Source organism: Acinonyx jubatus, chromosome E1, assembly GCF_027475565.1.
Source record: "Acinonyx jubatus isolate Ajub_Pintada_27869175 chromosome E1, VMU_Ajub_asm_v1.0, whole genome shotgun sequence".
In the NCBI taxonomy this organism is placed as follows: Eukaryota; Metazoa; Chordata; class Mammalia; order Carnivora; family Felidae; genus Acinonyx; species Acinonyx jubatus.
In genome coordinates, this window is record NC_069397.1 from 39,779,040 (window position 1) to 39,843,342 (window position 64,303).

At 49.3% G+C, this 64,303-nt stretch overlaps 3 protein-coding genes and 1 long non-coding RNA gene across 8 annotated transcripts; 3 read left to right on the forward strand and 1 right to left on the reverse strand.

Annotated features, from left to right (window-relative positions):
* Window positions 1–3,459: 3,459 nt before the first annotated feature.
* Window positions 3,460–27,059, forward strand: ODAD4 (outer dynein arm docking complex subunit 4). 2 transcript variants are annotated; one of them, XM_015069596.3, is made up of 12 exons: window positions 3,460–3,738; window positions 5,350–5,481; window positions 5,684–5,834; window positions 6,527–6,588; window positions 6,887–7,052; window positions 8,374–8,598; window positions 8,771–8,978; window positions 15,667–15,753; window positions 17,585–17,781; window positions 20,104–20,204; window positions 23,826–23,910; window positions 26,339–27,059. In XM_015069596.3, exons 1-12 carry the CDS (start codon window positions 3,625–3,627, stop codon window positions 26,872–26,874), a joined length of 2,064 nt encoding a protein of 687 aa, XP_014925082.2. In that variant the 5' UTR covers window positions 3,460–3,624; the 3' UTR covers window positions 26,875–27,059. The 2 variants fall into 2 exon arrangements, 1 of the variants encoding a protein (XP_014925082.2); XR_003417052.2 differs by lacking the exon at window positions 20,104–20,204 and having other exon boundaries at window positions 3,469–3,738; window positions 26,339–26,393.
* A 1,374-nt stretch (window positions 27,060–28,433) lies between these two features.
* Window positions 28,434–35,088, forward strand: CNP (2',3'-cyclic nucleotide 3' phosphodiesterase). 2 transcript variants are annotated; one of them, XM_027048987.2, is made up of 4 exons: window positions 28,434–28,520; window positions 29,703–30,372; window positions 32,086–32,225; window positions 33,602–35,088. In XM_027048987.2, the coding sequence occupies exons 1-4, from the start codon at window positions 28,518–28,520 to the stop codon at window positions 34,049–34,051; spliced, it is 1,263 nt and encodes a 420-aa protein (XP_026904788.1). In that variant the 5' UTR covers window positions 28,434–28,517; the 3' UTR covers window positions 34,052–35,088. The 2 variants fall into 2 exon arrangements, with proteins under 2 accessions (XP_026904788.1, XP_053068752.1); XM_053212777.1 differs by lacking the exon at window positions 28,434–28,520 and adding an exon at window positions 28,548–28,688.
* A 1,473-nt stretch (window positions 35,089–36,561) lies between these two features.
* On the reverse strand, window positions 36,562–63,284 carry DNAJC7 (DnaJ heat shock protein family (Hsp40) member C7). 3 transcript variants are annotated; one of them, XM_053212776.1, is made up of 15 exons: window positions 62,979–63,283; window positions 58,932–59,090; window positions 51,890–51,978; window positions 51,015–51,139; window positions 50,426–50,539; window positions 49,703–49,777; window positions 45,298–45,416; window positions 44,645–44,798; window positions 43,948–44,112; window positions 43,036–43,127; window positions 39,896–39,969; window positions 39,356–39,502; window positions 38,727–38,879; window positions 37,125–37,187; window positions 36,562–36,684 (listed from the first exon to the last, which is right to left on the reverse strand). In XM_053212776.1, exons 2-15 carry the CDS (start codon window positions 58,958–58,960, stop codon window positions 36,647–36,649), a joined length of 1,437 nt encoding a protein of 478 aa, XP_053068751.1. In that variant the 5' UTR covers window positions 58,961–59,090; window positions 62,979–63,283; the 3' UTR covers window positions 36,562–36,646. The 3 variants fall into 3 exon arrangements, with proteins under 3 accessions (XP_053068751.1, XP_026904787.1, XP_014925085.1); XM_027048986.2 differs by lacking the exon at window positions 58,932–59,090 and having other exon boundaries at window positions 62,979–63,284; XM_015069599.3 differs by lacking the exons at window positions 58,932–59,090; window positions 62,979–63,283 and adding an exon at window positions 54,836–54,965.
* On the forward strand, window positions 59,238–61,950 carry LOC113596303 (uncharacterized). The gene is made up of 3 exons (XR_008294427.1): window positions 59,238–59,299; window positions 60,110–60,312; window positions 60,482–61,950. It is a non-coding gene; the product is annotated as an uncharacterized LOC113596303 (long non-coding RNA).
* Window positions 63,285–64,303: the final 1,019 nt, after the last annotated feature.

Genomic DNA, 64,303 nt, shown 5'->3' on the forward strand with positions numbered 1-64,303 from the left:
TGGAGCCTGCTTTGGATTCTGTGTCTCCCTCTCTCTCTGACCCTCCCCCACTCATGCTCTGTCTCTGTGTCTCTCAAAAACGAATAAACGTTTTAAAAAAAAGATATTGCAGTAATCCTGGAGGGAGCCCACGTGGGCTCAGACTAGGGTAGTAACCAGGACAGTGGTGGTTACCTAGGGAGGAGCTAGTGCAGGGATGAGATTGTGATTGAGGAGAGGCCTCACAGCGTGCCCCCTGTTGGCAGTGTTTCTTGACTTGTGTGATGATTACATGGGTGTTCATTCTATAATTATCTAATAAACTGTGTATTTTATGCGTGTTTTTGTACTTGTGCTATTTTTCACCATAGAAGGAGCTGTAAAGGGAGAAAACGGAGATATAAAGAGGTAACATAAGGAGCCCAGCTAATAAATGGCTGAGATACGTTGGGAACTAATGCCAGTGCTTTGAACCCTAACCAATCCAACCTAAGGCATGGGCCCCAGCCCAGATCACCTATTTCCTGGTGCTGTGGCTTCTGGCAAACCCTGTCACCTCTCTCACCCTCACTGTTCCATCTGTGAAACCAGGAAAATAGTGCCTGGCTCCCTTCTTCATCTGGGTGCTGTCAAGACCACAAAATACTTTGTCACCTGCCCAAAGCACACATTGTTATTGCTATTTAACTGTGCTTTTTTTTTAATGACTTTATTGATACGTAATTGATGTACAATAAATTGTCCATATTTAAAGCGTACAACTTGATGAGTTTTAACCCAGGTATACACCGTGAAAACATCGCCACAATCAAGATAGCGCACATATCCTTCACCGCCCCCCAAAGGCTACTTGTGCTCCTGCGTCTTCTATCCCTTCCTGCCCTCTGTCCATATTCCTAGGAAGCACCCTTTTCTTTTGGGCTTAACCGACGAAGCCACCCAGGTGCCCCCGTATTTTCTGGAATTTTATATGAATGGAATCATAGAGTCTTTTTCATCTGCATTTTTTCACTCAGCATTATTAGCTTGACATTTATCCATATTATGTATGTACCACAGTTCTTTCCTTTTTATTGCTGAGTCGTATCCCATTATGTGGTCTAACTACGGTTTGTTGATCCATTTACCTGCCAATGGTTTGTTTTTAGTTTGAGGCTATAAAAATAAAGCTGCTATACATGTTTGTGTACAGCTTTGAATTCCCTTAGATAAATTTCCAAGAATTGAGGAATGGCTGAGTCACAGGGTAAGCATATGTTTAACATTTTAAGAAGCTGCCAGACTGTTTCACAGTGATCATACCGTTTTACATTCCTACCAGCGGCGTTTGAGAGTCTAGTTGCTCAACATCCTTGCCAACATCTGATAAAGTCAGTCTTTTATTTTAGTCAGGCTGTGTAGTGGTGCCTGATTGTGGGGTGTTTTGTGGTGGTTGTTGTTTGCTTGCTTTTGGAGATGAAGATTAGTTTTATTGTTAGAAGTTGGTTGGTAAGCTCCGGCAGAAAGAAATTCTTACCTACAAGCCATGCCAATATCATAACACCCATTTGTGAGGCCACCAGCTATGATGGCCACTGCCTGGAGCCCAGATGAAAACTGTCTATGACAGTGGACAAAGGCAGTCTCTGGGGTGTCACTCAGAAACTGAGCGATTTTGGCCATGATTGCTCCGGCCCTGAGCTGAAGCACATTTCCCACGCAGATAGCCCCCAGCTGGGCCCGGCTTAGCTTGACGGCCAGGGAAACTGTGGTCTTGACGGCCAAGAGAAGTTTGTCAGGGGTGATATCCTTGAAGTTGCTGCGGCTTCCTCAGCCAGTGGCCGTTAGCCACCTGTGCAATGCCACCATCATGTCCTCAGGTCCTCCGTGAACACCTGTGGAGCACCGCTCCAGCATGGCCGGGCCTGGGGCTCCAGCTCCCCACCCGAATTGAATCAGCTGGCGGGTCAGGTGGCCCAGCACCACCTCTGATTGTGGGCGTTTTTAAAATTTTTTTTTTAAAATATTTTAAGTTTGTTTTATTTATTTTGAGAGAGAGTGTGTGTGTGCCAGTAGAGGACGGGTAAAGAGAGAGGGAGAGAATTCCAAGCCAGATGTGGGGCTCAATTCCATGGACCATGAGATCATGACCTGGGCTGAAATCAAGAGTCTGATGCTTAACCAACTGAGCCACCCAGGCACCCGGAAACACATTATTTTTTATCTTGATATTAAAGACATTCTTGATTACACTTATTTTGAGATAATTGTAGATTCATAGGCAGTTGTAAGAAATAATAAAAAGATTCCAGGTACCCCTCTACCCATTTTCCCCCAATGGTAACACCTTGAAAAACTTGAGCACAGTCAATAACACAACATAAAATAGACGCTGATAGGATTCAATGATCTTACTCAGATTTCCTCAGTTTTCCATGTATCCATTTGTGTGTACATGTGTGTGGTTAAGACCATCTTTTTACTATTTAAACTTTAACAATGATTTATTTAGCTCCTACTATGTGCCAGACAGTTGACTTATGGAAATACAAGGTTATGACAAGGCCCCTGCCTTAATGGAGGTCACAATCTCATTGGCTTTGGAAGTTGATGTTTTGTTTTTTTTTTTATACTTTTTTAAAAAGTTTATTTATTTATTTTCGAAGAGACCAAGACAGTGCAAGTTGGGGGGAGAAAGAGAGAGACAGAGGAGAGAGAGAGAATCCCAAGCAGGCTCCACACTGCCAGCATGGAGCCAGACACAGGAACCCAAGAACAGCGAGATCATGACCTGAGTTGAAATCAAGAGTCAGACACTCAGCCGACGGAGCCTCAGGGGCCGCTGGAAGTTGACGTTTAAAAAGTAACGTCGCAGGGGTGCCTGGATGGCTCAGTCGGTTAAGCCCGGGACTCGTGGTTTTAGCTCAGGTCATGATCTCATGATTGTGAAATGGATCCCAGCGTCACAGTGCTCTGCTCTGACAGTGCAGAGCCTACCTGGGATTCTCTCTCTCTCTCTCTCTCTCTCAAAATCAACTTAAAAAAAAAAAAGTAATGTCGCAAAGGCAGGTTGTCTGTTGTAACCTGAAATAATCTAGTCTACCTTGTTGACAGAGAGAGTGAGGGAATGGGGAAAGTCAGGAAAGGCCTCGATCAGACCCTGCCCCTAGCAGGTGCTCAATAAATGGGTTAAAGTAAGGTTCAACCCAACAGTATCTTCCGCTGTCTTCTGCAAATCCTCACATCCTGAATGTGGCCGTACATGGTGCACACATCCTTGCCACGTATGCCTTATCCCTACTTGGAATTCTGCCTCCAATCCTCTTCCCACTTTGCTGGCTGTAAATTCCGGACACGATGCAACCTGGGAGAAAACCGACGGAGCAGGCAACAGTAAACACGGCCTAGCGCAGCAGCCTTGCAGCCACCTTGCAGTCACCAGCCACGCGCGGGTCACGCCCTCACCCAGTGCGCTGCTGGGCCGGCGCATGCGCACGCTGGAAGCGGTTGTCCCGGGGACTCCCGCCCCTAAGGAGCGAGGGGAGGGGCCGGAAGCACCTCTACGCTTCCCGGTTGCTAGGAGACGGGGCTTCTACACGCCACACACAGGTTCTCTGGCTTCTTTTCCTCCCTTTCTCTGCTTCAGCGTCACCGCATGCGGTCACCATGTCGGACCCAGAAGCTGACACCTTGCGAAGCACCTTTCCCTCTTACATGGCGGAAGGCGAGCGGTTGTATCTGTGCGGGGAGTTCTCTAAAGCTGCCCAGAGCTTCAGCAATGTGAGTCGCGCTCTGAACGTACCGATTACCCATCACCCCTTCTAATTCCCGGTGACACTGAGGTCCCCGTGGTGCCGGAGGACCCTATTGTTTCTATGATTCAATTGTGCCTAATTGACGCACTACTGGCACCGCTCGGCCATTTTCTACCAATTCTCACTTGCCTTCTGCTGTTAGTAACCATTCTCTGCATTAACAGTGACTTCTACTTTTTGCTGAATGTTTTGTGACTCACTGGCCTCTTTCCACAGAGCAGCCTTTATTACCCTTGGAGGCTGCATGTACAAGTGGTGCAATCTCTGGCACACAGTTGCTCACAGATGGTCAGTATATCACTAACGTTGTACATAACCTTAGTATGACTCGATCCACCCCGTCCTACGGTGCTAAGCACAGTATGACCCTATGAGGGAGGTTCTGTTATGAATCCATTTTATGGACGAGGAAACTGATGTAGAAGTGGATTACATGTCCGAGATTCACTGAACTGGCAAGAGAAAGGATTCAAACCCAGGCAGTCAGATTCCAGTGCTAGATACTAACCACCATACATACTCCCTCACAAGTAAGCTGTTAGATGTTCTTACCACAATTTCTTTTACAACCAATCCTTCTTATTCCAAAGGCAGTGGCAGGATAGCCCTCTAACCAGTGCCAAGACTCCCCCTAAAGTCAAGCTTCTCCACTGCTACCCAAAGTCTTGTGTCCCTTTGGCTCACCAACCACACCCTAAAACCAGAACTGGCTGGCCAGATGGGTTAAGGGTTGAGTTCAGGATCCCTGCCTCCACCCCGTCTCCTCTTTCAGGATCGCATTCCATCCTAGAGAAGCTCAGGCAGAGTGAAAAGAACACCCTGAGGGAAAATAGCTTTGGTTGAGAAGTAGCCTTCTTCCGGAAAAGCCAGTAGCTGCTTCCTGTAAAAAGTAGGTCTTAGAAAGGTGTGAGTACAGTCTGATGCCTCAGGAAGGACAGTACGTCAAAGCACCTATGATGATTTCAGACAGAAGAGAGGACATGGGGAGAAGTGTTCCATTCTCGCCTTACTCCCCAAATCACAGTTTTAGTTTTGCTAGCATTGTCATCTTGATCTCCTGAAATAGTGATTCCTTCTCAATAAGGGAGAAAGGAAGAGAGAGTTGGGGAATGGATGCCTCAAGTGGCAGGTGTCCTAAAACCCATTTCGTTAGCCTTCAGAGTGCTTAGCCTCACAAATGTATTTTGAGTGTAGTGCAGCCTTTTGAGGTTTGCAGGTGAACTCAGTAGGCGCAAAAAAATCCTAAGCTTCTGTCACCTGAGTGGACCGGAGGAATCCGAGACGTTTTGGGGAAATTCCATATATCCACAGAGTGGTATCTGCATCTCTCTCAGCCAGTCGCTTCCACAACAGCTAGTGATTTGACCTTGTCTGAGAGGAGCTACGTGCAGACAGTCAAGTTGGCGGAGCGAAGATCAGTGTTATGCTGCTTCTGGTCTGATCAGATCCAGAGACATGTTTACTGGCCTGAGGAATCCCCCGGAAGCCCTGGCAGGAGGGTTTGGGAGGCCCTTTCCGGTCCCGCTTCTACCTCGTGCTGCCTGGTGCCTGTCGACCTGGGTGGTTCGTTTCTTAGGCTCTTCACCTTCAGAATGGAGATAAGAACTGCCTGGTTGCCCGGTCCAAATGCTTCCTGAAGATGGGAGAGTTGGAGAAATCCCTGCAGGATGCTGAGGCTTCGCTCCAGGGTGACCCAACTTTCTGTAAGGTGACTTTACGTATGGGTGGGAGGACTCAGGCTAACCAGATTGCCTAGGGTTTGATGCCGTTTTCTCGCCTTAGGTCACTTACCTAGCTACCTGCCCCTGCATCCCAACCTGGATCCTCAACCCAGGACCCTCTCTGTTCCACCACGCCTAAGTCCCATAAAGCCTTGTCTGTCCACCTCAATTTGACTTCTCTCATTTCAGGGGATTTTACAAAAGGCTGAGACCTTGTACACCATGGGGGACTTTGAGTTTGCGCTGGTGTTCTATCATCGAGGCTACAAGTTGCGGCCTGACCGAGAATTCAAAGTTGGAATTCAGAAAGCCCAGGAAGCCATCAACAACTCAGTGGGAAGTGAGTGACCATTGGACCTGTGCCCTTATCCAGGGAGGCTCTTGGAATCCTTAGGCTTGGAGATACGAGTGAGCAGCCACCACCAGGCGTGCAGGGAGCATGCTTGGATTTAGCTGCTGCTGATTTTGTTGGAGATTAGGAACTGTCTACCCAGAGGACCAGCTCCTGAGCCACTGTGCTCAGCTCTGCAACCTCTGGTTCTCCTCCAAGCCAGATGAGAAGGCTGTTCACATTAGGCCTGTCTTTGGCCTGGTTTCATAGGGTAGGTTGGGGTTCTGAGCATAGCCTGCCCTAGGACCTGGCCTCCTCTCTTACCACATCTGCACCAAGGACTGGACTTACCTGTCAGGTTGGTGGCAGGGGGAGGAGGGAGGAGAGCACGAGTTTGCCTCCTTGGGTGGGCGGCAGAGTGTGGAAATGCCTGGGGATAGAGAGCTCCTCCAGTGCTTAGGGACTGCCTTCCTTTGGAAATTTGGCGGCCTTGGCCTTGGGCTAGAGGGGGGTGCCCAGCTCTTAGGAGGCTGTTATTCCTTCCAAGCACCCGGGTACCATTAACCTGCTGGGCTCGCTCAGAGCCAGCTTTGCCACAACCTCCACCACCCCCTGCCAAAGGCAGCCATTTCTACATAAAAGTAGGTAATAGATCATGCCTGAGGGCCTGGCAGACCTGAGCCAGACTTCTCTCCTTGCAGGTCCTTCTTCAATTAAGCTGAAGAACAAAGGGGACGTCTCCTTCTTGAGCAAGCAGGCTGAGGTGAGGGCCTTGGTTCTGACACCACAGCCCGCCCAAGGAGAAGCCCACATGGGCCTGAGCAGCACAGGTCTCGGTGGCCTTCTTACCTGGGGACGGTCAGCTCCTGCCCATCACGGGCGGCCATGGGTTTCTGCCCCGGCCCCAGAGCAGTCTTGTTCCCAGACCAGACACACTCCGTGGTTCTGGGTGCACAGAGAGGGCCCTGGAGGAGATGTCTGGGATCATAGACTCTGGGGCCATGACTGGGTACTCTGTGATCCCTGTTGAGGCTCTGTCGGGTGTCACTCCATCTTCCCAGAGTATGAAAGCCCAGCAGAAGCCTCATCCCATGAGACACCTCGTACACCACCCCAAGATAGAGTCCAAGCGGAAGGGCTCGTTGAAGAGTGAGAAGATTGTCCGCCAGCTCCTGGGCGAGCTCTACGTGGACAAGGAGTATCTGGAGAAGCTCCTTTTGGATGAAGGTTTCAGACACTTTGTTTGCGACAGGGAACTTGGGGCAGAAGAAATCTGGGACGGGTGCTTAATGCACGAGCGGGAGACAGAGCCTGTCGTGTAACATGAGCCGATATGCTCCTATGGACAGGTTTTCCTAGCGTTCTCATTTACAGATGAGGAAACTCAGGTGCAGAAAGGTTAAGTAACTCACCTAAGGTGGCGCATAGGTAAACAGTGGACTTGAATCTTAAGACGTCCAATTTCAGAACCAGTGCTCTTGGCATTATGGTGCCCTGCGAGGGAACACCAGAGATGTGGGTCCTTGGAGGGGCATCCTCTGAGCCTTCAATTTGTACAACAGGCAAAGGAATCTAGCTGGGACTTGCTGGGGGGAAATCCTACGATACTAGTACTCGAATGTTCTGAAACCTCATCTGGTCTAATCCCCCCTTTTATAGATAAGGAAAGAGAGACCCTGAATGGGGAGTAACTTGTCCAAGGTGACAAGCAAGTTCATGGCAAAGTTGGCACCAGAGGCCGGCCTCCTAACCTCAGGTCCAGCGCTCTTTCCACCATACTGTGCTGGCGGTGGCAGAAAATAGGGCAGAGCCTTGAAATGAAATGGGAGGGTGGGAGTCTTGCCGTTAGCTGATAAGCCTAAGCAGGATTCATCCTTGAATCAAATGCCTTTTCTCCAGAACTGACTTCCTGAGGGCATCTGCAGAACTCCCTGCAGGTCTGTGTCTCGAGCAGCTTCACTGCTGGCCCATCTCTGAAAGAGGCCTGAAAACTTCCTTCCCTCCAGAGGATCTTCTGTGGAGGAAGGGGTAGCCTGAAAATTATCCCCAAGAAGCCCTGCAGTTTTGCTACCAGCTCTAACCTCGGATCAGGCAGGCGGGCAGAGCCTGGGCATGCCCCCACTCTCCCACCCCGGCTCCCAGCTTGCACTGACCCACTGGCACCTGGGGAATCACTTGGCACTGGTAACCTGGACCAGGTTGTGCATTCATACTTAGTCTTCTCAGAGGACACAACCTGAAATAAGGGAGCCCTGTGGATTGGGGTCCTTTCAGAAAGCTATCCGCCAGCTGCCCCTTCTGCTAGCTCCTTCTATCTTGCCATAAGACGCCTGTGCACTGTATTCGGCACCCTGGGAGTGCCTGGAAAAGGGGCTCTGGCCTCACCTGGGTCCACATAGAGCTACTCTGTCACCTATGTGCCCTTGCTTTCTTCAACTCAAAACAGAGAGCCCCACAGGGGCCCCCGCAGCAAGGATCCCCAGCCAAGAGGAGGTAGCTCCCTTACATGCCTGTTCTAGTTGGTTTCTCCTCACACCCTTCTCCCCAGACCTGATCAAAGGCACCATCAAGCATGGCCTGACCGTGGAGGACCTCATCATGACAGGCATCAACTATCTGGACACCCGCAGTAACTTCTGGAGACAGCAGAAGCCCATCTATGCCAGGGAGCGGGACCGGAAGCTGATGCAAGAGAAATGGCTGCGAGACCGCAAACGGCAGCCCTCACAGACAACCCGCTACATCCTCAAGAGCCTCGAGGACATTGACATGTGTGGGTAGTGTTCTTGGAAGGGCGAGGCCTTCGCCAGGCGGTGGAATGCAGCACTGTGGCCTGAGACCCTGGTTTCGCTGGCCTGTGGGTGGTATCCCCTGTGGGGAGGTGGGTTCTCCCCTCAGCCTGAGGAGGCTGCTCCCGCCTCCATGTCCCCTGTTCCCCTTCCTAGTGCTGAGCAGCGGCAATGCTGAAGGGAGCCTTCAGAAGGCTGAGAAGGTGCTGAAGAAGGTGCTGGAATGGAACAAAGAGGAGGTGCCCAACAAGGATGAGCTGCTTGGAAACTTGTACAGCTGCATAGGGAACGCCCAGATTGAGCTGGGGCAGATGGTCGCAGCCCTGCAGAGCCACCGGAAGGACCTGGAGATCGCCAAGGAACAGTGAGTGTCCAGGAAAAGCTGAGCGGCTGAGGCCCGTGGGCCTGCAGACGAGGGGGGCAGGGGCCGTGCCTGGCCTTTTGCCAGGACTGCTGGCGGGTGAACTCCTAGGACCGAGGCTAAGAGGCGGACCTAGACTGTCAGCTTTTTTGCCACAAAGAGGAAGGAAGTGGCCCCAATGCCAGAAAGCTCCCAGAGGTTTGGCTCTGAGGGGTATTTCTATTCTTTATTTTTTTAAGTTTTTATTTATTTATTTTGAGAGAGAGAGAGAGAATGAATCCCAAGCAGGCTCCACACTGTCAGTGCAGAGCCAGACTCGGGGCTCTATCTCACGAACTGCAAGATCATGACCTGAGCCGAAATCAAGAGTGGGTGGCTTAACCGACTGAGCCACCCAGGTGCCCCAAGGGTATTTCTGTTCTTAAATCATCTCAACAAGCGTATATCAACCCCAAACTTGCCACATGTTGCTAGCATTAAGAACACAGCAGTGACCCAAAATAAGGGTCATCTCCCTGCAGATGTAAAACAAAAAAATGACATAGCTAATAAATGGTAATTGTGAGACGTGTCACAAAGGAGAAGTACAGGACCCAGTGCTATGAGGAGTATATTCCAGGAGGATAGGACTGGGCCCTGGGGAGCACACTTGGTCTGTGGGAGGACCCTGAAGGAGGCCGATGGAAGCTTGATGCTGGAGAGCACAGAGTATTGCCAGGGGAAGAGTGACCAAGAGGAAGCCAGGCGAAATGGCAGGGGTCAGATCGAGCAGGGTCTTGGAAACTATGGTGCTGACCAAGAGCACGGGGCTCTAGAGTCCGCCTCACCTGGGCTTTGGAATTGTACCTCGCAGCCAAAACCGCAGCCGTGGGGCCTTAGGCAAGGGACTTCCCCTGTCCCAGCTGGGTGTCCTCTGTCAATGGGCATAACAGTAGCCCCTTCCTGATAGGGGGGAAGGAAGAAACCACGCAGAAGTCCATGTAAAGATCTCAGGATAGTGCCAGGTATCCATAATAGTACGAATACCAGCTATCAGCTCTTCCCAAGACTTGAGGGTCCCTCTCAAGGTGCCATCAGTTTCCAGTCATCCTGAATCTAACCTGTAGAGCCCTCCATGACGTTCCCCTGCTCGGTTCCCATTTGCCCACAGTCTGAGCCTCTCTCCCACCTCCCATTATCCATTTCCGGTCACAGGTCAGGGGCTCGGCTGTCTCTGCCTCCAGCTGCTCCCACACCTCACCTCCAGCGACCTGCATTTCATCCCCCAACCCTTCTAACCCTGTTGACACACTGGCCTTGGCCCCTTGTTGTCTGCGGGTTCAAACCACCTGCCTTCACTTGGCACCCAAGGCCTCTTGTGAACCCACTTTTGCACAGCGCTCCCTGTCACTCCTCCATTTGGGTCAAACCCTATTTCTTCTTCTTCTTCCTCTTCTTCTTCCTCTTCTTCTTCTTCTTCTTCTTCTTCTTCTTCTTCTCCTCCTCCTCCTCCTCCTCCTCCTCCTCCTCCTCCTCCTCCTCCTCCTTCTTCTTAAAAAATCTTTTAGGGGCGCCTGGGTGGCGCAGTCGGTTAGGCGTCCGACTTCAGCCAGGTCACGATCTCGCGGTCCGGGAGTTCGAGCCCTGCGTCAGGCTCTGGGCTGATGGCTCAGAGCCTGGAGCCTGTTTCCGATTCTGTGTCTCCCTCTCTCTCTGCCCCTCCCCCCGTTCATGCTCTGTCTCTCTCTGTCCCAAAAAAAATAAATAAACGTTGAAAAAAAAACTTCATTATTAAAAAAAATAAATTAAAAAAAATAAAAAAATTAAAAAAATAAAAAATCTTTTAATGTTTATTTATTTTTGAAAAAGAGAGAGAGAGAAAGAGAGAAAGACAGAGTGCAAGTGGGGGAGGGGCAGAGAAAGAGGGAGACCCAGAATCTGACGCAGGCTCCAGGCTCTGAGCTGTCAGAACAGAGCCCGACGCGGGGCCCACAAACCACGAGACCATGACCTGAACCGTAGTTGGACGCTCAACTGACTGAGCCACCCCGGCGCCCCTGGGTCAAACCATATTCCTTGAAGGCTCCTGCCTCCCACCCTCTCCTCACTCACCGGAGCCCCATGTGCTATTCATTCCCAGTTCATCTCTCACTGGCCTTTGCGTACTGAGCAGAAGTATCCCAAACTGGCTGTTCTGGAAGTAGAAAACAACCCAGCAGCTTTGGAGACACGGCCGGGTTTGATTCCCAGGTTTGATTCCCGGCTCTGGCACTCTGAGGCTGTGTGGTTTTGATTAAGTTGCTCATCTCCTCGGTTTGCTCATCTCTGATGAAGGCATAATAATACCGACTCAGGGACTATGAGGATGAAATGAGATATGTGTTGACAGTGCCGTGAATCCAGCTGTCTCCCAGGCCCTGAGGACTTACTTATTACCTTTGCTTCTCACCACCCCTCCCTCCCGAGCCCCAGGTCCGCATAGCCAACCGAATCCCAGGCATTTTCACTTGGGTGTCCCACAGGAATTCCAAATTTAACATGTCCAAAGTGGAACCCCTTATCTTCCTCCCCAACCTCTTGCTCCAGGGTTCTCTGTCTGCGGGGATGGCTGTCTTGGCCACTCAGTCCCCAAGAAGGAGCCCAGGCAGCTTCTCAGATTCCTCCCTCCCTTCCGTGCTCATGCCCAGCCAGCCTACGTCTTGTCTGGGCCTCCTCCTTCCTGTCTCCTCGGTGTTTTTCCATTTCCCTCCCACAGCTCAGTCCAGACCCTCCTCATTTCTAGACTGATTCCTCCATCCTGGGTTTCCTGGAGCCCACCTGGCCCTTCTGTGCAAAACAAGTCCAGTCGTGGGTCGGGATGAAGTTCCAGCTCCCAGTTCTGCTCAGCTTGGTCTGCCCTTCCTGACCTGACCTGTCCTGGCCCCAATTGACCTAGTTCTCTCCAGGCCCCTGGGCGTCTTGGGCCTCAGCCAGCACCTTGTGGCTCTGTTCCTGCAGCCCCTAAAGAGGACTTCCTTCTCTCTAGCCAGCACTTTCTTTATCAGCTCCCTCCTTCCCATCCTTCAAATTTTGTTTATTTAAGACAATTTTTTCAAGTTTATTTGTTTTGAGAGACAGCGAGCATGAGTGAGGGAGGGAGAGAGAGAATCAGAAGCAGGCTTCATGCACTGTCACTGTGGAGCCCAATGTGGGGCTTGATCCCGAACCGCGAGATCATGACCTGAGCTGAAATCAGGAGTCCACTGCTTAACCAACTGAGCCACTCAGGCACAGGCACCACCACCCCCTTCAAATTTTAAATGTGTGTCCCCTGGGTGATATAGAAATCCCCCTTTAATGTTCCCTCTCCACACTCCATGTGGATCTTGGCTCCCCTTGGACTTTGGAAGGGACTATCATATATCCCTTCCCCTTTCCAGCAGCTGCCACTTACTGGGCATGTGATAAGTGCACGCCAAGTGGCTAAACAAATAGAGGTGTTCTTTTGATAATGTTAGGCCCTTTTTAACACCCATGAAGGGGCCTCCAGTCTTGTTTGTGAGTTCAGGTCCTCCCTCGTGGTAATCAGCAATGCCCCACATGTGCCTCCCACCTCCAGAGCCTGCCAGCCCTCATTTCTCCCTTCAGACACTCTAGATTGCATGCTTTATCATTGCTATTATTTCTTGTTACACGGTATTATGAATAAGTTAGCATTCATTCATTCATTCATCACACCATAGCAGAGCACCCTCTCTAGAAGGGGGAGGCTGCCATCGGGGGTGCCATCAGAGCAGCAGGTGCACAATGTGGGTGAAGGTCCAAGGAGAGGCAGGTGGGAGCACTGACGGGAGCTGAGGGGGCCTCGGAGAGGACAGGTCAACCAAGTGGACCAGCGGAGAGGGAGGAGGGCACCCTAGGCGGGGAGAGAGAAGCAGCAGGGGTGGAAGCTGCGGGGGGTGGGGCAGGACCTATGGGGAGTGGCAGTCTAGATCCCATGCTGAAGAGGACTGAGGGCCGAGTCTGTTTTTACACAAGTACTAATGTGAGTGTGGTACTTGGTCCAGAGCTCTGTGGCACGGAGAGCAGAACTTGGAAGTCCCCCCCTCCTCCCCCACCTTCCAGGACCACACCCCCCTCACTTCCCGGGAGTCATGTAGACATGTGGCCTTCTGGCCCCTTTGCAATATATTTACCTGTGTATTTCTGTACATAAGCACATACCTAGGATTCTCAAAACAAAAGCAACTCGTTTTTGTGGTTTTTAAAAAGCATGTGCCTTGGAAAGGGTCTCGTCCTTTAAATGGCTCCAGAGAAAGGAATTTCAGCACACAACATACTTTCTTGCACTGTGTCCCTGTGGGCAGACATGCAGGATGTTCCATTTTGGTCATCATGCACAGCAATACAGTGCAACTCGGTGCTTTTGTGTGCAGGTTTCTGCGGCGAGAGCAATGGCCTGATGAGATGTGCATGTTTGAAAGGCAGGCTCTGTTCACACTGGGGAGAATGAGTCCAAGGTGCCAAGTTTCATGGGGGACACAGGAGCCCGCTGGATGGCAGGGCCTTGGGTGGGGACGAGGGAAAGAGTGGGAGGAGATGCTAGGGGTGACGGGAGCATTGGAGGAGGGTTTTCTTATTTTCTTTGTTGGGGAGGAAGTTTTTGACAGATCAGAGTGTTCGTATGGTGGTGATGGTAAATAACCAATGTAAGGGGAACAATTGTGTTTTTCTTTATGGAAATATCTTACTCTCTTTTCTGTTGTTACAGGAATACTGTACACAATTTAAACAATACGGATAAATAAATAGTTTTTCTCATACTCTCATTTCCCCTGGGTAATCACTGTTAATAGTTAGACTTACATCCTCTCAACTTCTTTTTTTTTTATTAAAAAAAATAATTTTTTTTAATGTTTATTTATTTTTGAGACAGAGAGAGACAGAGCATGAATGGGGGGAGGGTCAGAGAGAGAGGGAGACACAGAATCAGAAGCAGGCTCCAGGTTCTGAGCTGTCGGCACAGAGCCCGACGCGGGGCTCAAACTCGCGGACCGAGAGATCACGACCTGAGCCAAAGCCGGACCCTTAACCGACTGAGCCACCCAGGCGCCCACCTCTCAACTTCTTTTAAAAATGCCCATTAACGAAAATTTTTTTTAATGTTTATTTATTTTTGAGAGAGAGAGAGAGAGAGAGAGAGAATAAAGGATGGGCAGAGAGAGAAGGAGACACAAAATCCAAAGCAAGCTCCAGGCTCTGAGCTGTCAGCACAGAGCCCCACATCGGGGCTGTCACTGTCAGCACAGAGCCCGATGTGGGGCTCGAACCCACGAACCATGAGATCATGACCTGAGCCGAAGTCAGACGCTTAACCAACTGAGCCACCCAGGTGCTCATTTTAGGTGCCAAAAAATGGGCACCTGGGTGGCTCAGTCCATGCAGCATGCAACTCTTGATCTTGGGGTTGAGTTCAAGTCCCACGTTGGGTGTAGAGATTGCTTGAAAATAAAATCTTTAGGGGTGCCTGGGTGACTCAGTCGGTTAAGTATCTGTCTCTGGATTTCAGCTCAGGTCCTGATCTCACAGTTCATGAGTTTGACCCCCACATTGGGCTCTGTGCTGACAGTGTGGAGCCTGCTTGGGATTCTCTCCCTCTCCCTGTCTCTGTCCCTCCCACGCATGCTTGTGCTCTTTCTTTTTCTCTCTCTCTCTCAAAGTAAATAAATAAACCTTATTAAAAAAAAAGAGAGAAAATCTTTTAAAAAATGCCCACTTTTTATTCATTCACTTCTTTTTTGGTGAGTGAAAATAACACACACTCATTCTCTTACAGATCTGAAGGGTAGAGTCGTAAGCCATTGTCACTGGGCCAGAACCAATGTGTTGGCAGGGCTGTGCTCCCTTTATAGGCTCTAGGGAGAATCTGTTTCCAGCCTTTTCCACCTTCTACACTTGTACTCCGTGCATTGAGCGTAACTCATCCATGGCTCCTTCCTCCATCGTCAGGCCAGGGGCACAGCATCGTGCCTTAGGCCTGCATGTTTATTTTTGGCACAAACAGGGCAATAGACCTAGTATATGCTCCTATAATCTGACTTTTTTTTTAGGTTTATTTATTTAGTTTGAGAGCGAGACAGAGCAAGCAGGGGAGGAGCAGAGAGAAAGAGAGAGAGAGAGAGAGGAGAGAGAATCCCAAGCAGGCTCCATGCTGGCAGCATGGAGCCTGACTCTGGGCTCGAACTCACAAACTGTGAGATTCATGACCTGAGCCGAAATCAAGAGTCAGATGCTTAACCGACTGAGCCACCCAGGTGCCCCTATAATCTGGCTTTTTAACTTAATATGTGAGGGACTTTTTTTTTTTTTTATACACAAAAATTGCCAGCACTAGGGCACTGGTTTAGATTGTTTCTGATGTTTCCCATTATAAAGAGTGCTTTAAAGAATGCCCTTCTCCAGGTAAATTCCTAGAAGGGAAATTGCTGCATCAAAGGACATGTGGTAAGCTCTTGAGTGATTATTCTCTGGAAAGATTCCAAAGGTGTTCATTCATGGCCACAGGGCCCGAGAGGGCCTATCTGCCACAGCCTCGCCTCCTGAATGTCATCCCTCCAACCCACCCTACCTGAGTCCTGGAGACCAGAGGCCCTGTCTTTGCTTCTTTTCAATTCCTACAGCTCGAAGAATGGCCAACTTCTAGTGAACAACTTATTCTGCTTCTTCCCCACAGTGACCTTCCTGATGCTAAGTCAAGAGCCCTTGACAACATCGGCAGGGTTTTTGCCAGAGTTGGGAAATTCCAGCAAGCCATCGACACGTGAGTGCTCAGGGCTGTCCCTGCCCCACCCTCGGGCCAGGATTCCCCACTTCCCACCAGACTCCCAGCCAGGGGCCAGCATGCCAGGCAAAGAGGCATCAGAAGACCCAAGTTTGCCTCCAGGCTCTGCTAGGTGACCAGGGGCAAGCCGTTTTGTAAGCTCTGAGGCTCATTTGTTAATTGGCTGGAATCAGCATCTTCTCAAAATTTCCCAGTGACAAGAATCCCCTGCAGTACAGGTATATGAATACCTGTCTCTGCACTGGAAATTCTGATTCTACCGGTCTGGGTGGGAACCCAAGAACCTGGTTTTAACAAAGCCCTCCAGATGGTTCTCACCTTGGGCAAGTTCAGGAACTGCCTGACCTTGGGGATCTCTTCTGAGGCTCTTCTGTGACTCTGGGAAGTCAGCGTGGACTCTCTGGGAAGGGAGGCTGAGTTCTCCAGGTGACCCAATCACTGAAGTGTTGATGTGCAACCCTGGGCCAACAATCTGCTCCAATGGGGCAGCTCAGCCCCGGGGAAACTCCGGAGAGAGCCTGGCCCGCCTGGCGACCAGCCTGCATGGAGAGGTTCCACGGGCTCATTCGCTTACCCCTGAGAGCAGCTGTCCTACCGGTGCTCAGTGCTGGATCAAAATAGACTCGTTCACCAGGACCCTGTGCTCCAGGCAACTTGGTTTCCTGAATGGCTCCTGGTGTCTATGTGCCAAAAGATGGAGGAGTTTGAGAGTTCACCCACCTATGTGCATCTTTTTATAAGAAAATGTTTTAGGAGCTCCTGGGTGGCTCAGTGCATTAAGTATCAGACTCTTGGTCTCAGCTCAGGTCATGATCTCACGGTCATGAGTTCATACCCTGCATTGGGCTCTACACTGGGTGTGAAGCCTACTTTAAAAAAAAAAAAAAGAAAGAAAGAAAATGTTTTCTAGTAAATCTGTGCTTATTGTTAAAATATTAATTTGGAAAATATGGAAAAGTAGCAGAAAAACTACTCAATCTCACCCCCCTGAAGACAATGATTAACTCTAATCTTGCTCTTACTTTATTGAGGTCTCGCGTTTTTTTTTATTCTAATATTTTCTCGGTATTGATTTTGTCTTCTGTATACTTAATGAGATTCTTCAATGTTATTTTTATGTTATTTTTAAAGATAAAAAAAAATGTTTTTATGTTTTATATTTGAGAAAGAGAGAGACAGAGACAGAGACAGCCAGCAGGGGAGGTGCAGAGAGATGGAGAAAGAATCTGAAGCAGGCTCCAGGCTCCAAGCTGTCAGCACAGAGCCCCATGTGGGGCTTGAACTCATGAACTGTGAGATCATGACCTGAACTGAAGTCAGATGCCCAACCGACTGAGCCACCCAGGCACCCCTTAAGATTTTTAAAAAATGGTTATTCATTTTTGAGAGAGAAAGAGAGAGAGAGAGAGAGAGCATGAGCTGGGGAGGGGCAGAGAAGAGGAAGACACAGAATCTCAAGCAGGCTCGAGGCTCTGAGCTGTCAGCACAGAGCCTGACGTGGGGCCTTGAGATTATGACCTGAGCCAAAGTTGGACACTTAACCCACCGAGCCACCTGGGTGCCCCTATGTTATTTGAAACTGAAGTTTGTAAACATTATCTCCGATTGTATCAGATTCGATTCCGTAAATGTACCAAAATAGCTTTGTTAGTTTGGAAATATCTTAACGCTTATGGCTCCATCCCCGTGTCTGAAAGAGCTGGTAGTTGGAGCACAAGTTCTGTCCTGCCCCGGGAAGGAGCCCTGGCCTCCTGTGGCCGAGTAAAGGGTTTGGGTGGAAAGAGCCGACCCTGGTTCTTCGTGTTCCCAGGTGGGAGGAGAAGATCCCTCTGGCAAAAACCACGCTGGAGAAGACCTGGCTGTTCCACGAGATTGGCCGCTGCTACTTGGAGCTGGACCAGGCCTGGCAGGCCCAGCATTACGGCGAGAAGTCCCAGCAGTATGCTGAGGAAGAAGGGGACATCGAGTGGCAGCTGAACGCCAGCGTTCTTGTGGCACAGGCACAAGGTATGGGCACAGAGAGGACTGCCCTACCTTTCCCAGCCCTCAGGGCCCGCTGCCATGCCATGGCCAGAAGCTTTACCATCAGTGTATCCCTGGCCAGGTTAATTTTTTTTAATGTTTATTTGTTTAAAAAAAAATTCTTTTTAAACGTTTATTTATCTTTGAGAGACAGAGAGAGACAGAGCACGAGTGGGGAAGAGGCAGAGAGAGGGAGACACAGAATCCGAAACAGGCTCCAGGCTCCGAGCTGTCAGCACAGAGCCCGATGTGGGGCTTAAACTCACATACCGTGAGATCATGACCTGAGCCGAAGTCAGATGCGCAACCGACTAAGCCACCCAGGTGCCCCTTAGTCTGGCCAGGTTAATTCTGACTCCGAGGGTGGACGATAAACCCCTCTGTTTTGCCCAGCGTGTGGTAAGTGCCTTCTTTAAGCTAGGCTCAGATAGAGCTTGGGGCACCCCGGAAGCTGGCCCTGCCGTCGAAGAGCTCGGCCACAGACCAGCATAGCACTGTGCCATTGTCAGAAGAGCACCACTTCCCCCAGCCCTGGTGCTCTGTGCACATGCATTCTAGCACTTACTCACCATGTGAACCAATGACGAAGGTGTTATCTTCCTCATTTTGCACACGGTGGGAGGGGTAGGGGTAAACGAGCCGCTGAGTGGTTCAACAGGTTGCTGAGGGACCTTTACGGAGTAACGGAAATATTCTGAAAGTGGGTCATGGGGATCATCCCACGCCTCCATAAAGTTGCCAAGAATCACTGAACTGTATACTTACAAATGGTGCGCTTTATAATATGATAGTTACATCTCAATGAAGTCGTAAAAAGCAAGCCAGCAAGGGGCAGGGGTGAGGAGGAATAGATGAAACAAGATCGGTGGTAGCTTGATCATTGTTGAAGCTGGGTGAGTAGTGGGGGCTCATCAAACTACTCCATCTACTTCGTGTATATTTGAAATATTTCATAACACGAAGTTGAAAAAGAAATGGCTGCAGGTCACGGGTTAGGACGCAATGAAGCCGCGACCAGAGCTCAGTGCCCTGCCCCAGGTGAGCAGCTGATCCCCAGTGAGGAGGGAAATGCAGCGGGTGCTATAATCAAGGGCATCATCATTCACTCACTCGTACTGCAAATACTTCCTTGGCACCTTCTAGGCGCCAAGTTGGGCATACAGTAGGGACGACCACTGGTAACCGTTTCCTGCCTTCATGTCCAAGGAAGTCACTTTTAAGCAGAAACCTGAAGGATGAGAAGGCACCAGCTGCTCCGAGAGCTGAGGACAGAGCTTTCCAGCCAAAGGGACAGCATTTAGAAGCATTTAGGAGTTTGGCTGATTTAAAAGGCTGGGGGAGACCAGTTCCAGCTGGAGCCCCTGGGGGCCGGGGGTGGGGGTGATGAGGGGCAGATCCACAGGGCCTCATGGGCCTCATTTACAAATCAGATTCTTCCCTAAAAATATGGGTAGAAACTTCCAGTGGAAGCTTTAAGCTGGGGGAAGGTGTGATGACTGGAGCTTTTCCTAGAACTCTTTCCTTTTCTTAGGAGGTCATGGTATAACCTCAAGGGGAAATGCAGTGCACCTGTCAGAGCTGACATTGCCCTGAGTCGACTCTCGACTCTCGACTCTCGACTCTCGACTCACTTGCCCCCGAGGGCCGCTGGGCCCCTCTCAGCTTCCCCTCTCTGGGATGGAAAAAATCAGATGCAGCCGCCTGGGAGCCACCGAGTTCTAGAGGCCGTGCAGCCCTGCGGGCAGAGCTTGGGCTTTGGGCATTCCAGGCTCAGAACCTTGGGGAGTTGGCCAGTCAGTCAGGGACTGAGTTCCAGCTCCAGCACTAATGAGCTGGGTGAGTGAGCTCAGACAGCGCCACTTCCTCTCTGGGTTCAGATCGCGCAGGTACAGGGGCTGGACTCCAGCTGCTGGTCTGTGGGTCGCATCCAACCTTTTGATATTTCCGTGGCCTTCGCAGCGTTTTTGCGCAATTTGAATAAACATTTTTAAAATACGGATTTCCACTTCTGGAACAATCTTAAGTTGGGAGAAGATGGGGTTGTCCCACTGCCCTGGAGTTTCCTCTCTGACCTCTCTGAATGGCCTGCTGTCCAAGACTCAGGCTCCTAGGTTCTGGTCCTTAGTGGTGAGATGGCCCAGGAAGGTGACGGAAAGGGTGGTGCTGGCCAGTGATGCTGCCTGAGGTCTGGGGCTTCTCACTGACCCCGGAGCACTGACCTCACTGCCCCGAAGCAGCCAGGCAGCCGCATTGTGCAACACACAGTGTCACAATCTACCTGTGCCATGCCTCCTCCCTGCTTTCCAGTCAAGCTGAGAGACTTCGAGTCAGCTGTGAGCAACTTTGAGAAGGCCCTGGAGAGAGCGAAGCTGGTTCATAACAACGAGGCGCAGCAAGCCATCATCAGCGTGAGCTGCCCACCCCCCTGGGCCCTGGCTGTGGGAAGGTGGGCCCTGGCTGTGGGAAGGGGTGGGTGGGCCTCAGCCCCTCAGCCCCTCAGTTAGCCAGTCCGCAGGTATTTATTACCCACCAACTGCAGGCCACATTCTAGGAGGGATAGTGGCTTTCGGATGCTTGCTACTGCCGTCAGTTTATTCAGCAACCCCGATACTCTTCTTTCTTTCTTTTTTTTAAAGTTTATTTATTTTTAAGAGAGAGTATGAGTGGGGCAGGGGCAGAGAGAGAGGGAGACAGAGGATCTCAAGCAGGCTCCACACTGACAGCCGAGAGCCTGATGCAGGGCTCGAACTCAGGAACCGTGAGATTGTGACCTGAACCGAAGGCAGACGCTTAGCGCCCCTATTTCTATTTGAAATAAACAATAGAGGGGCACCTGGGTGGCTCAGTCGGTTAAGCGTCCGACTTCGGCTTAGGACGTGATCTCACAGCTCGTGAACTTGAGCCCTGCGTTGGGCTCTGTGCTGACAGCTCAAAGCCTGGAGCCTGCTTCAGATTCTGTGTCTCTGTCTCTGTCTCTCTCTCTCCCTCTCTGTCCCTTCCCTGCTGTGCTCTCTCTCTCAAAAATAAACATTAAAAAAAATTTTTTTTAATTGAAGTAAATAACAGAAACGAACGTTTTACAAAACATATTTCCCATTACTATGTATGTTGATATTTCCTATTATATTCTCTTACAGTTTTCATTTTTTCTTTAATGCTGGTTGAAATCTTCTCAGTTGATTTTGGGACTTAACAGTTTGTAAAATGCTGCCTCCTCCAGGAGACAACAAGAAATACAGCGTGACAGCCTCCCACGCCTAGACCCGCACTGCTCACTCTCATTAAGGTGGCCACCTGCCACATGCTGCTATATAGATTAAAACGCATTAAGAGTAACTAAAATGTAAAATTCAGTTTCTCAGTCACACGAGCCACATTTCAAATGCTCAGTAGCCACATGTGGCTTGCAGGTACCACATAGCGCAGATCTAGAGGATTCTCATGGTGGTGGAAATTTCTGTTGGATAGTGCCGGCTTAGACTGCAAGCTTCAGGACACAGAGACCAGAGGGGAATCCAGGGAAGTCTGCAGGTGCATCAGGCTGGCCACTGCTCCCAGAACCACTCCAGGCAAATACACACCCTCAGCAGGGTCTGTGCACCGACCCTCGACAACACAGGCAGTTTGGCATGAATCCCCTGGCCTCCCCACCTCCCACTGCCCGCCTAGGCTGCCCCATGTTGAAACTCCAGAGCTACGACCAGCAAGCACCTGGCTGGACCCAGTAAGCATCTGCTGGTGTGAATTAAGCAGGGCCCCTGTCCCGGGGCACCTAGGTGGCCCAGTTGGTTGAACATCCGACTCTTGATCTGAGCTCAGGTCTTTTATGTATGTATGTATGTATGTATGTATGTGTGTATGTACGTTTATTCTCTAGAGAGAGAGAGAGAAAGACAGAGTGTGACTGGGGTTGGGGCAGGGAGAGGCAGAGACACAGAATCTGAAGCAGGCTCCAGGCTCTGAGCTGTCGGCACAGAGCCTTGATGCAGGGCTCGAATTCACAAGCCGCGAGATCATGACCTGAAGTCAGACGCTCAACTAACCGAGCCACCCAGGCACTCCTATCTCAGCTCAGGTCTTGATCTCAGGGTGTGAGTTCAAGCCCCAAGTTGGGCTCCATGCTGGGAATGGAGCTTACTTAACAACAACAACAAAAAGCAGGGCCTTGTCCTTGGGGAGCTTGCCCCCGTGGTCAGGAGAGGCCAGGCATGGTAACTAGGGGTACCACGAAGGGCATGGGTGGCCTTAGGGACCAGATTGAAGGTTCAGGCACTTGCGAAAGGGAGCAGGGATCCTGGGAAGTGACAGCCAAGGATGCTGCAGTTGGAGGTGGGCCTCATTCTGGGCTTCGAAGGACCAGGACAGCAGGGTTTGGCTGGACTGAGAAGGGGTGAGGGCTCTGAAGGCACAGGAGGCCATGGGCACTGAGGAGTCTGTGGGAGGCAGAGAAGAGGTCCTGGGCCTGGGTGCACGGGCTGGCTCACTGTGGCAGGAGTAGGGCCAGAGGACCCCAGACGGTCAGTGGACTAGCTTGGACTCGAAGGGCTGGGAATGGCAGAGGAGAGACCTGATGTACTCGGTTTTTTTAGGACTTGAGCTTGTGGTTTGTGAGGACTCTGGTGGGACTACCCCTTTCCTGTCAGGGGGAAATTGCTCCCAAGAGAGTCCACCATGAGGCAGTCTGTGCCCTCCCTTCACCTGTCCCAGGGCAGCTCAGGCCCGTCATACCGCTGTCTTCTTCCTCTGTTGGGGGGTCAACTCCCCAAATGTGCACCTTGCCCTCCAGAGGAAGAGCTCTCCAGTCACACTCATGGTTTCTCCCACTTGATGTCCTTGTGCGATTGCCCTGCAGATGGAGCTTGACAGTTCAGTCCAGTACATATTTGCTGACCACTAGCTAGCTCTGAGCTGCCCAGCCCAAAGGTGATAGCTATGGTCCTGGCCCTCGGGAAGCTTGCTGTCAGTGGGAAGGTTAAGGCAAAAATCCCTATTCTTGACCAGTGCTGCAGGGACCAGGGGATCTGGAGTGAGAGAGCCCAGGGCGGGAGGCAGGGCTGGGCTTTCCCATCTTGGAGGGTCTGGGGTCGCCTTGAAGGCAGGGCAGTGTTTTGAAAATGAGAGGCACGGGGAAGTCTCGGCCCTAGGTGACACCTCAGGAGACCAGGTCCCTGCCGCCTCACCTTCCTGGACCGGCAGCCCTGGGCAGGAATGTGTACTAGTGGGCAGACCAACGCTGAACAGGAGCATCCAGGCCCGTGGTCTTTCTGCGGATGGTTCCCGCATGCTTACTGCTGCTCTGCCCGCAACAACACGCGCACAGGCTGAGGCCCAGGCCCCTGGGGAAGCTGCAGATGCCCCGGAAGCCCCTCTGAAGACAGGCCAGCACCCCAGCCCCACCCACGGTGTGTTTCTGAGGCCTCTCCATGGCTCACTGCCTTGCTGAGTGCTTAGAGGCTTTCCACTCTACACTGGCTGAAGCCAAAAGAAGCTTTTGGTAAGGAGGTCAGAATGAGCAGAGACAGCTCCCAAATACACAGCTCAGCCCAAGGGAGGTGAAGTCCGAGTTCCCCGCAGTTGTGTATCCCCTGCCACTTAGTGTGGGTAATTCCAAGTCCAGAAGTCTAAATTAGCCCCAGGGCAGGAGTCTACAGAGGAGCCAGGGGACAAGGGAGGGTGGCAAGGCTGGTGCAGAGCCTTGCCTGCTGGGGAAGGGGCCTGGGTGGAGAAAGGGAGCTGCTGATGCCAACAGGGGTTAAGAGAGTTCACCGGGGTGGGGGGGGGGGGGGGGAGGCGCCTGAGTGGCTCAGTTGGTTAAGCGCCTGACTTCAGCTCAGGTCATCATCTCACAGTTCGTGGGTTCGAGCCCCGCGTCGGGCTCTGTGCTGACAGCTCAGAGCCTGGAGCCTGCCTCAGATTCTGTGTCTCCCTCTCTCTCTGCCCCTCCCCTGCTCACACTCTGTCTCTGTCTCAAGAATAAATAAACAAAAAAACAAAAAAAAAAGAGTTCACCGGCTCCTCTCCACCCACAGGCCTTGGATGATGCCAACAAGGGCATCATTGAAGAGCTGAAGAAAACGAACTACAGGGAGACACTGAAAGAAAAGAGGGAGAAAGGTGAGTGCCAGGAGGTAGCTTCAGGATTCTCTTCTGCCTTCTTTTCTGTCAGTCCTCCGCCGCACTTTCCAGCAGCTCCTCCGGAGCCGGGTTGGCACGGCCCACTGAGCCTTCTGGCTGTGGTGCCCCCCACTCCCTCTGCAAACCCCAGGCCTTCCCTGGGGCAGGAGAGGCGGGCGGTCCAGCCCATCTTGGGGGGGGTGGTCAGAGCCCACACCGTGTTCCCCGAGAGCCCACCCCTGTATTTCTCCAGTTGATTCATCAGATATTTGTTAAACACTTGCCATGCACTGGGAAGGTGTGGGATTTGGGGGAGACAGAGGCTCAGCCCCTGCCCCAGAGGAGCCCACATCCCGGCGGCGAAGTCAGGCGATTTGAGTTGTCGGCAAATGGGCTCCTGCGGGGCGAGCACTACTGACTGGGAGGCATCGCTCTTCTGTGGGCACCAGCAGAGAACTCCGGCTGTCTCTGGGGAGAGCGGGAAGGTTCCAAAGAGGAAGAATCATCTGCTTTAGGCTCCAAAAGATGCCCAAGGGCTTTCTAGGCATGAGGAGGAAGGGGGAGGGCACTTTTGGTGGGAAATAGCAGGGGCGAACACACAGGGGCAGAATGACAGCAGCTTACGCTGTAAGCACACTTACACTTTGGGGGCTCTTCCTGCATTCCTGCACAGGGTTAAGCATCAGACAGGAAGGATCTGGCTCAGTCCTCGCCACCTTAGGAGTAGCTGCTGGTTTTTTTGGGGAGGCAGGGGAGGCTGAGTGAGGTTGGGTAACCTGCCTGGGTCACACAGCAGTCTGACTTGGAGCCGCACTGTCGCCTGCTGCATCACACTGCTCTCCTGGCTGGCATGTTAAGGCAGGGGCCAGGTGAGGGCACGCAGGAGTCTGGCCTCCAGGGAAGCCTCGAAAGCCCCCCTTGAAACCTCCCCCCTCGCCCACCCCCCAGCTCTAGGAAGGATTGAGGGAAGAGGAGGTGGCCGGAACCCCAGGCCCCACGGTAGTCAGCAGGGATGGGCCCCAGGGGGTTGGGGTGATGAAAGAGGCTGTTCTCCATTCAGTGCTTCCTGTGTGCCAGGCCCTCCTCTAAGGGCTTGATGTGAGCTGACTCTCCTGATCCCTTCGAGAACACTATGAAATAAGTATTACTGGTTTTATGGATGAGGACACAGAGGCAGAAGGGTTCAAGTCCCACCGTGGCTTTCAGTCTCAGGCAGCCTGGCCCAGAACCCATACTTCTACCCACTTTCTGCCTCCCCCTCTGTGATGGTGTATCATTCCAGCTGCATCGCAGTGAGAGGCAGCCAGGTCTGGGCTCCGTGTCCCCAGGAGGACAGAGCCCCTCCAGGCACCGAGGCCGAAGTCCTCCAGTAGCAGCAGCGGGAAGCTGGGTGTGAGGTTTCTGGGCACCCAAGCAGCCAGATCACAGCCCTTTATTATCCAGAGCCTGCCATATGGTGGCTGGATCTCCCCAGGGAGGGAATCTGCCCCTGCTCCCACAGGCCCTTAGAGCTGCTCTCAGAAGCCGCAGGGGCAATTGATGTGAAGAGATACAGCAGGGAAAGGGCAGATGCACCTTGCAGCTTCCCATCCCCTTGGCGGGCCACGTGCCCGGGAAGGTATCCTGAAAACCCACTGGGAAGGCCCTGGGGCCAGCGGCCGGGTACGGCTTGGCACTTCCCTCCGGGAACAGCAGGCGGCAGCATTACACATGTGTTCACCACCAAATGGCGGCCTTTTCCCTGCTGTGAACTTCGGGTATTGGGGTGGGGGCGGGGGGGGGGGGGCGTGCTTGTAGGCATCTTAGAGACCAGGGGCTTCCAGAAAGAGAATATGGAGGAACTCAGGAGGGGATTGTGACTTTTCTCTGTAGCTCATAAAAACATGGGGGCAAGGATCACTTTGGTTGTAAACATAGCTCTCCAGCTGAACTTCCTGCTAACAGTGTGCTCATATTTTGATAGGGAACCTCCCAAAAAATGATGAATGTGTTTCCCAGGGACAAAGAGAAATGCAGAATAAGGGTGCTGGAGAAAAGAACCCCTCTGTGATTTTCCAGTTCCTATGTTATTTTTCGTAGGGAAAGAGAATGTACTCCGAGGGCAGACCGTCCTGGGTTCAAATTCTGGTCCAGCCATTTATTTATCTGCAGTGTGACCACTGGCTGTGATTTCTGTCATCAGTCTCGGGTCCTTTGCGAACTTGAATCACTGACGCTATGCAATTCCATGACAACCGAATGGTATCACCTCTGCAGCTCACACGATGTCTGGAACAGGGCTGGCGCTCAGGAAACAATGATCCCCTTTCTCTGCTTTTGGAAAGGCGTGCTATCTCTCAGAAGCACAGGCCCCTATAGGTTGAGGTTCACCCAGGCCCAGAGATGAACAAACTTTTACTTTTCTTCCCTCCTATTTCCTGTTTTTCAGAAGAGGCCATTGCATTGGAAAATAAGATCATGATGGTAAGGGAGAAGGAAATAATGAGAAGAGAAAGAAACGAGCCTGAGAAGGTGATGAAGCATTGGGAACGAGAGCCAGTTGAGAATGAGAAAGAGACAGAAGACAAGTTGTCTCAGGAGATTCTGAGGATCACAGCAACTGGACAAGAAGAAAACGGGCAGAGAGAAGTAGGGGGAGCCCGTTCCTTTCAGAGAACAGGGCTGGGAGCCACGGGGCAAGATTCAAGAGACGTTGCCAAGAAAGCATCTGGAGAAGCAGGCGCAGAAAGAGCGGGAAATGTGAGCAGAAGGGAATCGAGAGAAATTTACAGGAGGCCTTCAGAGCTGGACCAGAAATTCTCAGGGGACTTAAGTGGAAAGGAGTCGGAGGGACTGGAGAGGAAAGTTTCAGAAGCCAGCAGAAAAGAGTCAGAAGTAGAGCAAACGGAACTGGGAGGAACAGCAGAAATGACCACAGCAGAAGATGCTGAAGAAATGGAAAAAGATGAAAAAGCAGATGAATGAAGCAGTCAGCAGCTGGCATTAGAATCAGGGGGCTTGTGTTCCCAGGGGCTGTGGGGATCTTAAACTGGACTTTCGAGCTGAGATTTGTCTTTAACGGGAGAACATGGGGCCTAGGCTCCTCAGGTCACTTCTGCCTAATTCTGTTACTGTTTTCCCTTTAAATAGATACCTTTCATTCTTACAAACCCCAAGTCTGTCATTGTGCCTTCCTCCTCTCCCACAAGAGCCTTAGAGAACGAATAACCCAGCTCAACCCAGCTCGAGGTACCGCATTCCAAGCGAAACTCTGACCTGACCCTGACCAGGTGACAAACACAGACCCCAAGCAAGGGCTGACCCAGAGCGTGTTCAAGGTGAGACGGGTGGTCCTCTCCCCTAAGCCCTGTCCAAGGACCGCATGGAAGAAATGAGAGAGGTGCTAAGAAGAAAGGGTTTCAGGAGGGTGAAGAAACAGGTAAGCTCCAAGGAACCAGGCTAACTTAAAGAGGGGAATAGAGGTATGTCTGCCCAGGCACCGGTCATCTGTTCATCTTGCTGAGTGCCTACTGTGTTCAGGGCACTGTGGGAGGCTTTATGGAAGAAAAAATGATGGGACAGCCTCAGCCGTCACAGTGAGGAAGCCCTACTTGTAAACCCTGAAGCCTGGAAGGCCGAAAGAAGTGAATGCTGGCACTGACAGGGGCACTGTGTTCTAGAAACCCAGCTGGAGAAAGTTCCTGCCCAAGTACAGGGAGCAGCCCCAAGTAGGAGTGGCAGCTCGCCTGCACCTGCGCCACTTCCGGGCGGCATGGTCAAGTAAATCAGGCTCTCGCAAGCTTGTTTCCTCCTCTGTAGAATGGGTATCTGTCTCCCGGGTTGGTGTGAGGCTTCTAGGAGTGCTTAGCAACAGCACTTGGTACACGGGAAGCTCTCAAAAATCCAACCGAGCTTTCAGTGGCTTCCCAGAGGTGGTGGTGGCTGAACAGCTACCTCAGGGGATAAGCTAGGATTTCACTACGTTATCCATCTGTCCCTTGGCTATTGCCATCCTTGTTCCATTTCTGCAGTCCTTGTAGGTGTTAGGGCTGACGTGACGCTAGCTAGGACCAGGCCCCGACTAGGGTGAGGCGAGTGAGGCATTTCAGATGCAATTTTTCATAAGGTGCCAAGAAACTCAGTAAGCGACATAACAGTATTTTAACATAATATTGTAAAACACACACAAATTAACGCAAACCCCCACGATGAATAAAATACCAAAATTTTAAATAAAGACAGGATCTGCCTTTGCCCTTGCACGACCCTGCCTCCCTGGCTTCACCCTAATCCCGCTGTGGGACCAGGGAAGGGTGACTGCCTCCCTCTTTCTAGAGCTCGGCTGGAACTCTGGAGGACACAGGTGCGCCGCGGCCCAGCTGGGCGCTGGGCTGCCGCTTCCTCCCGCGCTCAGTCAGTTTCGGGTTTCGATTCGCCGCGCCTGCGCCGAGCGCCCCGCCCCGGCCCGCCCCGGCCCGCCGCGGCCCGCCGCGCGCTCCGCCCCCGGCCTATATAAGGCTGCCCCGCGGGGGTCGTGCCACCGCTGGGCTCCGTGTCCCTCCGCGCAGGCGGGTGGTCCCGGAGAGCTAGTGCCTGCCTAGGCGGCGACGGCGGCGCCCCCCCTCATCATGGTGAGCGGGCGCGGGGAGGCGGGAGCGGAGGGAGCGGGCCGGGCCGGCGAAGTACCCTTACGGAAAACGGGAGTGTGGGGGGATTTTCGGGAGGAAGTGCCATGCAAATGAGCACTCGAAGTTCCGGAGTTGAGCTCTGGCTTTCTGGGCCGTGGAGTGCAGCCCGAGGTAGGGGAGACGCGAGCCGAGTGGGAGGGCGGCACGGCCGCCGCAGGAAGGCGGGTGCCGGGCGCCGCGGGAGCCGGGCAGACCGAGTCTGGGTCGGGGGTAACGCGGGGTGGACATTCCTCGCCTTCTCCGGCCCGCGGGCCTTGTCTGAGAAAAGCGAGGGCCAGCGCAGCGCTCGGAGTGCTGCTGCCTGGGGGCGGAGCCGCTGTGGGAGACCGCGTACCGCAACAAGTGTTACCACTTGTGGCTTTTAGCGGGGCGGAAAACAAGTGGTTCGGAGAGGTGCCGCTGACAAAGTGGTGGACAGAGCTGGACCCTGGACGCAGGTGCCCTAGACCGCGCGGTCCTGGGGCAGGCACAAAGACCACGACTTTGTGGGGGGGCCAAGGGCAGAGGAGGAGGTGGCAGGCGTGGTGAATGAGGCCCTTTGTGCGGCGCTCTCCTGCCCTGCCCCCCACCAGGCCTTCTGTGGGACCATTGTCCCCCCCCATCCCAGACAAGAGAGTATTATCTGTTGCTGCCCTTGTTCGGGGGAGGGAGGCAGTCTTTGGGTAACCCTTCTCCACCCCCACCCTCCTCTGCACACCCAGAGCCAGGGCAGCTGTGGCTTTGCCCAGACATAGCAGCCCCACCTCCAAAGAGGTCATCCTTAATAGGTGCCAGGAATATAAAATTAGGGTCCGCTCCTAGAACCACAGGCGCACACTTCACGCTTTCCCTTGAAGGTGGCAGCAGTGGGGGAATCCTTGAAGCTATAGCTCCAGCTGGAGGGAATTAAGAGTTGAGGAGCGCCCAGACAAGCTCTCCCCTCCCTCCTCTACAACCAGAAGCCTACGGCTACATACTACAGAGAAGGGAAAGGTCGAGCTGCCGCTCAGCAGGCTGCCCGCAACCCCGGGGCTGCTTGTAACTCAGGGCTGGGAGCCCCGATTCGAAGGAGGCCAGAGACAAGGGGTGACTGGCGGGGTGGCCCCAGACGAGCTGGCTGACTCTGCTCTTCCCCTCCTCACACAGAATAGAAGCTTCTCCCGAAAGAGCCACGCGTTCCTGCCCAAGATCTTCTTCCGCAAAATGTCATCCTCAGGGGCCAAAGACAAGCCTGAGCTGCAGTTTCCTTTCCTGCAGGATGAGGAGACGGTGGCCACACTGCAAGAGTGCAAGACGCTCTTCATCCTGCGAGGCCTGCCGGGGAGCGGCAAGTCCACGCTGGCGCGGGTCATTGTGGACAGGTACCGCGACGGCACCAAGATGGTGTCTGCCGACGCGTACAAGATTAACCCCGGCATTCGAGGAGACTTCTCTGAGGAGTACAAGCGGCTGGACGAGGACCTGGCGGCCTACTGCCGCCGGGACATCCGCGTCCTGGTGCTGGACGACACCAACCATGAGCGGGAGCGGCTGGAGCAGCTCTTTGACATGGCCGACCAGTACCAGTACCAGGTGGTGCTGGTGGAGCCCAAGACGGCGTGGCGGCTGGACTGTGCCCAGCTCAAGGAGAAGAATCAGTGGCAGCTGTCGGCCGACGAGCTGAAGAAGCTGAAGCCGGGGCTGGAGAAGGACTTCCTGCCGCTCTACTTCGGCTGGTTCCTGACCAAGAAGAGTTCCGAGAGCCTCCGCAAAGCCGGCCAGGCCTTCCTGGAGGAGCTGGGGAACCACAAGGCCTTCAAGAAGGAGCTGCGACACTGTAGGTGGCAGGCTGGCCAGGGTGCGGGCGGTTAGCCTCATTCGCGAGCCTCCCTCGCTGGGCACGGGGTGCTGTGTGCCCGGGACCGCGTGGTGTCCCCGCGTCGGGAGCCGGCTGTGCCAGGCAGGTGGAGGCTCACCTGGTGTGAGGCACGGTGGGCTGTGGGGAGGCGCTCCCCAGGGCACCTCTCCTCTCACTGCTCCCTTCCTGCCCCCCCCCCCCCCCCCCCAGACCACTGACCCTGTCTTCGGGGCAGGAAACACAGACAGGAAGTGCATCAACATTTCGTATAACCTTAGAGGGAGGATCTGGTCCCGTTGTCTTCTAACTTGTTTTTAGCCGCAGAACCATCTTTTGAGATAAAGTATTCCACAGAGGGGGCGCCTGGCTGGCTCAGTGGGAAGAGCACCTGGCTCTTGATCTCAGGGTCATGCGTTTGAGCCCCGTGTTGGGCGTAGAGATTACTAAAAATATAAACTTAAAATATTCCATGGAATCCTAAGCTGCCCAAAACCGACAGGACTATTGTGACCTCATTGAGGATGGGTCCCAGGTCTCAGGCTGGTTTCCCCCCATTTTGGACCATCTTTCTACTTGCAGTGTCCCCACCCATGTTTCTGTGTTACCACTCAGAGGCAGGTGATTTGTGCCTGCGCGTTGCTCAGAGACCCTTCTTGGCTCCTAAGGCTGGAATGCTGGGAAACCAGGGAGCCGTGGAGCCTACGGTGACATCGTCCAGGTGTGACCCCTGTGCCCGGAATGGCTTGGCAGAAAAGCACCGGCCAGGCAGGGCTCCTGGTTAGAGCTGGTGGCTCTGCCTTGGAGAGTGGCTGCCTCTTGAAACTGCTTTTACCGTTAAAAACTACAATCCTTTTCTGCCTGCGACACAGCAGGAGAAATGTAATGGGCCTCCTCTCGGGTCTCCCTCCCCTGGGGAGGGTAAGCGACATCCTCGCAGGGACTAGACTCTGGGAGTAAATAGGACAGACCTAGTGACTCGGAAGCTAGCCACAGGCCTAGAGTCTGGAAATTGAAACCCCAGATACTCCAAGTCTCGCCACGTAATATTTCTTCATATCCCAAGCATGGTCTCCTCCACCAAACAGGCCTGCAAGGTACATGCTCTGGTGACCAGGTAACTTCTTGTCCAGGAAGCTCCGAGTGCAGTGGGGCACGACTTGGAGTGACCCTGGGAAAATGGGTCTATAGTCACCCTGATGGTACTTGATAAAGACAGATAAGGGTCGATCACTTGCCCCAGGCCGAAGGGCTTGTGAGTGGGCTGGGATATTAATTATGCTCCGACTCCTTCCGTCGTGCCGCACAGTTCCAACACTCCTTTGCCTTTCTACCCTATTTTTCATGACTTGCTTCCCTCTTTCAGACGTGTAGCTGCTGAAGCCGATTCCCTTGGCCTCTGCTGCCTGTCCCTGGGTTATAAGTGCCTTAGTTTTCAAATCTGGAAAAGAGCTATAAAAATCTGCATAACTAACGTGAAGTCAGGGAATTTAGACACCTTTTTGTAGCTCTGGCGTGGCTGTTTGACCACCTAGTAAATGAGTGAATTATCGTGGATTAGTGAGGAACTTGTTTGATCTCCAGTTTTGTTTTTTTTTTTTTTCTTTTTCCTCTTGAGCCTCCATGGCTGTGGTGACAGATGTCGGGATGGCCCCTGCTCTCCTGCCCTGACTGCCCCTCTCTCTCTCCCTGCAGTTGTCTCTGGGGATGAGCCCAGGGAGAAGATTGAACTGGTCACCTACTTTGGGAAGAGACCCCCAGGCGTGCTGCACTGCACAACCAAGTTCTGTGACTACGGGAAGGCTGCTGGGGCAGAAGAGTATGCCCAGCAGGATGTGAGTGCCCCCCAGGGACACCCAGCTGAGGTGGGGAGAGGGCAGGGTCTCCTGGAGATGGGTGCCGGCTCAAGGCAGGGACCAGAAACCAGACAGCCTCTCAGAAGAAATGGCATCCCCTGCTCCCTTCACCCCTCCACAGGCTTAGTCACACAGATGTCACCTACCCTTTCTGGGGAGCACCCTCCTGCCCAGCACGCCACTGGCCTGTGCATTCACCCCGAAGGCCCGCCCACCAGAGCATTTTACTTTTGATGCCCGGCAGCAGACTTGTGCTCTGGCCTAAGCTTGTGTGGAGTCCCGAAGGCCAGGTGTCCCCTGCCCCCAGGGAGCCTGGTACTCTGACGTCCCTGTCCCTGGGTCCTAGGCCCGGTCTTGCCCTGGAGTAGGGCGCATGGAGGGATAGTGAGGCTTGTTGGCTTTGAGGTGCCAGACCCCTCCCTCCCGCTCTGCTGCCGCCCCCAGCCTCTGCAGTGTGGTCCTTATGCAGCAGGTGTCGCCCGGCCGCACGCTGCTGTCTCCAGCCTCCCCGGTGTCTCCCCTGCTCGTCCGCCTAGGTTGACGCGGCAGCCATCTTCCTGTTTATTGGTCTCCCCAACTTGCATTCTTTACTTTGGTTTGTGGTAGTGTTCTTGGCACCTAGCACAGCTGCATGAACGAATACGTAACATTGTCCACTACCATCCCAACCACTCATGCGTGTAACGGTATTTATTAAGCACCTGTTCTGCGCTAGACATAAGGGATTGTGAGCAAAAGTGGAGACGTGTTTATGGTCAGTCGGGAAAGATGGCCTTTTTCAGAGAATCAGATATAACCAGACATGTAATCAGATGTAAACCAAGGTGTACGGGGTAGATTCTGGTTGAAGGCATTGACTTCTGGCCCCACCCTGTCCTCTGGGATATTGCCTGGGTACCAGGGTGGCTTATTACCAGGATGAACTGAATAGCAATGGCATTGGCACTTGTCACATGCCTGTTACTCTTCTAGAGTCTTCACCCAGATACTCCTTTAATCCAGGCACCGAGGTAGGTTCTAGTATCCCTGTTTTACAGGTGAATAAGCCAACACGGCAAGGTTAAACAGCTTTTGCTCGGAGCCCTGCAGCTGGTGGGCAGGGGCAGGGGGATGGCTGAGTTCAGGGAGTCTGGCTTCCAACTCCGCCCATGTCTGGCACCTCTGGTACCTTGGCTTTGTCACATTAGCCTGAACGGTGTCCGTAGAAAGATGTCCTCCTGGAACACACGGGCTGCGTGCGGCTTTCCCCCCAGGGCTCGGCTGCCTCGGGCTCACCTCTGTCAGGTCCATCCTTGGTCAGCTGTCCACCGCAGGGGGCCACCACCTCCAGCTTAGCTGTCGTCCTCTCCCCACAGGTGGTGAAGAAATCCTACGGCAAGGCCTTCACACTGACCGTCACTGCCCTCTTCGTGACGCCCAAGACTGCCGGAGCCCGGGTGGAGCTGAGCGAGCAGGAGCTGCCGCTGTGGCCAAATGACGTGGACAAGCTGTCCCCCTCTGACAGCCTGCCTCGGGGCAGCCGTGCTCACATCACCCTCGGCTGCGCGGGGGACGTGGAGGCCGTGCAGACGGGCATTGACCTCCTGGAGATTGTGCGGCAGGAGAAGGGGGGCAGCCGAGGCGAGGAGGTGGGTGAGCTACACCGGGGCAAACTCTACTCCTTGGGCAGCGGGCGTTGGCTGCTGAGCCTGGCCAAGAAGATGGAGGTCAGGGCCATCTTCACGGGGTACTACGGGAAGGGCAAACCTGTGCCCACGCACGGCAGCCGCAAGGGGGGTGCCTTCCAGTCCTGCACCGTCATCTGAGTGTCCTTGCTGCGGTCAGCCCCTTGCTCCTTACAGGGAGAGCGGGGAGAGGGAAGCATGCCTTCTGCTTCATCTTTTTTTTTTTTACTCAAAGTTAACCTTCTTGTAACTTTTTAAAAACTTGTAACTTTTCTTGCCCACCCTCGTCCCCGCTAATGCCCAAGCTTTCAACACAAGGTGGGGTAGGAGGCACCATTCAGGAACCCAGAGCAAAGCTGCCCAGGCTGAGCCAAGCTGGGCCTGGAGCTGCAGCCACAACCCCGAGCCCAGCTGCCTGTTACTGGTTCCCCTGCCCAGCGGGGTGGAGGGGGTCACCTCAGAGCTGCATGTACCCAGAGGGCGGTCACTGCGGCTGTGGGAAACCGGCGATGGATTCAGGGTGGGGGGGGAATCCCTGGGCTTAGACCCTGGATCTTAATCATTGCAGCCCCAGGAAGTCTGGGGCTTTTTACCAGAGTAGAAAAAGGGGTGTACGTCCCGCCTTTGGCTCTAAGTGCCTGTCCTCTCCTCCTCCACGCTGTAACTAGGGAACAGTTGGATAAGTAGGGGAGAAAAGAGAACAGTAAGCAACAGCCACTCCCGGATGGCCACAGGGCTTCCCCCTTCCTGGGATGGGGACGGGCTGGCCATCCTTTCCAGCGGTGTGGCTCTGCTCTGGGGATGGGGAGATCAAAGCCAGAGAAAGTACCTTGGTGGGGAAGCTCCAATCTTGCCGTCTGCCCAGCCCAACTTGCCTCCTTAATGCCTCTGCAGGCCCGTGTGCCTCCTCCAAAGGGCGTCAGTTGGTGGGGACCAAGAGCCAGTGGGGTGGACGCCTGGCTGTTAAGGGCCAAGCCCTGCCTGGTGCCTCCGGGAAGGGGTTTGGAACATCGGTGCCTGTGCTGCGGTTCCTGGGGTGCCCTCTGCTGCCCCCTGCTCAGTAATAGGGCCTTGCTCATTGAGTTGTTACTGGACGAAAGTGCTCGAGTTACTATCCTGGCTTTGCCCAACCTCAGTGACTTGTAAGACTGACAGTGAAATAAACCGTGTTAATCCTGGCCGCGTGCAGTCTCTCTCACCCCTTCTGTGCCCAGCTCAGGCCTCCCTGGGGCCGGGTTGGCGTATCAGGACTGGCTTTGTCCCGCAGCGTGGGGCCATCGGTCCTGTCTCCCCTCTGCTGGCTGGGCACAGCTGTGGTGAGGCTGGGCAGCTGAACAGTGTTAGCTTTCATGAGGAGGCAGAACGGAGAGAGGCTGATCTTAGATGGGCACAGAAAGTGGGGGCTGCCTGGGTCTGAGGGACGTGGAGTGGAGCCTGTCTCCCCCACTGACTGCAGCAGTGGGCCCACAGGTGTGCCAGCCCAAAGCAAGGAGAGGGCCTTCCCAGCAAGACCCACGGTCCCTAGCCTGGGTCCCTCAGTCCTCTAGGGACGGGCCACCCTTAAACACAAGGCAACACCTGACAGGAGTTTTGTACAGGCCAGTAGGAGCTTATCAGGTCTACCTCGGGCATCCTGTCACCATGGCCTCGGCGACAAAGGGGGAAGACTGGAAAGAGAGGGGCAGGGGCTCAGAAGGAAGAGAAGCGTAAGTTACCTGTTTGGTCCACAGTCTTTCCCCAGCCATCGCTACTACCGAAGCGCCAAAAGTCTAAGCTTCAGCCAAAGTCTCAAGTGTCTCTGCCTGGAACTCCTAGAAAGATTACTTGCAACAAACACTAAACTTGACCCGGATAGCAGGACCCTGACCACTGTTTCCTTCCCCAGTTTGCCTCCCACACAGAAAGGGACACCAGTGGAGAAAGTGAGGAGTATATGCTAAGAATGCTGTCTCTAAACGTGTGAGTTTAACGCCTGTGCCCCAGGAGCTGCACGTCCCACCTGGAATGGGCCTGGGGGTCAGGGAGGCCAGGATTTTGTCCTGGTCCCCAGCTCCCTTAGCCTACACTGGCAATAGGACAGCAAGGGGGTCTGGGTCAGCCCAGCCACGTTCCATGTGAGCTCTGGACACACACAGCCTCTGGTGATTTGTGGTGGCCCTTACATCAAATAAACTCGTTCTCTGAACTCAACTTCCCCATGACTGACATCAGGCTGGGCCCAACAACATACTCAGGGCCTGCTGGGTACTCACATGCTCAACAGGTTTGGGAGAGGCGGCCAGCATCCCATTGCCATCAGGCCCTAGGTGCCCACATCCCCTGTGGGGCAGCTTGCTGAGCCTAAAATCCATGCCAGCACCAGCTCCGTGCTGGGGGCTCAGCTTCTGGCCCACCGAGTCTGAAGTGACACAAAGCAGCTGCCAGAGCAAAGTGCCAGAAAGGGTCAAAACATTTTATTCTCTTAATTTTTTTTTCTTTTTTAATAAAGTTAAACAGTAAAACAAAAATTCACAAGCTGCCTCCCTGTCCACCCCCCGCCTCCCTCCCCTCCCCGCAGTCTTCGGCGCTGGCTCCCTCTCCTTCCCCCCACTCACACAGACACAGGGCATCCAACTAAGAAAACGAAACTGCTCTAAGGATGGGGAGATGAGATGAAGGGAGGAGGTGAACTGTGCCCACGTTCAAGGTTACATTGAGCAAGTCTCCACTTTCTGGGTTCTGGATGCTTTCCTCTCCTTAGCCGAATTGAAAAAAGAAATTCCCTGGACCAGATGCTGTAAGGGAAAAGAAGGGCTTGTTAGTTGAATCTGTGTGGGAAGATCACTTTGCTCTAATTATGGGAAAGTCTTCAAGGGCTGCTTCAAGTTCAAACAGAAAAGCTGCCAAGTCAATCAACAGCCTGGGCCTGGGGGTATAAGGGGAGCAGGTGAGCAGCTGTCTGTGCAGCTTCTAACCTTCACTCTTGGAGAGGCCCTGGTACTAGACTGCGTGAACGCCTCCCTGGCCCTGCAGAGGTGTGGCACCAATGGTCCCGAGGCATGGTGCACCCAGGAACCTCCCTACCGCCATCCTCAGCAGCACCTGTGTGGATCGGTACCCTGCTGGATAGGGGTTCTGTCACCTCTACTTAAGGGCCCCCCTGACTCTCCCATAGCGGGGAGCTGCATTATGGGCCTGTGATCTGGAAGCTCCCAAGAGCAGCGGGCATACCCACCTTCAAAGCTGAAGCCCCCAGGACCGCCAAAGAATGCCTTGAAGATATTGTTTGCGTCAAAATCTGTGCAGCAAAGTGAGAAACAGGGAAGGGCAAAAGGTGAACAAGTTAGACCTGTCTGAAAAGGAACTTAGGATGACATGGCAAATGGGCCCCCAAGCTTTCCCAGACACACCCCTCACCTCCTTTCCCTAAAGTCATTGATGGGGGTGGGCACACGTATCCCCACCCCCCATGCCTAATCCCACTCCTGGGACATGTTCCCTACTCCTTCCCAGCGCAAACCTGAAGGAAAGCTTTCTTCACCTCCACCTACTTTGCTGGACCTTCTTCACAACAAGTAGGATGCCATTTGCACTTACATAAGACTTTCCTCACACTGTCTCTCTATAATGCTGGGCTGCTACTGAAAAGGCTAAAATCTATCACTTCAGTGCTACCAACACTAAATGTAAGAGTAAGTTCTAAGATTTATTGTATTCATTTGATTCCATGCTGTCTAGACTAAATGCCAGAAAAAAAGCGCCATGGCTTATGAAGCACCTACTAGGTGCCAGTCGTGGTGCTCGGTACTCTGCATGCCTTACATCATCCCCAGTTTATACTCAACAAAACCAGGTAGGAGCTCAAGTAACTTGCTCAAGATCACGTGGCCAGTGAAGGCAACAGAACTGAACATTCCAACCCCTGCCTGACTCCAGTACTGTGCCATCATCACCAGGCCACAGCAGGTCTGCTGCCCCTACCCGCGCCTCCGTTGCTAAAGCCCACAGAGGACGCATCTCCATCAGTTGATCCAGCAGGCACATTGTATCCAGATGCAAATTCTTCCTTGCCTCTCTGTATCTGCTCATCTTGAGCCCCCTAGCTCAGGTAATGGCTCCATCCAGTCAGCCGTCCAAAGCCACTCAAGTTCATCCTTCCCCTCTTCCAACACAGACAGGAATCAAGCCCTGCCCTCCCACTGTGCCCTCCGATTCTCTCCCCCTTCACCGCACCAAAGCGCCTCTCCTCACCGACACCACAAATATTCTGCCACCTAACTCTGGTTCATAGTTCCCCTACTTAGGATCCTTCAACAGTGGGGGAAACTTCTAACCAACAGGAAAAAAACCCATATTGCCTACTCTAGCCCCTGCAGGGGGATCCAGCTACTCTGGGGCTTCATGCCTTAGCACCCCCTGCCTCAAACACCCTCTATTCTTCTACATTCAGCCCCTTACAGCTCCCCAGCGTATTATTTCTGCACTTCCAAGCCTTCCCTTGCTAGTGCTTATGTCCTCTGCACCCTGGGCACCCACTACATTTGACTGTACTTGTTGGGATTTCACATCCAGGGGTCAGAGGTCAGAAGTGGCTTGTGGGCCAGTTTGCAAAGCCCTAGACTGGGTTCTCAGAGCACAGGGAACCTGTTTGATTCACCTTTATTATTTCCAGCACCCATCACAGTGCCTCACACGTTACAGGTATTTATCTAGGGTGTGCCTTACAAATCACTACGCATCACTAGCTACTATATAGACTCCCCGTTGGAGTGTCTTAAGAAAAATTCTAAAGATCCACACTGGTCAGGTTCGTCCCAGGCTGCCCCAACCAACTCACCACCCATATTCATGCCCTCCTCATCCAGGTCCTGTCCACTGTCATAGCGAGTCTTTTTTTTGGGATCAGAGAGGATGGTAAAAGCTTCTCCAACTTCCTTGAACTTTTTCTCCTCCTCCTTCTGAACTTCGGCACTGGCTCCACTGTGCCGATCTAAAGGGAGGAGTATAGGAAGAACTCAGGGTCACAAGAAAATAAAAGTTGAAGAGAAAGACCACTTTATGTCCAATTTTAGAATTTGGTACTTCCAAAATTTGGAGGGTATGGAACTTAGCAACACCTTATTACCTATCAGCTGAAGGGCCAGAAACTTTCTTCCTTTCAAAAGTTTATTTATTTTCAGAGAAAGAGGGAGGGAGAGGGGGAAAGAGAGAGCAGGTGAGCACAGGGTAGAGGCAGAGGGGGGAGAGAGAGAATCCTAAGCAGGCTCCGTGCTGTCAGACTGGAGCTTGAGGCGGGGCTCAATTCCATGAACCGCAAGATCACGACCTAAGCCGAAATCAAGAGTCAGATGCCCCATCAACTAAGCCACCCAGGCGCCCCAAGAGCTGGGAACTTTCTGGACCGAGTGCAGCAGGGCCCTCCTGGTTCGTTCTTCCCACCAAGTCCCCTCCTCACACCCACTCTACCTGGATGGTGCATCAAGGCCCGTTTCCGGTAAGCTTTTTTGATCTCATCCTCAGAGGCATTCTTGTCCACGCCCAGAATTTTGTAGTAATCTTTCCTCTTACTCTTCTTCAGTTCCAGCTGTGCATTTTTTAGGAGCTGTTTGTGTTCTAGAAGGAGACATCTAGAGTCAATGGACAAATCTGACTCTGGTTTCCCTTACTAACCCAGATGCCTTGCAGTCAGAAGCCTTGTTAACCATACATACCAGGTGCTTTTATGGTGTTTTCTTTCTGAATATTAAAAAACAAATCTACTCATACTTCAGTTCTGCACATCAGCCTCATTACACATAAAAGGAAGTAAAAGCGATAGGATATAGGGCCAGAAAATAAGTGGCTTGTCCTGCACTTGGGGTCTCTGTTAATTTCTTCCTGGCTGGTGATCAAATAAGCCCCAGGTATGTCCCTGATCTGTGAATCAAACTACTCCTATGTCCAGTTTTAGGGCCTATGAGTAAGACCTCACATTTCCCTGAGAAACAGGCTCTCAAACACCTTTACCTTTTGTTTTCTCCGTCTGATACACTTTTTCATAGTCCCGCACTGCTTCCTCATACTGTTCTGTGTCCATGTAACTGAAAAGGAAATACAGGGCGGTCCATCAACATAAATAGCAATCACCTTCAGTATCACTCTGGGAGAAGAGGCACGGCTCAAGCAAGAGACACACACTTTCGGTTGAGATGCTTCATGAAATAGGAATCCTTAAGCTAGCTGTGAGAAAAAATTAACTACCAGTTCCTCAAGTAAAAAGAGACAGGTCTCATGCCACTTGCACCCAACCAGCGAAGTGATACTCTGCTTTGAGCAGAAAGCAACTAAGGGGAGAAAGTTCCTTCTGATTTCAGAGCCACCAAAAGGCATCTGGATTGCCACAGGACAAGGCAATGTGAAGGCTCCTACTTGACTGATTACTTGGGATTAAAATGCAAGAGAAAAAGATCATGAAGTGAGAGCGGTGAATATGGAAAAGCTTTGAAACCTGCAGTGCCATAAACATGCAGGGCCAGCTCCAATCCAGAGTACAAGTGGGATTAGTGAGCCACTAGAAGGATCAAGTTCAAGATGGTGGCTGCTGGCAAATGCCTCCACTAAGACTAATCAATCTGAGATGGAGGTAAGTGAGAGAAAAAGGAGACTCTAAACGCAGGCTTGCTTTTATTTCAGGAGTGTAGAAGAAAGGGGGGGGGCTGCCCCAAGATGGGCGGAATCTAGCTTGAAAGGCTGATTGCCAGACCTGTTAAGACCTTCTTTTCCACAGAAGCAAAGTGGCATTTTCCATGTCCCGAAGAGATCACTGGTGCCAAGACTGGCCTACCGATTAAACAGACTGTGTAGGAGTTCCAGAGACAGACCCCATCGGCTGGGGAGCAGGAGTGACTGTGCGGCACAGCTAGCTGCTGCCCAATGAAGACCAAGTTTGCTACACTGCCACCACACATCCCATCTGTGCAAACATCAGAGCCCCGGGGGGCTTAGAGGCCAGAGCAGAGGGGTGCTGCTGATGTGGCTGGCAAGACAGAGCCCAACTTCTTAGGCATCTCTGATTTTCTGGCAACATCTTGATTTACAATTTTAATTAAACAATGGTGACAAAAACCAGTGCCCTGTGGACACTGGGCACAAATGTTACCAGGAGCTCAGAGAACCCATTTACAGCATGAAGAGTAATATAAGCTGATGGTCCCAGGTGTAGAATGATCTGTCAAATAAGTAACCTTAATGAACTTTCAATGCCCTTTTGGAATGTATTAAACAAACTTGTTATTACAATGATTTACATTTTTACTTAACGTGTTTTTTAAATTCAAGGACATCTTTCCATTTAAATTTTTTTTCTATTGTCATACACCTGAAACATTACAACACTGTATGAAAACTATACATCTATTTTTTAAAAAGTATTTTTTTTTAAGTTGAAGAAAATGCAGAGAAGTAGAGCTTTAGGGAAAATGGGAAACTGCAATGCATGATGGGAGATGTAGCAGAAATCTGGCATCTCCCCGTCTTTAGGGATAAGTTGAGGTAGCAGTCAGGACTCTGGTAAGGGTTTGGCCTGAACTAATCTCCACTACTTCATGTCAGTCCCAGCTGCTTGAGGGGACTGTTTGCCAAGTTCTTGGCCAACTGTGCCCCAAAGTGCACGCTGTGGCCCGTGGTGGGATCTCAAAGGCAGAGCCACTCAGAGGACAGTTCTGTTTCTACCACAAAGATAAGCTGTCAGTTGTCTGATTAAAGCCATTTGATTTTTCTTTATTGAACACATATCAAGATAGAATTGTCCACCCCTTTATCTTGCTAACAAACCAAGAATATTCTCTCCCCTTTCTCTGTTCAAACACAGCAGAGTATCCACTGAGTTGACACAGTGTCATATATATAGCCACCCCCGCCCCACTAGACGCTTAGGGGATTCTCCTTGTTTGCTCTTTCAGATAACATCACAGTAAACGTGCACATAGCATTCTGGATCTGTTAACACTAGTCTTTAGCTGGATCATAGGGTACTTGCTGTCTTCCACAGCTTCCATGTTTGCCTGCCAGCAGTTTGCAAACATGAGATGATAGACAGCTAGTTTCAGGATCTATGATACAATTCTGTGTGTTTCTGTTTGATAGACTTACTCATCTACTTAGAAATCCACTTGGAAAAAAAAAAAAGCACCACATACAGAAGCACTTTTCCTGTTTTCAAAAAAAGTGGATCATTTTGGGAAAACTAAAAGGGAGGCAGGCCACACCCTGCACCAATGAGACTGAGGAGCTTGAAGAATGAAGGGCTCATCAGGCATCAGTAGGAGCACCTCTTTGGATGTGACATTTCAGGACAAGGAACGGAATGAACGAATGCTGGAGAATTAGTATACAACAAATAGGTCTTCCTTCTGGAATTTTAAGATAGAATTGTTCTTCTCTGGGAAATAATCTGAAATAAGAAGAAATGGATTTGGGGGAGGTCTCTCCTAGCCCTTGCTAAGGTTCCTGTCTGCAGAAAAGAGTCTGGTGGGTCCAAGAGTAAGAAGGACATGTAAGCTGGGGAGCACCCCGATTCTGAAGGCGAATCCGGGCACTAGATCTAGGCAGGCACATCCTGGCTCGTAAGTCTCCCAAGTCACAGAGGTATTTCAAAAAGGGTTTCCTTATACTGCTGGGAGGCTGAGCCAGCTTAAACTCTTTTCTGTCTTCTGTAACCCGGAACAAACAGGAGAAGCAGAACTCTCAACTGTCTCTGTCTTCCTCTTTCAAGCAACATACATTCATTCAACAAAACATTTATTGAGTGAGCACCTACTGTGTGCCAAGCACTGTGCCAAGTTAGAGCAAAAGTGTACAATACAAAATACAATCTCCAAAGGAAATGGATTTAAACTTTAACAAAAGGAATTTGGGTCAGGCATCAGAGGAAACTTACTGACCGTGAGGGGCGTAAGACACAGGCATGGGAGACTGAGGGAGCTGTGCAATCTCCTCGGCTGGAGGTCTATAAAGAGAGTCTAGGGCTGGAACAATCCCACCTAGAGGCAGGGGGAAGGACCAAATGACCTCACAACATCCCTGGGGCTGCTTCAGCATCCATAACGCAATCCCCCTGGCAGGCCGGCAGCAACTCCCTCTTCCCCTCACCCTCCAGCACCACTTACCACTGAGCTCTTCTCAAGTAGGCTTTTATATAAGTGTCATCGAGCTTCACTGCATTTGTGCAGTCTTCTATTGCACCATCTAGTTTCCTAAGCTTCAGGAGAGAGAGAGCAGTCATACTTCACACCTTCGGTGACTGAGGGAGCCCAGAAGCTGTGAGCACGGCTTCACAATTCTAAGAGGATCAGTCATACCAGGCCCCTGTCACACTCATTTCTGGTCACTGAGAAAGCCCTCCAGTATCTCGGAGGGCTACGGACACCGGGTTCAAAACTGGTTTCTCTTCTAAGGGATGGAAGCCAGGCACACTTATGGGCAAGGATAAGCCACCTCTGCCATTCCAGGGTGGTGCCCAAACACGACATGGAAATAGTAAGGGTGGTTCCTGCCCTCCACTCTCCAAAAGGCTAACTACAGGAGTAAGAATCACTGATTTCTGACCACTGGAACACTACAAGAGCAAGAACTTGCTCTGGTTTCTCATGGTATGCAGCACTGCAGCAGGCGCTCAGACCATTTTCAGCTGAGCATGCTGGACAAAAAAAACTAAGCCTGCTTCATACTCTAATTTCCTCCAAATCACTCCCGAGAAAGCCACAATCACTTGCTTTAGCAAAAAGCAGCAACAATATTTGCTTAAAAAATTATCCCAAAGCCTCTAGCCATTCCCTTAGTGGAAGGAAGGGATCTTGAGGAAGACCAGATAGGAATATCCTTCCCAGCTGTCCCTCAAGTGCCCTGAAATTCTAGGAAAAAGGTAAAAGCTTGCTTCTCAAAAGGAAGTTCCTAACAAGCTGAGATCTCAACCAAAACCACTATTCTCCTTTCGTGTGGCTTGTCCTTATTAAGCAGACTCCCCAAGATGCCCCTTAAACATATCTCCATAGGCCCCAAGACCCAGACCAAGTGCTTACCTTGGAATTAACCGTACCCCGATTACAGTAGAGTTTAGCATTTGTTTTTATATTGTTAGGGTCTATCCCCAGGGCTTCTGTGTACAGTTCATAGGCTAGCTTGTAATTTCCTTCTTTAAATGCTTTATTCCCATCTTCTTTCTTTGCTTTAAGTGCTTTGGCATTCTACAGGGAAAAGCAAAGGGAGGTTAGTTCACATCCAGGAAATCTCAGACCACCGTACAGAGAGGCCCGAGTCTATTTTCAATTTCTCAGATCCCTGTTGTTTAGCATCTTACAGATCCTTATCCCCCTCCCCTCCAACCCCACCACCTAGGCTATTTGCTGTTCACTGGTGCTTCCTACGGAGTGGACAGGGGAAACCAAGATTTACAAGAGAATACCAATGAGACCTGTGTCACCCAGGGTTTACCTCCACTTCCCAGAATAAGCATTACTATTTTTTCTTTACCGAGGGAAGAAAAAAAAAAACACACCTAGTATTAGGAGGATCATATATGATCACATCTGCCTTTAGGCAAATAAAAGTAGTTCTGAAATAATTTCTAAGGAAAGGACCAAGCATCCTGGCAAGGTGGAAAAAGCATGTCCAGCATGCTCACATTTCATGTGGTCCTAGAATCTTCTATTTGTGACTTTCTTAAAGGCTCAAAAAGGAAGCTTTCTTTCCTACTCAGATGTGGGGCCTAGAACTTACTCTGCAAGCCACGCAGGCCTTCTCATGGTCAGGAGCCATCCTGAGAGCCTGTACAAAAAACTGAACCGCCTTCTCAATACAATCTTCATAATAAAGGCAAAGACCTCGTACGTACAGAGCATCTGCGTTGGTAGAATCCATTCGTAGAATGTCACTGCAATAGCCGTAAAGGGACATGCTCAGCTGTGGTTTGGATCTCTCCACCAACGCTAACATTTGTGATTACTATAGCCAGTTTTTCTCTTGACCGTGTGTCTAGTATGGAAGTATCCAAAGGTAGACAGATCCCAATACCTTCCCCAAATAAACCATCTATATTTATCTCTAATACACTTCACGCGTCTCAGTCTTTATTAGAACAGTGGTTGGTAAATTACAGCCCACAGGACCAAATCCTCCCTGCTACTGTTTATGTAATAAAATTGTATTGAAACCTACCCACATCATCCACTTATCTATCATCGATGGCCACATCTGCACTATAGTGGCAGAGGTGAACAGTTGCAACAGAGACCATATGACCTGCAAAGGACTGATCAGCCCAAGCTGGCCTACCTACAGGACATATGGTAGCTCCTGCTGTAGAGAGCTGCCAGACGGCACCTGTCCAGTGGTATCTGGTGTGTCAAGGCCGAACTGGCCCGACTTCATACCTGGCCACAGACTGTGCTTCCGGATAACGACCTAGCATTGCTAAACATTCTGCTTTGAGGATTTTGAAGCGATGGCAGGCAGGGGCAAATTCTAGGGCACGGTCCATGCAGAAAACAACCTATGGGGAGAAGGAAAGCAAATAACTCTCTTCATTCTGGACTGTACAGAAACATCTTCATTTTAGTTTCGCCACAGGCAACAAACAGATTCAAAGGAAAGTGATATCAGAGTTTAGGAACATATCTAAGTCATTTGATTAAACCACTGAAACAAGGAGAGCAGGTGATCCAAACGATAATGATGACAGCAAACATGAAGTACTTTATATACTGACCCACTTAATGCTCACAACAATTTTATACAGTGGTAATTTCATGAAGTTCCTTACTTTGTTAACGAGAAACTAAATGAAAACGCAGAAATAAAGTAATGTGTTCAAGGTCAACAAAGCTAGTAAGTGATAGAAACAGGATTGGGTCTCACACTGAGACTCCAGAGCCTGTAACTGTAATCACCATGCTAAGCTGCCTCCACACTGAATCATATCCAGTGACTGTGGTCAGAATCACATTCTGCTAATGTAGACTCATTTGCTACTCTGCCTAACTCACCATGTTTAGCCTATTATGTAAGACAAGGATACCCCAAATAACCTGATGTAGACTCATTACTCCTTGTATGATCAGAATGGCTCACAGTTCCTTCCTCCCTGTGCCATGAGCCTCATGTCTCACTAAGTACCCTGGTGGCCACCCTTCCACTTCTATCTTAGTACAGAAATATACCAATAAAATGGCGCATTTTAAATGGTCCTAATAGACTTAATCAGAGTACTGCATCCAACATGTTGCTACACAAACTAAAAGGCAAGTTTCTTTCTCTCTCACACACGCACATGGCTGGGATTACTTCAATCTTTCAGCTTGATAAAGACTCTCCATGTATTCCCATTTTCTCTTTAAAAAAAATTTTTTTTAAACTTTATTTTTGAGAGAGACAGAGCATGAGCAGGGGAGGAACAAATAAAGAGGGAGACACAGAATCTGAAGCAGGCTCCAGGCTCTGAGCTGTCAGCACAGAGCCCAACGTGGGGCTCGAAGTCACAAACCAAGAAATCAGGACCTGAGCCAAAGCTGGACGCTCAGCCAACTGAGCCACCCAGGTGCCTCCCCGTTTTCTTTTTAATGTTTGTTTATTTCTGAGACAGAGAGAGAGCGCAAGCAGGGGAGGGGCAGAGAGGGAGACACAGAATCCGAAGCAGGCTCCAGGTTTTGAGCTGTCAGCACAGAATCCGAAGCGAGGCTCGAACTCACGGACTGTGAGATCATGACCTGAGCAGAAATTGGTGCCCCCCGCCCTCACCCTTTTTCTCTTTTCAGAAGTTTGTTCTCTGAGCTTTCAGTTTTGGGTTAGCTGCTATTCCTGGGAGATCCTTGCTGAATCACCTTCTTGTCCAGTAATAAATGACCCAAAGGAGAAATGTGGAATTAAGGGACACCCATTTCCTCTCAGAATCTGGCCCTGGGGATCAGGAAGAGATGAAGTCTGAAAACTCAGAAGCAGAAATAGGACTAATTCCAGCAAACAGGCAACTGGTTAGACATTCATATAATGGGATACTACATGCCTCTAAAATACAATAAAGACGTTCTCCATATATTAATAAAGATTTCAAGGTCTAAGTGGGGGAGGGGGGAAAACAAAAGGTATAGAACAGTATACAGCATTATTTCCTTCCTCTCATGCAAAAAAAAAAAAATTAGAAATCTATGCTTCTCTTTGCTTATATGTGTACAACTAAACTGGAAGGGAACAGAAGAAACAAGAACAGTGGTTACTTTAGTGGGTGAGAACTAGGCAGATGGAAATCAAGTTCGGGGGGAATACCTATCACTGAGTATCTGTTTCCACTTCTTTTAACAATGAATGGCACCTATTCAAAAATTTTAATTTGAAAATATGTGGAAATAGGGAAACCCCACGAGCTGCTCTGCTCCACTGGGAAGACTCCTTGCAGGGTTCAGAGCAGTGGTGGGGCACCTCTCTTTCAGGGCACGGGTTACTATCCTGGAAGTCCCAGGACTGTCTGAAGTTTTAGGTATGATGTAGAGTAGAGTCATGGTGCTGACTTTTTCTCCCTTCGACAGAAAAATAATTGGGGGGGAGGTGAAGCAGTCAAATGCAAGCAGCCACACCCTGCTGCCTTCGCAACGCTCTGTGCGGAGATGGTTCTGCCCATCGGGTCAGTGGAGTGTGAGCCGAAGCTCAGTGCCTCACTTCCCACCCCCATCTCCCCACGACCAGGGACAGCTGCAGGCAAAGAAGATCTTTGTTTCTTCCAAGTTCATCTGCTTCCCCTGCCAGGATCATAATTCTTCATTTGTGACATCACCATGAGCTACAGTGGGGGGGCTGGGATGTCACAAACAGAGGATTCTGTCACAAACTGGGGATTCTGGCTCCAGAGTGGGCAAGAGAGAAAAGAAACTCAAAAGATTGCCTTTTGAGACAAAGCTTTTGCCTATGTAAACCTCAGAAAACATGACAGAAGGCAGAATCGCTTTCCAAATACACACACACACACAACAAAAAAACTTATGAATCACCGTGGTTATTACAAAGACACTGTGGTTATTAAAACCAATGGACAGAAGAGGGATGCTGATAAGTTAATGCTGGGACTCTGCATAAGCTAATCAGAAATATTTATTACCAAATAAAAGACCTGCACAGTTTTTGACTTATGAATAATTCTTAACTGTATCCTTTTATCAAACATTTATTGAGTCCCTTTTACAGAAAGCACTGAGCAAATTCTCACATGTTCCCTGGATGATACAAACTTTTTTTTTTTTTTTTAATTTTTAAAGTTTATTTTATATTTTTGAGAAAGAGCATGAGCACAAGCAGGGGAAGGAGAGAGAGGGAGAGAGAGAATCCAAAGCAAGCTCTACAATGTCAGCACAGAGTCTGACTCAGGGCTCAAACCAACCATGAGGTTATGACCTGAGCCAAAATCAAGGGTTGACCACTCAACCGATCCAATACAAACCTCTTTTAAATGATCCTGAAAACTGATCCTGATCAGTGGTTTTTAACTTTTTTGGGAGCCATTCACCGTCCCTTTTGAAACTAATGAAAGCTACGTCAAAATATCATCTAAAGAAGGGAATTCAGAACTATACAGATGAGGCATAACCACTATAAACAAGATCTAGAAAGATATCTCAAACTTTTATATCCTTTGCATGTTTTCAGACAGGGCAATCTTTTTGGCACGTTAATTTTCATGGGACTGTCACACGGCGCCATAAAGGAGACTAGTGGGTTTTCATAGAAAGGCCTAACATCAATGGGGCCCCTGGGTGGCTCAGTCGGTGAACCTTCCAGCTTTGGCTCAGGTCATGGTCTCACAATTCGTGGGTTTGAACCCCACACTGCGCTCTGCACTGACAGTGCGGAGCCTGCTAGGGAGTCTCTCTCTCTGCCTCTCCCCCACTCATGCTTTCTCTCTAAATAAAAACTTAAAAAGCAAAAAAGCCTAATATCAAAATGGTACTGATGACAGGTTACATACACTGTTCAAGAATCTAAAAGGAGCCTCTACTTTTTAGTTACAGCTGCATCCAGTTCACATAAAGCAAGAGTTAGAGCTAGCTCCCATTATTTAAATAAAAATGGATTATCCAAACATAATATTTAATTCCAACCAGTGTTTCCTCTATTAGCAGCACACTTTTAGGCTACCATCTTATATCAAAACCAGGAACAAACTCAAGTAAACTATTATTGCTTTTCATCATAAAGCCAAATATTATTAAGAAAATAAGTACCTTGGCCCAAAAAATTTTTAGATGCTGGTGATGATGTGGAGCAACAGGAACTCTCACTCATTGCTGGCGGGAATACAAAATGGTACAGCCATTTGGGTGGTTTCTTGCAAACTTAACATACTTCCACCATACGATCCAGCAACTGCACTTCTTAGTATTTACCCAAAAGGGGTGAAAACTTATGCCCACACAAAAACCTGCACACAGATGTTTAGAGCAGCTCTATTCACAACTGTCAAAAATGTGACTGTAACAAACGTACCTCTGGTGGGGGAATGTTGATAATGGGGGAAGGCTATGTATGTGGGGAGGGGGGGTAGAGGGCATAGGAGAACTCTTTTTACCTTCCTCTCAATTTTGCCGTGAACCTAAAACTGCTCTTAAAAAAAGTCTTTAAAAGAGAGAGAAAAAAAAAAAGAAAAAAAAAGTCAAAATAAAGTGGTAACTGATTATTCTGGATCTTGTGTACTATACCACACACGCGTGCGCACACACGCACACACACACGCGCGCACACACACGAAACCTTGTGACAAAGGGTAGGTGAGATCTCCCCATAGTTATACTTTACCTTCCGAAAATCCCGCTTCTCAAAATCCGTTTCTGCTATTTTCTCATATTCTATGACTGCATTAGCATTCTTGAACTATACCAGAAAATCAGATAAGGAAAATTTTAATGAAGTTATAGGTTCAACAAACACAAAAATTAAGGCTTTGATGAATTATTAGTTCAAGAAAATCAGAACCACAGACTTTACAAATCAAGTTGGTGAAGATGCAGCTAAAAGGGTAAAGCCCAACCTGCACCCTCAGTTTGAAATTAAAGTCAAGAATACAAGAATCATGCCTTGAAAGATATAAAATAAGGGCAAGGCATTGTCAGAGGTCGAGCAGAAGTTTCCAGATTCTCACTAAAATGCAACCAGAGGTAAACAGGGTATATATGGAAACGGAACTAAAACATGTTTTAGCTGCTACCAATTTAATCAGGATTTGAATTTACTCAGATTCTTCAATTTCATTCAAATCAGTTCCTTGCAGCATCTGCTCACCCCAGGAATCTCAGAAACCCTCCAATTTTCACAGATTCCTAAACCTATAAATCATACTCAAAACTGTCTACATACACAAAATCAAGCCTCAGACAGACTATGAGACTGCCTACAGTTAGCCAGGTGTGGCCGATGGCAGGAGTGAAACTAGCTCAGTTCTTTTTTTCCAGCTCTCAGTTCTGACTTTCAGGTCACTATACCACATTGTCTTTTTCCCTACACACAAGATCAGAACCATACCTCCTGTTGTGCCTGAGCATTTTTGTGATCCAGTTCTAGGGCTCTCTGGAAACTACGACATGCCGCCATGGCATTCCCTAGAGATAGGTGGCATTTACCCTCTCGTAGATGTCCCTAGAAGAAACAGAAAGAGGGAAGAAAAGGAGCATGACTGGCCAAGCAAAAAGCAATCAACAGCAGCAAGAAAGACCCACAGAAAACCGACATGGGATGAAAATGGCCAGAGCAGCGGTTCTTACCAAGGGAGATTCTGCCCTCCATGGGATGGTTAGATGGTTAGCAATGTTAGAGACATTTTTGGTTGTCACCACTGGGGCCAGGGTGGGGGTGGGGGGGTGCTACATATACCCAGTGGTTAAGGGCCAGGGATGCTGCTAAACATCATACAATGCACAGGATAGCCCCCCATGACAAAGAATGATCTGGTCCCAAATGTCTACAGTGTCTAGACTGAGAAGCTCTGGGACAGAGAATTTAATTGAAACAACCGGTCCTCCCCAGCTGATCCTTCCCCAACCATTTCTCCCCAGTCAATCCCCCCCCACCCCCCGCCGCCCCTCTGCCCCAGCCAAGTGGTCACATCACGTACCCGGACGAAACTGTCATCCAACCTCACGGACTGCTGTGCATCTCCAAGAGCTTCCCGGAACTTTCCAAGCATCATCAAGGTGGCTGCTCGATTCCCATAATAACTAGCATTTTTAGGACACATATCTACAGGAAGGGCAGAAGAAAGTAAAATACAGCTTAGCCAAGTCACTGCCTCAAAAACTGCGGGGCCATCTCCCTCAGAACTGTATCAAGGCAATCAAACTCTAACAGGAATGCTGACATACTCTGTTTAAAAGGCCATGGCCAAATTTTTGACTACTTGTGCAAATGGACAGCAGCAATGGTGCAACCAATGAAAAAGGAAGTTGCTTAAAAATAATTTACACTTGGCTTTAAAGTGCTCTGATTATCTTTTCAGGATAAAGTTGGGAGATGTCAGCATATTCATCTTCTTAATGAATTGTATTTTATGTAATAAGACATGAAAATGAATTTGCATTTGTTGAATTAGGGGTAGAGAACCTGTAAGCAAGTTAGGTGAGAAACATGCTGACATGGGATTAAAATATGCTGGCAAATTGAGCACGGAAGTAGTTAAGGCTTGATAATATCTACAAGGGCCATTTTCTAAGATAGTTAAATGAGCTGGAAATGGCTGAGATGCATTTAGGCGGTTATCTTTTTGCCATTAGATCTAGAATTTCTGGAATTGCCTTTAAACTACCCATTTGAGCTAGAAAGTGTCATCCCTCATGAAGCCATTAAGTCCAAAAGAGTTCACATGCCATTAAGTCCAAAAGAGTTCATAACAGTTATGAACCCACTACGCCAAAAGCTACTTCTTCGAGAGGGGCTACTTATAATGGTATTCAGCAAATTTATCTTTCAGCATAGGCAGTAGGTCCTTCTCACCTATGGCTTTTGTATAATAGTTATAAGCTTCATTGTAATCTTTCTTGGCGTAGTATGCATTTCCTTGTTCCTTGAAAGACTCTGCTTCCCTGAAAAGGAAAGAGAAAGAAGGGCACGTTATTTTACACAGGGAATAACCTCTGTAATCTCATGGGAGCAATCTTTGGTCTACAGCTCTGGGCATATTGAGCTGAAAGTTAGTGCGATACTTGAAGGAATTTATAGATTTGTTCGATGCTGTTTTTTGGGGGGCTTTTTTGGGTCAGATACGTTTAAACTAAATGAAGAAAACCTCTCTTGTGTTGCCTGCCTTTCCTCACTATTCTGGCCTACAGTCACACTCCATACAACAGGCAAATTTAGACATCCTCTCACAGAAACTAAAAAATTTTTTAAAGTTTATCTATCTACCTACCTACCTACCCACCTAAGTAATCTCTACACCCAACATGGAGCCTGAATTCGTGATCCCGAGATCAAGAGTTGCATGTTCCTCCAACAGAGCCAGCCAGGAGCCCCAGAATTTTTCTATTTATTTCCTTTCCACTGTGCCACAACTTCTGCCTCTTTAGCAACCATAAAAAATCAGTTACAGATCATTCCATTCTGGGGCAATGACTTCTTAATGTGAAATGGGTCACATCTTTAGAGTTCTAATGATCTGTTCTCTTGAAAACTGGCTCATGCATTTGTCACTGAAAGGACAAGCAGAGCAAAAGCAGGTGGCAAAGGAGTTAAAAGCAGAGCATACTGATGTTTAAGATGGAGGACGGAGTTGAGTGACAGCAGAGACCAAGAACGTGGGTAACAGGGACATACGAGGTACAGCCTGCCAGGGATATGCTTTGAGAAGTACCCATCTACTGACACTCTCTCTGCCTATCACATCTGGGTGGGTTCTTACTGCCCCCTATACCGTTCCTACTGTACCTTGTATAACCACCAAGTGGGTAGTATCAGAATTTTTGCCCTACTCCAAGATCCATTGTTTGAAGCAGTACCATTAGACAAATTGTTCTTTCCAAAAGGAACAATGTTATGTGAGAATTATACTCCAGACCAAGGAACTAGAATTAAGACATGACCAACAATGTTTCAAAAGAACTACTAACCTCTATCAAAGATACCCCAAATCATTCTAATGACTCAATTATCTTTGAGTGACAAAGATAATTCTTTACCAAAATGATTACTGCAATATAACTAAATATCTGAGCATTTTTGCTATAAGAATCTGTTTCTTTTTCTGTCCTCTACACACACACAAGAGAACCCAGTTCAAGGGAAGCAAGGACAAAAGTACCTAGTTCTTAACTTTGGTGATGGTATGGGAGTTTACAGCTTGATTCTACAGACATCAGCATTGGGAAGATTTGTGATTTTTTTATTTACATATTTTAAACTACAAAGTAGCAAAGCTGCTCTCCTTTTAAATTGAGGCCCTCTCCCTTTCTATTCTTCTCCATCACTGTTCTCGCAAGCACTACTAACATGAAAAGGCTGCCAGAAGAAAGGAGAAAGAAAATGGGAATGGTCTACAAATGCTGACAGATTTAAACTGTGATGGACATGAATCTGTTTGAATAATTTTATTACACCAACTGTCACAATGCTGTAAATAGGCCATCTGCTATTAAGTCCTCAAGAAGGATCCCCCAGCTGCAAGATTTACAGGACCAACTGCAACCTTTCTACATGGCAGACACCATCCTGTAACTCTATAAATTAAGCAAGGCACTATAAAAACTATGAGGAGCCTATCTTTTAAGAGCAGACATGCCAAGAGATCTGAAGAAATGGTTTCCCCAACCCTGGATGCCAGAAGCTGAGTCAAACCACTGTGAAGACATGAAGTGGTAAATTCAAAGGAAACACTGAAGATGTACCTGAAAAGATCTAGCCTTCTCTTTTAGGCTAGTGGCTAAGAATACGCAAATCCTAGAGGAAAGCCAAAGGCATCCAGGCACGTGAACAGACACTGTATCAGCAGTATAAAGCTTGTTAGTCAAAAGTGAAGCAATCTGCAGAGCTACAGAAAGGTGCTCTTTCTTTCCTGAAACACTAACACCCATGGATACAAGGAAGTTCAGCACTGGCTTTTAGTAAAAAGGCAAAGGATGATTTCTGTGGAAAGTCAGTATTAATTACTGAAGTCTGGTACTTTCCATATGTTATCTTCCCATCAGGTGTTTCACATTATTCCCCTTTCTCATAGGAGTAAAATAAGGGGTAGAGGTTAAAAACTGGCCCAAAGTCAGGATGTGGAGCCACACCTGTCAGATTTCAAAGCCTGTGCGCTGCGCTATCTACTACGCTTAGCTTTCTCTCTAATGCTCATCTCTATCTATTGCCTAACTAAGACTTTAAAAATTAATCTGTCTTGCTAGGAACAAGACATGGGCAACGAGCGTGAATTTCTTCAAACTAAGACATAAAACAGCCACAGCATGTAAAATCCAACTCCAGGACTACAATCTGGATCGAAACAAGCTAAATGACATTCCTAACAATTAGTCACAGAGAGCAGGGCTCCTTTCTCTTTAAGATGCAAGACCTAGTGAACTGGACTTTGCCTCCCCCAAGAAATGCATTTCATTTTAGTAAATGGTGAGTAGATTCCATTCTAGAGCAAACAAAGCGAGTAATGTAGAGTCAGCCCACAGCAGAAAGAACAAGAAGAATTGTGTTGTGACAAGTTACCATGTTTTTAACCTCACACTGCACAGCATCAGGCCAGAATTAGCTATTCCCACACAATTGCCTCATGAAAAGGACTTATTTTCATAGAAACATGGTTGATTAACAGCTGCCTAAACAATGGGCACTTAGTGCTTTTAGGCTGAAGGCTTATTTTTTGCCTCCAGGTCCAACTCCCAAAGTGGAGTCCCTCCTCCATTTTGAACCTCCCCACCAAGTACGCGACAAGCTTTAACCAATGGGCCTGACCCTGTGAGACCAGTCGAGGAAAAAGTGGATCTTTGGAATCCAGCATGGCAGCAGCAAGAACTGAACAAGGCTGCATCAGGAACAATTCCAGGGTCAAATCCATTCAAGTCCTGCCCTGGGAGTCTGAGAAAGGGCTGAAGCTTGTTCAAGTTGCCCTTACAGCAAAGGGACTGAAGGATGAGATGTCAAAGGCGTGGGACTGGAAAAGAAGGAGAAGAGCTGGTTAACACCGGAATTGAGGGCAATCTGGCACTGGTATCTGTCACACCGCTCGCTGCCAGAGTCGATGGGTAACAAAGTGAGGTTACAACACGTACCTACCAAAACACATGGGCACTGAGAAAGAAGAATTAGGATTAATTAGGCTCACCTGGACTAACCAAAAAGAGGAAAGGATTCCAAAAGGGACTAATTAAGCTACCAATTATTTTCTAAGGCCACAAAACGAAATTCAGATCAAACCTTGAAATATAATATCACATCAAAATATAGACTTGGCCCTAACTGACTGACCTGATGGAGCTATTAATAGCCACACTGTATCTCTAGTGCTTTTTCAGATTTTCAAAGCATTTCCAATGAAGATCCTGGCCTCCTGAAGTGGTTATGGTGATACTGTCACATGTCCTTCGGCAGAGGAAGAGCCGGAGAGGCATCCAAGGGAGCTGCACACGTTCCCTAACTCCAACAGTCTGGTGTTTCTTGCCCACTAGATCCTGTCAGCTGGCATCAAGGTTTTTAGATTAAAACTAATTTATCTAGTTTCCCACCCAATCTCTAAGCAGAATAAGCTTCGCCACTCTGACTCACCAGGAGACACAGGGAAAGAAAGACTCTAGCCTCCACCAAACCAGTCCTTTCCCTTTAACAGCCAGCAACAAATTCCTGTGAAAAGAGCCACTGAAAGATTTTCAAAACTCTCTATCCTCTTTGGAGGTTATAGGGAGGGTCCCAAACAACAGGATCGCACCAGAGGGCCCGGCAGGCCTTCTCTCAAACATACAGATAAGCAGACTACATTCTGCTCTTAGTCTGCTTTGCTTTTTTAAAATGTATTTATTTTTTGGAAATAACTTCATCAAACTTCAGAAAACTGCAGCCTCGTAACCTGCTCTTCTACACTACACACGTGTGAAAAATCTGTGTGTCCTCTGATCATGCAGTTATACTCTCTCTCCCAATTTAGCATCACAGATGCTAATTACTCCAACAAAAGGCCAAGGGAATCATTTGGTATCACACAGGTCTTAGTAGGGCTCAGCATTATGTGATCAAGTCAGACAACTAGGGCTTACAATCATCAGTCAACTTTGCACATTTACAGCTCAGCTAAATTAAACATACCTTAAAACACTGCAGCTGACATTGCAACATGACCCCAATTAGATGCTCTACAAAAATCTTCATTTTCTCTCTAAATATTCCAACTTGAACACTTAAACAAGATCTTTGCCTTAGGCAAACTAGTCTGTCTTTTAGCAATGAAAGAGTTATGCAGAGAATTTTACTCATCCGCTTTCATTAATGCAGGATTCACTGGGTGGCAGTTTTTAAAACATCCTCAATGACTTGGTTCTCTTTGGAACTGTTTCATGTTTCAGTATTTGTGAATTATTAAAAGAGGGATGAGATGCTTCATCACTTGTACTGTATCATTTTAAGATTTAATTACCTCAGTGCATGAAAAATACAGACTAACATAGGTCACTATTCTGCAATATTCGCAACCTAGGAAACACTGATCTGATTTTTGTATGACAAAAACATACCAGACTGCTTTTATCTATTTCAAGTATTTGGCTACAATAATATACTTTTAATAACATTCAGTTCTCCAAAAACCATTTATAATAGTTTAAATCAAAAGAAATGCAGAAGCTTGAAATCTTTAAATCTTTTTTTTTTTTTTTTTTTGCACCTCTTTCTTTTGCATTTTCTTGACGTATTCTGCTACCCTTAATGTGGAAGAAACATCTAAATGCTAAAATTACAACTCAGGACAAGATGATTTCTTTTGTTAGAGCAAAGGAGTGTTTCAGGGCCTTTGATTTTGGAGACTATTTTATTGGCAGAAAGAATCTTAGAAAAAAGATATCTAGGGGCGCCTGGGTGGCTCAGTCTGGTTAAACATCTGACTTGCCCTCAGGTCATGACCTCACAGTTGGTGGGTTTGAGCCCCGTATCAGGCTCTGCGTTAACAGCTTGGAGCCTGGAACCTGCTTCGGATTCTCTGTCTCCCTCAGTCTCTGCCACTCCCCCACTTGCACTCTATTTCAAATAAATAAACGTAAAAAAAAGATATCTACTAACAATACTTTATATTGCCCATAAATCAACCTTTATGCAATCTTATTATAATTACTAATTCCAAAATATCACCTTCACTCTGTGATTGTTGCACCCATTTCTTTTTTTCAGTCAAGTTTACTAGTTGCCCATTGATCTAGAAATGTCCTCCACCCTTTAGAATTTACGGGATCTTGGCCAGTCTCAGAGTAGAAATTCCTTCCTCCTTCCCACAGACCAAGACCTCTTGTCCCCGAAGACATGTCATGGGCCTGTTTCATGCTGTACTCTCTCTGACCTCCACGACAATAAAGTAAAAAGAGCCCAGGAGCCTTACTTTTATTCCATCTCACCAAATGAGTAAACTGTTCTTTCTTTTGTAACTAGTCTAGGGATGAAGCGACAAGTTTTATAGGTGGAAGCCACATATGACTTGGAACAATTCTACAGATTCAGTGCTTGCTAAATGCAAGTGCTATATGCTGAGTGTGAATAAAGGCTTCATAATGGTCCAGCGAAAACAGAGGGTGGGCTGTCCAATGGCTATCAGTTGGTAAAAGTGGGCTACCCAGCATCCTTTACCCAATTTGCTTTAGAATAAACAGCTTCTGCTTTCACTTTAAAGCACAATACCCAGCCTTCTCCTAAAAGAGAGGAGATCGAGATGAAGAAAACTCATTAACAACATACCAGTTCAAAGTGTTCTCTTTCTGGACATTCAGGGGGAAGCCTCAACAGGGGCAGAACCAGAAGGGACCAAGAGGCACCAAGTGGAGTCACAGATATAGGCTACACAAGGCAGTAGCACTCTCTACTGCTCAAGCAGGGAAGGACACCAGGCAACACCATGGAGTTGGCAATGTCTTATTCAGTGGGGGGGGGAAAGGCAACCAACTAATGGATCCATCCAGACGGAAATCCCATTAATGCAGGCAGAAAAGATAGTCATATGAAATAGCTGACTCAACCGTAATACATTTATGCTAGTTCCTTAAATGGGAGGTATCACAATCTGTGGCATCTACCTAATCTTCTTTACTCCGGGGGAGAGGAGACCTGGGGAAACAAGCTTCTCAGAAGCCACTCTTGAGTCCACATGGCATTGGCCTTTCAGCAATAGCCAGAGGCTTGTTTTCATAACACACTCCCAAACCCACCATTTTCTATCCCTTGGTTCCCCATTCTGTGAGATCCACTACTTCCCTCATGGGGACATTAGTACACAACAAAAATCTAGAACTTAGGAACTATAATTAAGAAAAAAGCTGCTGAGGTTTTTTTCTTGGGGGGAGGGGAGGGAGTGAGTGGGTAGAGATGAAAACCAGAGTGCGGAGTCTAGGTTGTCAACTGGTATGTTGCTTCCAGAGTTCTCTTGGTTCCTTATTTTAACAGGAGGTTGACTATCTCCAAATGCCAGAGGAAAAACTCAGGACACACCAAAAACAAGAGAAAATGCTGCTTGCCTCATACACCCCTCCCCCAAAGGCTAACAATAGAACCAGAAGAAATGGTTAACACTTTGTTGATCTGACAATCTAGCTTCCCCACAAAAACTTTAAGTCACACAACACCAGAATATTAGGTGTCAGAATTAGACTTTGAAAGTCAAATATTCCTCCTCATATTTTCATTCTCAAAAGCCTCAAACATTCATCCCCCTGCCAATGGTGGGATAAAACAGAGGAACTGTTATTTTGATCTGGATGGGGAAGAAAACAAATTGTCAATCCAATAAAATGAATAAACACTGAGATAATTTGCACGACGAATCCGGTCTTACTGCTGAAATTCAGACAGTTTAAAAGAATACCTGGAACGACCTCTAAGTAACTTCCACATCACTCAGCACTGAAGAAAAGGGACCAAACATTAGTGGAGTAAGGGAGAAATGGGCTCTCAGAGGGACTGCGCATCAGACCACAAGGCACCTAGGCAGCCGCTGACCATTGTTCTCCAATCTTCTAAAGTCCTAGAGAAAAAAAGCAAAGGCAAGTGCCCAGTACTCAGCTTTTAAAAACTTTTAAAATACTAGCTTCGATGACTACACTCATCCCTGATTGGCTAGAATGTTCAAAAAGCCTGGGTTTTAAGCCAATCAGAGTTAAGGTCGTTGGAACGGACTAGACACTAGAGCAACTGCCACTCAACTTGGCTCAATTTGGTTGGTATCTGGTTCTGGTTAGTATGTGGACCTGAATTAAAGCAGCAAGGACAGAGAGACCCTTCCTCTGTGCTCTACCTTTGCTCTAGTTATGACTTAACAATTTTTTCAAAGATTTTATTTTTAAGTAATCTCCATACCCAATGTAGGGCCTGAACTCGACCCTGAGATCAAAAGTGACAGAGCCAGCCACGTGCCCCTGATTTAACAATTTTGCCACTTGTTAAAATCAGATTCAATCAATTTGCTGGTTTGGGATTCTGTATTCCTAGGTTTATCCGTTCCTTAACCATGACTTATTTGTCCCGCCTCTCATTTCTTCACCACTGACCCTGCACTTAAGAGTATACCAAAATGAAAATGAAGGCTGCAAACACTGTTTTCACTGATTTGGGTTTAAGGTCAAAGATAATATCCCATTCAGCTTGCAGGCTTACTGAAATGTCTAGCTTCATTTCATGACCTTGAAGACAAAGTTTAGAGAGACAAATGTCTAAGAATTTAAAACAAAGTGAGGAAGAAGAGCTGGGGAAGACAACGAACGCTACAAGCTCCTCGGCTATGGCCACAAACACCAAAATGTGCCAGGAATCTGTAGTAAAATAAATAGCACCTACTGCAGACCCTGGGATATGGATTCAGGGTTCAGTGCTTCCCAGCAGCAATAGGAAGAGAAATAAAAAGCAAACTCTACAGAGCTTACAATCCTGGATACTAAGAAGGGACCTAATGTTCTTGCGTGCATTCACACAGATATGGAAAAGATTATCAAAGAATCAGAAAAGGATGTTCTGTCTTCTAAATCTATGGCTTCTGTTTTCTTTTAGACCCTACTGTCCAGTCATGCCTGATATACGCTGAGACACAGAAGTGTTTCCTCTGTGGAGGAACAACTTGAAATCCTTCGATATTACCATAATAAAGACTACCTACGGTGACCTCCCCAGCCCAGGAAATGTGACCAGACAGCCTTCATTCAATACCGGTATTCATACATTACATAAAGCAATCAGCATCTTCCCAGGAAAATGTAAGGCTTGAAATTAAATTAAATTAGCTGAATTGTAAAACCTCTGAAATTTAGCTCTCTGGCTCCCCAAGTAGCTTTATCTGTTTTGGTGGGCAAAGAGAAACAAATAATCTTCATGTTCAGAACCCTGATCTATTTTGGATGCCAACTAATACATCTTTTATTTTAGCCTCTCAGCTGCTATGGAGGAAAAAGAACTCTGTCAGAGTGACAAGCAAAAAAAAATTGAAGTACATTTCTTTTCTCTCTAGAGACACTAGTTAATGAAATAAAACATGTAGCCCTTTAAAATGCTGCAACCATGAGGCCCCACGTCTTGAAAGCTCCTCTCGTTTTGCTGCTGTGGGACCATAACAATTTAGCAGCAGCAGCAAGCCCTTGAACCAAGATGCACAGAAGGAGGGATTCCTTGCTGGACTTCACAAAAACAACCCAAGAGACCCATCAACTCCGGTGTCCCCAAGTGAACTGGTAGTAGGACTGTAATAAGAGACACAAACTTGGCCAAAAGACTAACCAAGCCAGATAGTAAAGGGCATCTGTAAGGGATGTTACTATCCCTGCCTTCTGCTATGGGTACACAGGATTCCAGGACACATGAAAAATGTAAAACCACCTTCCTCCAAAACTTCTACATCATCACTCCATTTTCAGCATTGGAAAACCATACATAACATGGTTTTTTCCTTAGATTCCAGTGCTTACTTACTCTCCAAGGATGCCTTATATGGCAGAAAGTCAAACTGTAATTTTTTTTAAATTTCACTATACTTTCCTTTTGATTGGCTCACATAAGTGATATAAATATCCATTTTTAGCCGTATCTAAAAGAGAGCATATAAATATGTGTAACATGGAAGTCTATTTAGCAAGGATGTATCTTTTCTTAGTGGCAGATAAAACAACTGTGCGTTTTACAATCGATGACATCTTAAATTCCATGTAATAAGGCAGAGTTAACCTACATTGACACCTCTTCTACCAAATACCATGTTTTTGTGTGATGTGGTCACATTACAGCATCACCCATTTTGTGTTTCTTAATGTATCTTCAGGTTCATTTACTATAATTTTATGTTAGAATATCCTCTAAGGCTGTGTGTTGTTTTTGTTTTGTCTTTGTTTTTGTTTTTTAAGGAAAAGGACCTGCTTCAGATAGAGGGCTTTGAAATAAAACCCAAATTAGGGACAGTCCCTACATCAGAGATCTATATTATGTAAGAGAAGGTTTTTTTCAAATTACTACACATAGCCCAAGTCTCTATAGCACCAAAAAAAAAAAAAAAAAAAAAAAAAAAACCAGTGAATTCTTCACAATCCCAAGTAAAGTAAATCCTTGCAATTAAGGTAAACTCGGTATGTACGGGAGAGGGAGGGGGCGGTTGTTTCCCGTTGTGTAGTTCCTTAATGATGCCTAATCCTCAACACCTGAGAAATAGGTACGCTGTGAAAGCTCAAAACCAAGAAGAGAAAGAGACTAGACTCTGGTGTCCTGCCTTCTCTGATCGTCCCAAGGACTTACTACAACAGTGTCAAGCCTCTCAGTTCTCAACAGACCTTGAGACACAGGCTGCAGTAAACTACCCTGAAGCTTGAGAACTATTCATTCTGCCACCCTGAGTACCTCCCCGTATTTTAACTTGGATAATAAAAAATCCTCAGAACCCTGGTTTCAGATCTCAGGCAGCCAGAATGAAGCCATACAGACAGGGTTTGGTACAAAGATAAGAAAGACAAGGGAAGGAGACTGAGGGCACCGTAGTCAATTAAGCTGCAGTTGATAAGGAAAGGGCCCCGCGCTTCCAGAACCATTTCGTTAATTCTCCTTCAGGATTAGGACAAGTATGACTACCCACAACTGTGTTCCAATAACCTGCCTTAGCCGTAGCCAGAATCCAGAGTGTTCTCGAAAACCACTCACTCAGCAGCTCCCTTGGCTAGTCCAGACTGGCAATCTCGAGCCACTGCGGCGGCCCAGCGGTGCCAACAGCGCCCAAGCAGTTGCCTTCCTCTCTGCTGCTTAACTTAAGAAAGAACAGTCCTGGGAAGAATGAGGATCTTACTCCGGAAGGACGGAAGGGCTGGAGTTTGACGTGTAGAGCATGAGACAAACCCCTCACTCTTCCTTCTTTCTCTCTCATCTCCGATTTCTGGGGTACGGGGAGGGGGCACCAGGTCAATAATGGAGACACGCTCGGACCTAGGCTCGTGGTCGCTGGGATACATTACTGAGGAGAGGGGGTGAGGAGAACACGGGCTTCGGAGATGCAAAGTGCTGATAGACAACAATGCACAGAAGTTAACAAGAGCAGGCGGGGGTCGGGGGCGATGTAAGGAAGTCGTCATCGTCGCCGCGCAGCCTCCCCCACCCCACAACAGACCTCTGAGGTCCCCTCCGAGACCCGGCCTCTACACTAAGGGCGACATTGCTCCCTGCTTGGAGAACCAGGCCGTGCCTCAGCTCTCCAGCCAGGCGGAAGCAGGAGGGGAGGGCCGACCTCCGGGAGCGCCCCTTCAGGGGGTCCATCCGGACTTATCTCAGATGGGGGGGGGGGGTCGCGGAGGGCGGGGCGTCGCCTCAACACGGGCTGCATCACGGAAGGGACGGGTTTCCCGGGGCCACGGAGCTGAAGCTCGCCCCTTCCACTACCCTGCTACCCGGTTACCTCTTTGCTTCCTCGTCGTCGAGCAGCTCTGGCTCGGTCGCCGCCATTACCACATCGCACTCCGCGGCAGCCGCCATCTTACCGCCGGGACCAAAGAGGCGGGTGGGAGGCAGGCGGTGAAGAGCACTTCCGGCTGGAGCATCGAGCCGCTCGGCGGCGTCGCGCCCAGAGGGGCTCCCTCGGGCCCGTCTACCATCGAGAGGCTCCGCTTGGGGCCAGAGAGGCCTCCCGCCTCCGGAGGTCCACGGTGGTCTCCGTGCCGGGCCGGTGGCCCAGGGACGGTTCCTGTGCGTAGGAGGCGCCACTTTACCCGTGCGTCGGAAGTGAGGGGTACAAGAGGGTGATGCCTCTCTAGGCCTGAGCTCTTCTCAGTATTCTGAGAGCCTCGTTGCCATAGCAACCTCCAATCCTAGAGAGTCTCCAGTAAGGTTCAGGAGAGTCTGGGTTGGGTTGGGGACTCGGTGACCCAGGACTCTGGAGGGAAAGAGCCCCCACTACTACCTTCCTGACCTTGGAGTGTGTTCGCAGCTTCCTACCGGGAAAGGCAAGAAGAGACACTTTGAGCCCAGTTCCCCTAGCTTTCATCGGCCCTTGGAAGCCCTGCCCAACCAAGCCAGGGGAACGCAGGGCGTCTTCACCCCGCGCCTTTCATCCCCACTGGATCTCCAAGCAACAACTGGTTCATCACCCTAATGACGCTGACCCTTTAATGAGGCTGCTTTCATGTCAGCTGCCTGGGAGTGCCATCTCAGCATTAAGCCTAGGAAGGGTGGCACGGCGCCCCAGACCCTGCCCTGGAGTTTATAAGGCAGCTCTCAGGGTGAGGTCCCTGCTCCATAGTGTCCCCAGTACTCACCCTTTATGGAAACACCCTGCTCGGCACGCTTGTTTTGCCGAATGCAGTCTGGACTGGGAACTCGAACCAATAGTATTCGTGGGTTTGAATAAAACCGGGGTTTTCTGAGGTTAAATTAAATTGGAGGAGTTTGAGGTTAAAACTTTTTAATTGAGAACTAAAGAAGGGGACAAGTGAATTTGGAAAGGATCTACTCCTTTCCTCCAGTAAAATAGTGTCATCCTCAGTAGGCTTCTTGAAAGGCCTCTGCCTATGGCAGTGCTAAGGGAGCAGAAACCACACCCACCACTGGCTAGAGAAGGTTGGGAGAGGCTCAGTGGGTGGGAAGAGAGAAGTCATTCAGCCAGCCAATCATTCACTAGTCTCTCCAAATGGCCTACTTGGGGAGTGTGCTAGATTGGGCGGATACTCACAGACCACCTGCCCTGCCTGCCAATGCGTCACAATCTATGGTCTAATGCAGGAAGCC

Bases quoted from the DNA above. Each gene is read 5' to 3' on its own strand.
- ODAD4 (XM_015069596.3), top strand. From the start codon at position 3,625: ATGTCGGACCCAGAAGCTGACACCTTGCGAAGCACCTTTCCCTCTTAC. The intron at 7,053-8,373 runs GTTTCAGACACT...CCTTCTCCCCAG, and splicing joins GAAGCTCCTTTTGGATGAAG to ACCTGATCAAAGGCACCATC. The intron at 8,979-15,666 runs GTGAGTGTCCAG...TCTTCCCCACAG, and splicing joins CTGGAGATCGCCAAGGAACA to TGACCTTCCTGATGCTAAGT.
- CNP (XM_027048987.2), top strand. The intron at 30,373-32,085 runs GTAGGTGGCAGG...CTCTCCCTGCAG, and splicing joins CAAGAAGGAGCTGCGACACT to TTGTCTCTGGGGATGAGCCC. The intron at 32,226-33,601 runs GTGAGTGCCCCC...CTCTCCCCACAG, and splicing joins AAGAGTATGCCCAGCAGGAT to GTGGTGAAGAAATCCTACGG.
- DNAJC7 (XM_027048986.2), bottom strand. From the start codon at position 63,055: ATGGCGGCTGCCGCGGAGTGCGATGTGGTAATGGCGGCGACCGAGCCA. The intron at 37,188-38,726 runs GTGAGTTGGTTG...TTTGCTGCACAG, and splicing joins GGAGGGCATGAATATGGGTG to ATTTTGACGCAAACAATATC. The intron at 36,685-37,124 runs GTGGGTATGCCC...TTTCCCTTACAG, and splicing joins TGGGGGCTTCAGCTTTGAAG to CATCTGGTCCAGGGAATTTC.